Source organism: Hippichthys cyanospilos, chromosome 14 (genome assembly GCF_059441005.1).
Source record: "Hippichthys cyanospilos isolate Australia breed blue-spotted pipefish chromosome 14, RoL_Hcya_1.0, whole genome shotgun sequence".
Classification (NCBI taxonomy): Eukaryota; Metazoa; Chordata; class Actinopteri; order Syngnathiformes; family Syngnathidae; genus Hippichthys; species Hippichthys cyanospilos.
In genome coordinates, this window is record NC_142382.1 from 18536635 (window position 1) to 18608723 (window position 72089).

Consider the following 72089-nt stretch of genomic DNA (forward strand, 5'->3'; position numbering starts at 1 on the left):
CTAGGACTGCATACATAGATAGCAATGCACACTATTCTAGACAATAGAATAATGAAAGAACAATGAAATAAGCACATAATGATAACAACCTAATATATGATTTCCTTCACATATACTAATCAATCCATCCATCCATTTCCTCGAGCCACTTATCTTCACAAGGGTCGCAGGCTTGCTGGTGCCTATCCCAGCTGGTTTCGGGCAGTGGGCGGAAGACAGCCTGAAATGGTTACCAGCGAACTGCAGGGAAATACAGGACAAACTACCATCCACACCTAAGGACAATTTAGTATGTCCAATTCACCTGCCATGCATGTTTTTGGAGTGTGGGAGGTAGCCGGAGTACCCAGAGAGAACCCACGCGGGGTCAGGGAGAACAGGCAAACTCCACACAGGAAGGCCGGAACAAGGTGGATTGGATCTCGGGTCCCTTTAACTGTGAGGCGGACGTGCTATTCACTGCGCCACTGAGCAGTCCATACTAATTTAATTATGGACAAATTATTTATTACTGCTTAAAATGGCTAACTAGGTTAATAACCCTATTAAGAAATGTTCATTTTTATTTAAAAAAAAAAAAATCAAATCTAGGGATGGACCGATTATCAGCCGGGCCAATTACCGCCATATTGGTTCATATTGGCATCAGCCTTTTTTAACTTATGGTCGATGAAGTCCATTTTTTGCCTCTGATAAGGCAGCCACACAAATGAGCTTATGACCATACAACACTGAGAAAGCTCCTCTCTCTAAAGCTAAGCAGAGTTAGACCTGTCAAGTACTTGGGTTGGACACCACATGGGAATATTGGGAGCTGTGCTATGAGGTCCGGCCCATAGCAGCATCTTGGCAGATGCTGCCAGTGGTTGAACACTGTGATGGAATTTGTCTTCAATAGTCTCTTCATCCATTGGCCAATTAAATAGCGTGCAGCTTAACTAGGATCTTGGCTGGCTGACAAGGCAGCAATATTTACTAAATGTTGGATTATGATCATGTTGAAGTTCTTTTTCAATTATTTGACACGAAGTAAAAATAAGAAATGACTGAGGTGTTTTTTCAGAAAAAGGAATAAATGCACCTTTGAGATCTGCTGATGGAAGCTATAACAATATGAATTTGATCAGTTCAAGGGGGGCAGTTGGATAAAGGTGAAATACTTGCCCATAGCCATAGACATTCCTGGGCAATTTGTAATCACAAAAACAAATAATGATTGTTTGACTAGGAGATGTATAAGTATCACTCCACCAAACTAACGTATGCCATGTATGAGGAATGTATGAAAGGTTTTCAGCCTCATAAACACTAAAAGGAATATAAGATTTTTTTTTTTTTCAACACAGACGCATCAATGGTCAAACACTTGCTCCAACTGTGCTGAAGCTCTTTTGCATCAACAACCCTTCTTGTACAAATCCAACATCTATAGCATTAAGGAAAAAGTCCAGCAGTGGTTCACTGTGTGCACACTACTACAAACAAACCACTCTGAAACCGTGGCGCCAGCTAAGGAGGACACACTGGATGAAGAAATATTGGATGTGAACCCAACACAAGAGGAGGTTCCACTGACAATTGTGGCAGACGACAAGTGGGTGACAAACGTGTACATTCTGGCAGAGCAAGTGGAGTTTAGAGTAGACACAAGTGCAAAGTGCAATAAGCTGACACTGTCCAGAAACCACTTGAGTACCCAAGAAAGATGAAATGCCCAAATAGTGCTGTGCTCATTTTCAGACTACAAATTGATATCAGTTACTGCACTTTAATCAACCACAGAAATAAATGAACAATGAAACACAAATAAATCTATAAATTGTATTGCTAAGGAGAATGCGCCCAGAGACACTGCAACCATCAGGATTTGTGTGGTTGAGAACCCATGCAGGCAGGTATGGCAGATGTGAGGAAACAGTTCCCAATGTTTCGATTGCTTGGTATCGTTAGCCTTTTTTTAGCTAATTGTCTTATTGATGAGATGTGACATCACAACGCACGTCGTGTAACAAAATGTGTAGTGACACTGAAGTATAGGAGAGCATGGCTCCTCATGGCACAAACTCTAAAAGGTTTGGTCACACTTAACAAGCAGTGCTTCTCAATTATTTTTTGTAAAGCCCCCTCACCCCTCAAGAAAGGATAAAACATTTTACTTGCTGTAGTGACTATAAATGAAATCATTTTCTATGAAAGTTGTATAAATATATTGTTAGCAAAAATGTTATCCTTTAACTAATAAAAGAAAAAAATATAAACTAATAAAAAAGCTTAAAGTGTCTCAAAGTGCCTGAAAAAAACTGTCAAACCTCATTCAAATATGAAATATTTTCGACCATGTAGATTATGCATGCAAACATACAGCATGCTGTTGTGTTTATGCCACAGGTGTCAAACTCAAGGACCAGGGGCAATATCCAGCCAGCCATATCATTTAATTTGGCCCGCAAAAAGCTAATTATCATGTTAAGTTCCTGGCTAAAATAATACATTTACACATTTTTTGTCACCAGTAGCTATCCCTTTTGACCAGTTTTGTGTGTGAATCATAATTAAAAATGTATTTAACTTCACTGTCATAACGGCCCTCTGACATAAACTTTAACTACAATGGGGCTCATGATAAAAATGAGTTAGACACCTCTGGTTTATGCAGTCAGGTTATTTATTTATTTATTTTCATCTCCTCCTGAGTGCTTAGCCCAGTGGCATCTTCTTCTGTGAATACTCAGGTAACTGTTAGCACAGTATATACTTGTTGTTGAATGTGCTCTTACTAACTGCTAATGTGAAGAGAAAGTCGTCTCTTTCATTTGATTTTGATGGCTATAGCGAGACACAAAGCCTGACCTCCTCTTCTTAAGCCGGCAGCACTTCACTTCGCCTTTCACCAAGGCAAAGAGGAGTAAAATAACACAAGTATATTTGTCTATCAAATTTATCAGACAGTAACTAATTGCTTGGGGACCAGATCTATTTTTTTGTAATTATTATTATTATTTTTGTTATTGTTTTGTTTGTTTGCTTGGTTGTTGTCGATTTTTAACTTGTTGTGCCAGAATTGCAATGCAATATACAGGAGAATGTGCTGCTTGTCAACAGCAAGAACACACAAAAGTGGAGTTTATCCCTCTCTAGCACAGTCCATAAAAATTCACTGGACACCAGCAGGGAACTCTTGTTTAAGTAAACAGGGAAGCAAGAGGCCCACTAGTTGTATCTGATAGCATCCGCATAAAACAGAGACAAGCACAGTATAACCACCATAGAAGGCCCGAAGGCAAAGTTAACAAGACATTGAATTTTTCCACTTTTAGGACCGACAGTGACCCACAATACTCATTGAAAGAATTCAAAGACTTTTGTAAGAAGTACATCATTGTGCAAGAAACATTAATGTCAGAGCCGACAAACTCCAATGGTGAAGCAGAGCGTATAATACAGACATAACAGTCATAAAGCTTTGAATTCAAAGCATCAGACAAGCACCTTGGGCTACTGGACAACAGTGCCACTCTGCTTGAATGAATCTATGGCCTATGATGCCCTAAAGGTTAAGTGCTTATTTGAAAAGGTCAAGCAAACGTGAAAACTTCATTTTGACCGAAAGAGCAACCCACCAACCTTGCTGTCATCCTTCCATTGTGAAATGACATCTGTAAGGTACTATATCCAGGCAGAAGGCAAACATTATGCATCATTCATACAGAGCTTTTCCATACCATCAGCCAACAACTTCAATACTGCATTTCTGCAGCCAACCTATAGGTGGCACAATTATACGATTAATCAATCAATTATCAAATTAACTGACAACTACATTACGGCCATATCCCCCAAATGATGACAAACCTACCAAATGTTAAATTTGCCAACTATGTGGTTATCCTCTGTCATTTTGCGACTCAGGCCTTGCTCGGAGTGCCAGGCATTAATCCAATTTTTAGCCTGTGGATTTTAACTGGATGGCTTGTTTGTAGCGTGAACAGTCACAAAGGATATGAAATCCAGTTTTTCCAATTCCAAATCCAATTCAGAATACCCATTATTGACAGAATGTCGCATTCTGAACTGCTCCAAACACACAGGTCGAATTCGGCCATCCGTGTCTTCAAGCTATGTGACCAAGTGTGCACACATGGTGTTGAAGAATGGAAGCTGTGCAGGCAGTACAACTACTTGTTATCATTGTTAAAGTTATCATGTCATCACAAATGTGTGTTACATTTGTATTTCTTTTCTTATCTTGGGAATACAAAAAAAGCAAGTCGTGATCCCTCGTTTTTCGAGGTTAATGAGGACCGGAATCCCCCCGCGAAAAGTAAAACCCGTGAAGTAGCGCACCCACTTTTGAAAAAAAAAAAAAAAAAAATAGTACTATATATTTCTGTTATTTCTTGGTTCTTTTTTTAACATGAAAATTCTTCATGCTATTCATATAATTTCAGACAAATATTACTGCAGTACACATATTTACTCGAATCTTAAATGATTAAACCTTATACACTGTACAGTAAGTAAGGCGTTTGCTCTTTTCTTTGAAGTCACTTGAAATACCATTTTATTTAAAAAAAAAATCTTGATAAGAGATTTCCAACGTTCTGGTGAACGTCTCAATTGCGTCTCTGCCTCAATAATGTGTGTGCATGTATGTGCCAATTGCCTTGACAACAACTGCGTTTGTCCTTTGTGTGTCCTTTGTGCGTTTCATGACTGACATGGCACAAGCAGGAGTTGGGGCGGGAGTAGATTACAACTCCGCAGAGATGTGCTGTGTAACTCATTAAATGCACCCCTGCACATGTTGTTGTTAACAGGAAGGAGTTGTAAGCGTGAAGTAGCAAGGGATCACTGTAAAGTATTTCTCCTGGTACAAGTTGACCTTGTGTATAAGTCAACACCCCTTTTTTTTACTTCAATTTGGGGGAAGTTTAAGTCTACTCCTGACTTTTGTGGTTACATAGATCACAGCTGTGCAATTAAAACACATGGCGTGTGTTATTAAAATGACGAAATTATGTCACTTTTACATGTATTTCTTCATCGTTCAAACGTATAATTTCAGCGTGTATCGATAAACATACCGTTGCGGTTATAATAGGGCAGAAACGAGTGCAAAGCAACGTACGCGTGCGCTTAGACACAAATGCTGAACCTAGTGTTGCAACAATAAAATGATTTGAAGTTTCAATGGTTTATTTTTTGACACGGCTGAATATTAATTTGTCGAAAAGTCCTAAAAGTTGTCCTATAAGTCCCAAAATAGCTCCTCCCATTTAAATTCAGGACGTCCTGTCCTTCCTGCTCATCATTTGCGCAAACATCCTGGTTACTTTTCAACGTGTAGTCATCTTTGGACCTGTCCAATTTGTTTGAAATGGAGGTCTTTGGAGATGATTTGCTGATCATCTTACTTGGGACTTTCTTTACCCAAGTGATGACCGTTGTGAGATCAGTGCATGGAAGTTTGCCCTTCGCTTTTTCTGCTAAATCTCTGGTAAAGAGGAGAAAACATGATCTGCGAGATCAAAACAAACATGGTGGACTAATTGTAAAAAATGTTAATAAGTGGTCAAGTTTTGCTGAATAAAAGAGTAAATGGACAATGATTAAGTATTATTTTTATTTCCAAAAACTAGGGGTGGGAATCTTTGACTGTCACATGATTCGATTCCAATTTTGGGGTCTCCAATTCAAAATTATTTAATTCAATCAAAAATGATTTCCGCTTCAATGTTTAGATTTGTAAAGCGTCATCATACAAATTCAATCTCCTTTGCAAGAGAGAGGAAAAAAAGGAAACCGTTTTTTTCTTGTTTGTTTTGTTTTGTTTTGTTTTACATTGACTAAGTTTTCATTTATAAGGAACATGCCTTTCTCCCCAAAAATAACAAGTGGACAACAACTACTCGTTGAAGCGTGATATAAAATATATAGCTGTTATAATATAAGAAAAGATTTAACAAACATTTAAAAATGGTAGAACAAGATACATTGTCCTTTCCAAGGATATTGCTGTACCAAAATATAAACATGTGAAAAACATATATGACAAACTCGTGTCCTACCTCGAACAATATCCGATATAAGGCTCCATGAAAATAGCATTGAAGTAGCAATTGGCAGCCAAAGAGAGTGATTCACATCAAGCGTATAATAAACCAGGAAATGAACATGAGTGGTTAAGGCTCTGGTTAAGGGGTATTTGGCTGAAAAGATATTTCACAGGGGGCACATCACTGAATAAAGGTTGAGAACCACTGCTATAGATCAGCGCCTATCAACTTTTTTCAGTGATGTACCACCTGTCAAAAATGTTTTCATCCAAGTACCTCTTAACCAGTGCAAAGTACAAAAAAAAGAGAAACACTTGAAACATGTCATTAGTGTTGGATTTATTGATTTATAACTGTAGAACTCTTCAAACTTAATTTGTATTGGACTACGAAAATTAATCAACATAAACTATTCTCTTTTGGAACATAGAAGAGATCTGTTATCAAAAAGAAATAAGTTGATTATTCATCAATATTTTTCCACAAAAAAAATCATCAAAATAAAGTGAAAGTGAGTTTATCAAAAATAAATTATTATAAATAAATATTTTTTTCACAGAAAAATATTCAGCATAAAGTGTCATCTTTTGGGATTATAATAGAGACCTGTTGACAAAAACAAATCATTAAATTAATTAATAATAGTTATTTGTCTACAAAGAAAATCAACATAAAGTGTCAGACCTATGATCAAAAATAAATCATAATATATATATATATATATATATATATATATATATATATATATATATATATATATATATATATATATATATATATATATATATATAAAACTGTAGTATTATATAGGGCATTATTATTGCCATACCTTACCTAATGTGTAGAGATATAGACTAATACTTATAAAACAAACACTATGCCTGTCGTCAATATACATACAAAAAAGATACATAAATTATTAACTATTCAAAATATACAGAACCAAATAACTCATTATTCATTCTACATTATATTAAACTTTCTAAATTTTTTGACTTGTTTGAATTCAAAACAGCACAAATGAATAAAGCATATAACAATCAACACTGCCACAGCATTCAGAAGTTTTGTTGTTCAGAAGATGTTATAGTTTGAGGGGCACAAGCGATTTTAAAAAATCCAAGACAAGAACCAACAAAAAACAAATGTGTCTCTTTTAATAGTTTTAATTTATGGAATAGTTATGCAATAGATCTTAAAAAAAGTGAATCACGTACTTTTTTTCAGAGTTTTAAAAAGATATTATTACTTAAATATATGAATATCGTAAAAAACTTGATATTTTGTAGAAATATGAGAATTAAGAGGCGTTTATTTCTGTTTTGTTTTATTTATGAAACAGTTAAATATTATTTTACTATGTATAATTACCTAGTATTATAAGATTCATGTACCAATTTAGAAAAAAAACAAGGGGTAGGACCCGACAAGTTCTTGAACTTCTTCCTACTACTTTTAAGGTCAACTACTGAACTGGTTTATCTATTGTTAATGCTTTCCTTTTTCCTTCTTTAATTTTAAAATGTCTTTTAATTTTATTTTGTTTGCATTTGTATTGTGTTTATATCTTCAATAAATCAAATCAATCCAATCAAATGTAGGATGAAGTTGTTGTACTGTACTGGAATGATATCTGATGGTGTTTAAAGCACGATCAACGTATACTGTATGTTTATTGTACTGTAGGTTATTCTTGATACAAATAATACATTTGTCCTGTGACGTTTTCCTTCAACTTGAGCTTCAAGAGAAATATTGGGATATTTAATTTAATGTCTTATAATAGTTAACCCAGGGCAATAATCAATTATATTTGTGGCGACGATCCCATGGTGAAAAACTCACCGGCAACATTCTTGCTGCTAACTATGCTCCTTCGGCCCGGTTTAAAAAAAAGGAACTTATCCTCGCTGTGTTTTCAGAGCGTATCCGTCCGGTTCTCCCTATACAGTCCCGGGCTTCTTTCTCCGAGTGCAGCAGACATCCAGATGCATGGAAATCCAAAACTCCTGTTCCCTTCTTTCCTGTCAACCCCTCCCCCTCCCTCCCTGTCTTCCTTCTTCCCTCTGTGTTCCGCTTGTGCCTTCCATCCAGTACAGGGGAAAGCTCACAGGGGCTTTAAAAACAATGACAGCGCTTGAAGAAAATAGCTGCACTTTTATTCTTGGTTCATCAGTTTAATTCGGGGGCTTGGAGCGTTCTCAGTTTGAAGTAGGTCACCGTCCCGCTCATCTTTGACACGTGTCTCTCCTCCCCCATCCAATAAATTACGGCTTATGGCTTTGGTCAAAACGTAAAATTTAACTGAGCATGAAAATAAATGCGGCATCGTCTTATCTAACGTGTAGATTCATTTTTAGGACGCCCCCTGCTGTCTGACTACTTATTACAGTTCATATATGACGTCACCGAAGCCTCACAATATCTCGATTAGAATGAGGTTTTACAGTACAGTAAATATTCCATACACAAAGACGTACAAATTTGCAATATTGTTAATCTTTTTGTTGTGGAAATTTCATATTCACACAGCCATTTTTTATTCCACTCCATTTTTTAAATTGCCCTTAGTTGATATGGTCTTTGAGTCTCTTACGTGTGTTAACAAAAAAAAGGTAAAGAAAAAGAAAAAAGAAAAACTGTTGTTTTGACAAAGGAATTGTAAGAATTAAAAAAAATAATGTGTGTCAATTAAAAAAATAAGAATTGGTTCATATACTCTTTTGTGCTGCATTGAACACGGTTTACTTTCGTTTTCTGATTTATTCTATATTCAGTTCAAGATAAAACATGCATATTGAATTGGATTACACAAACATTGTTCGTTAATCAGTGCGTGCGCTTGGGTGTTAGCGTCCTCTACTGTCTAAAAAAAAGCCAACTACAAATCAATGTTGGTAAAATTGACTAAGTCTGATTTTGCAAGTTAGCATCTCCGACAGAAATGCGTTGCTCCATTTATCGAAAATGTAAGGTTCATGTATCATGTCAAGTTATGGGTTCCATCTGCATACTTGTTTAACGAGCCTTTGTTGTGTTGTGACTCTTGAGGTCAGTCACTAAAGTCAGTCAACCTTGACCACGCCATTGATTGGTTCCACGTGATGCCACTCTGATATTATTGTACACACATGAAAAGTACATAGCCAGAGGCAATCAGTCAATCTTTCAGTCTCTCTCTCCCAAGCACATGCACACACGCAAGAATGGTTTTTTTTTTTCCATGTAGTAAGTATAGCCCATTGACAATGCGTTTTCTAGCACCTAACCTAACCATAATCATCATTACAGATTGCCTAACCCTAATCCCATGGACTGGTTGCCAGCAATCGCAGGACAAACAACCATTCACACTCACAATCACAGCTAACGGCAATTTGGTGTGTCCAATACACCTTCCATGCATGTTTTTTGTTTGTTTTTAATGGGGTAAGGGGGGGGGGGGGGGGGGGGGGGGGGTCCAGAGTGCCAGAAGAAGAGCCAGGTGAGCACACGGAGAACACGCAAACTCCACACAGGAATGCCAGGGCAAGCTGGAATTGAATGTGGGACCTTTAAACTGTGAGGCAGACGTTCCCCAAACAAAATCTAATGTAGTGGTGTAGTGGGGATTTTTAAGTGGGTGTACGCGATTCTGGGATGTTCTATATATATGTACATGCAGAACCAATCATAGGCTACAATACCAGTTGAAGTAACGTTAAATTTAATGTTTTACTACTCCAAAATAATCACAGGCCAACGTCATTAAGCATAACTCGAACCGAAATAAAAATTGAACGTGGCGTCGGGAAAAGTGGGTGGATGGCGTACCCCCGCGTACAACGCCCACTACACCCTTGCTAATATACTCTAAAAGCAAGTCGTGATCCTCAAAAGGAGGTCTGAAATTGTGGGGTCCATCAAGATGGTCTTCACTAGTGCAAAAGAACCACACAAAGGCAGTGAAACCCAGGATTTGCTCTCCGCAATGTAGCAAAAACCAAGGGGGCACACACAGACACACGCGCTCACTCACACGCGCGCGCACACACACGACAGTGAGAGATATGCTAATTGATAAATTTAAGGGGATAGAAACTCAATTTATAACCTATCCATCCATTTTCTGGAGGCGCTTGTCCTTACAAGGGTCATAGGTTTGCTGGTGCTATTGCCGCTGTCTTTGTGCAGAAGGCGGGGGACACCCTCAACTGGTTGCCAACCAATCGCAGGGCAGACATAAACGACCAACCATTCACGCACCCAATCGCACCTAAGGGTAATTTAGTATGTCCAATACATGTGTCGTGTGCATTAGGACCATGTCTCTCATCCAGTAGGCATTTTGGAATTAATGATCCTTTGATGCTTTGAACCTGGTGGCTTTATCTTTGATGATTTGGACAATGTTGTTCAGTTTTGTGATGGCATGCGAATAGTAAAGACGTACACTAGCACAGCAAAGTGTGGTTTCTTCGTATTGCCACAACCTACAAATTACAGAATCCCGTTTCAAGTTTAATGAGAAATCCCTCTCCTGGTGTTTACTCACTAGTTTGATAGGTTGCTATAAAGCACCGGTTTACCTATTACTAAATAACCCGCAAAAGAAAAAGAAAGAGGGCTCAAGTTAGCTTAGTTGCATTGTGTTTTTTATGTCGAAAAGTCGACTTCCACAACAGTCGCCAATAATTTCTTTCATCCTAGCCATTACGGTAAAGCGCCACTGACGAGCAGCGCACGTCGCCTTCAAAATAAAAGGTACCGAAATGAACGCGTTTCCGCCGCAACAAATTAAAAAATAAAAAAAAACTTTTTAAAACAATTCTTTAGAAATCACGAATACCACACCAATCCTGGAGGACACTCCATGGGTATCCCCTAAACTAAGTCCCATTGAAGTCTGATTTTGATGGCTGTCATTATCAATGTCTCCTGAAAACACCATTATCCACTGTAATTACACACACGCACACACGCACGCACACACACACAAACACACACACACACACACACACACGATCATTAAAAAAATTGTTATTTCAGTTATTTCAGTTATTAAGAGGACACCAGTCCTAAAGGACACCACACCACCCCAGTGTCACCCAAACCATATACCGTCCATATCTGATGTTGCCTGTTCAAATGAATGTCCTCTGAAAATGTCTTCTTTCGCTGTCTTGGAGCTCATAAGAAATCATTTAAAAAAATACAAAAAAATAAACAAACAAGCAAATAAATAAATAAGTATTTGTGGTGATTTTTTTCATGAGGTTTAAAAAGCGTTAAAAATTGGGTTTTCATGGGTCAATGACTTTGCCAGACTACAATAGATTTAAAGGAGACCGGCTTTGGGAGACACATAGAGTTGAGTAGCGTCCACCAAGACGAATGTGGTACTGCGATACCCAAATAATTCTTTTAAATTATTTTTTAAAATGAGGTTTAATGCCAGTTAAAGATGATATTTTCAGGGTGCTTTAATTTTTACAGGCAATTTCAGATTTAGATGCTACCCGATTTGGGGGACACCTGGCATGGTTTAGTGTCCTCCACGACTGGTGTGGATTACGATACCTGAAGAACTATATTTTCAATGGTTTCTTAAAATGTAGCGTAAAGGCAGTGAAAGACTGTGTTTTTAGAGCTTATTGATTTCGACAGGCAACATCAGATTTGGTTGGGGGACATCTGGCTGGGGTGGTTTGGTGTCCTCCAGAACAGGTGTTGTGTTACAATATAAAATATATAATGCCACTATAATTTATTGATTTTTTTTTTTTTTTTTTTTTTTTGGAGGAGGGGGCATGTTAATGACTGTTAAAAATGATGTTTTCAGGGGACTTTAATTTTGACAGGCAACATCAGATTTGGATGTTGTATGAGAAACCCATGGGGGGTAGTAGTGTTCTCCAGATCTGGTGTGGTATTGTGATACTTAAATACATATTGTCATTGATTTTCTTTTTTAATAATGTGGCGTAGTGACAGATGGTGTTTTCAGGGGACATTGGTTTTGGCAGGCTACATCTGATATGGATGAGACTCTGTTTAGGGGACCCCTGGGGTGGTGTAGTGTCCTCCAAGACTGGTCTGATGTTACAATACTAAAATAATCATTTTTAATTAGGGTTGAAATTAGGTGTAACAACAGTTAGAGATGGTGTTTTCAAGGACATTGATTTTCATAGACAAAATCAGAGTTGGATGGGACCTGGCTTGGGGGACATCTGGGGTGATAGGGCCCTCCTAAAATGGCCCAATGTTGTGAAATTAATGGGATTCTTCTAAATAATGACAAATAAAAAGTATACTGGCGGTTATATGCAGTATGCTGAGTAGAAATGAACTATTTTAAATCAATTTCAAGAATGAAATGAACCTTCTTTTTTCATGAGTTAACTTGCTGCGTTATGAAAGTAAGCTCACTTAATATAATCGTTTGCGCGGCCATTCCGTTTTTTATTTCGAAGGTGACGTCTCCCACTTGTCGGCGGCCCTCTACCGTAATGCCTAGGATGAAATGAATTAGTGGCGGCTGCTTTGGCTTCGTCTTTTCTAGTGGAGGACGGCTTGACCGCTGTGGTTTTTCGAACCTGGTTGTATTTACCTGCGTTTTATAATCGTCTTTTCAGGGCCTCCTTGCGCTGAATTTGTTGTAAATATATTTCAATTAAGCGTTTTCGTTTTGTGTTACATGTAATGTTTTTGAATGGAACGTCGTTGTTTATGATCACGCCAAGCGCTTAGTTAATCAGGTAACTTGAGTGCTATAGTACCTTATTTATTATAAGTTATCTTCTTGGCATGTTTTATTGACTCTAGCGATGATACCAAACCATGTACCTCAAACCACGACAGCTTTAATTTTTCAATATCACTTGTCATCAACTGATTGGTTTGTTTTTGCAAAGCGTGGTTTTTGTAATTTAAATCAAATAAGAAACAAAAGGGTGACAATACATATCACTATTCATTAAAATGATTTCGTTGTTGTGTTAAATAAAGTGTTACATATATTTTTCCGTAACTCGCTCTTAGCAAGCCTAATGTTTTCTGTTGCACAGCGTAGCATCAAGCTAGCAGGCCGGTGTCCGCCAAAACAGCATCTTTCATAAATGGTGATTCTAGCACCCGTCACATTGTACTCTGTCTGCTCAATGAACTGTCTCCTCAGCTCAAATCACTGTGAGTATGTTTTATTTAACCTCTTTAATCTCTTAATTTCATTGTCAGTAATGAATCCACAAAAATGAACAATTTCCCCCTTCTGCTTGACGGTAAAAATGTTTTAGCAATGCAAGTATCAGAACAAAATAAAATCACAGATGTGTTTACAGCAACATTAAAAGAATAATGCAAAAGTATCTGTCACCCTATGGAGGTTAGTTGCAAATATCCTCAGTCACAAGTCAGTAAATCAAAAAACATAACTTTCCATGTTGTAATTGTTTCTTTTCCCAGGCTGCTCATGTATGGCAGTTGCAAGGTGTGAAAGGGAGTTCTGCCAAGCCCAGCACCTTCTGCTCATTGTGGACAAGTGAATCACAGATACCACAGAGACCAAAATACTGCCATTCACTGAAACATAGGTACACAAGTGTATAAACAATAACAATCCTACAGCATTTACATCTACCATACAGTGTCTTTGTCTTTGTAGGTCTTACCTGCCATACTGTTAAACCACATGAAGGAATCTTGGGGAACAGCAGAGGCTTTGTTTGTTTGTGGTCCCAACATCATATCCACGTTTCCATTCAACTCTTTGAGTTGATTTACTTCCATGGATGGCTTGACATTTTCTAAAGGAAGGCAGGATTGATCTTTGTTCATTCTTCTCATTTTCCCATTTTTCATTACTTCCTGTATTACACAAAACCTTTGCTATTCTCTGCTAAGTATCACACTTGTATCGGTGTGAAAATGAATCGACTTGCCCCTGTGGAAATCTCTTACGATTGTTTAAGGTTCCTCATCACGCACAACCCCACAAATGCACAACTTGGAAGGTTCATAGAGGTTGGATACTTTTTTTTTTTGATAGCTTTCAAATGAATATTTGAAAAGTTTTTGTAACATTGTGATATGCATATGTTTATCCGAAGGATTTAAAGGCGCACAGAGCGAGCACCCTGGTAAGAGTTTGTGCTCCTACTTATGACAAGGCACCAGTGGAACATGAAGGCATTCAAGTTCTGGTGAGTGATACGTTAGACAAGCGGTCCCCATCCACAAGTCTGCGGACTGGTACCGGTCCGTGGATCAACTGGTATCAGGCTGCGTGGGCTGCACCCGAAATAATGTTTTGGAAATGTTTTAGTTTAACAGTTCATACTTTTGTCCTTGATCTTGAGGCAACCTTCTGATGGGGGGGGGGGGGTTTGGAAATGCACCTTCGAAATGCCAGGAACCTTGTTACCCCAAATAAAGGAGATAAGAATTCGGTCAAATGTTTTCCGTAAGATACTCATTGCGTAAAATCTGTCTCTCGCGGGCTCTGCGCGGAGGGGCATGGTTGCCGAAATAATGTAATTTTGACACGTGGAGCCGCATGTAGCTCGCGGAGTGTGACAAGCTTGATACTAAGCTTAACACTTGTAGACAGGTTAAAAGTACAAAAGATGGATGAGCAAAGTGGAAGACATTATGCAAAAAATTAATATTAGTATGAAAATGAATGGTTATGGTAGATTTGGTGATATTTTTTGTATTGTTTTCAATTGTTGGATGGTTTTGTTTTTCACTTCAGTCAGATTGTAGATTGCACAACACCTACATCCATGTTTACATCCGAGACATAGGTTTGCTCTTGTGAAAAGTCCCCAAATGTGAAAAATTTCTGGCTGCAATCATGATTTTGTTGTAAAGGAGTTCTACTGTATTCCATTAGAGATAGACCTATTATCGCTCGGGCCAATTATTGTTGCCAATATTTGCCAAATTTGTGCAATTCAGTATCAGCCTTTTGTATTAATCTTTTGGACGATAAACTTTTGTCAGGATGCCTCTCATTATGCACTCCCCTGACTGTCTGTAATGGAGCTTTGCTTTAGCACTGACCTGCCCATAGCAGCATCTGATTGGCTGCGGTTCATGCACAGTGAACCAATCAGTAGTCAAAGTTATGTATGGCAGTGGTCCCACGCATACACACACAGGCACAGAGCATGGCAGGAGAGAGAACATGTTACAAAGTTAGATGAGTTTATATAGACCGTCGAACTTTCAACCTTGAAAACTGCTTTAAATTTTCTTGTGTATTAAATGCACTATATAAATACATTTGCATTGCCTTCTCTTGAAACCCCACCAGCCTTCTCGGCGATCCTACGCCAGTTATAATTGGGGACCTAAGTAGTATGCAGGCTAACACCTAGCTAGCTGCTAACTCACAACGTCATCGTCCGCATTTTTACTTTACATTTTTTCTTTCAACACCGATTGATCAGTGACGGACGGAAAGTAGAATTAAGGCCACTGCTTTCACAAGGCACTGTATACATAATTTTATTTGGCCTGCAAACTGCAATTTTTTTCTCCAGGATATGCCATTTGAAGATGGCTCTGCTCCCCCGGATCAAGTTGTTGAAGATTGGCTAAGTCTTTTGCAATCCAAGTTTCGAGAGGACCCTGGCAGCTGTGTGGCTGTGCATTGCGTTGCTGGACTGGGAAGGTATGGTGACCTTGGATGCATGATTCACAATATTTGCTCCTATGCGTATGCATTTTTGCTTGTTTACATTATCTTCTCGCTTTAAAATTTCACATCAGACCAATGTAAATATGAATATGAATGGACAGTCGAAGTAAACATTAAAAAGCAGCTTTTAATTGCCAATTGTTTACTTCGAAAATAAAATATGTAAACACTTTGTTGGGGACCACTTGTGTGAATGACTGATGATAGACACTACACTAAGCATGTTCCAAGTTTTTTCAAATTGATTTTTGGATGTTGGAATTGACTTTTTGTCTGCAGAGCCCCAGTGCTGGTTGCCATTGCTCTTATTGAGTGTGGGCTGGCGTATGAAGATGCTGTTCACTTCATAAGACTGTGAGTACACCAGTACCTAATGCCACATTTTTTGGTAGTTTGTACTTTACAACCATCACAGTATCCAGCAGGCACAGTTAAGATGAGCATCAAGTCAATTCTTGTTGAGAATCGTCTCTCAGTCTTTCAATTCCTTGGTAACCTTTGCCGTTTTTGCTAATTATTGTTGTCAATATTAGCTGGGACGTATGTCATCATCATGTGCATGACATCACAAGATGCGTAGTGACACAATAGTAGCACAGCATGGCTTCTCGCGGCACAAACCCCTGAAGGTTTGGTCAAACTTTATAAGGGTGGTTGAAAGCAGGGCAACTTGCAAAGTTGATATGCATGCACACACATTGCTTGCTGTCTCGTTTATGCTGTCACCTGAGTGCTTGACCAAGCTGCAACTGGTAACTTGTTTCGCCTTGTAGAACGCTGTCTTACTAACTGCTAATGTGAAAGGAAAATCTTCTCTTTCATTTGATTTTGGTGGCCACAGTGAGAGAAAGTCTTAAGTGCTTGCTATGGCCTCGCCTTTCACAAATACATGGAAAAGTAAAATGACCCAGACAGAAGGCAGAGATAGTAGTTGTTGCTTCTAACTCTGTTTCCCTAACCATTCGGGGATTTAAGGCCATTGGGTGGTTGGTCCAATGCGCCTGAGGCCTGGTCCCTGCAGAACGTAGTCCTGAAAGACGTAAGGTGGGGCTCGACCTTAAAGTTTACAGAACCTGGTATTCCCATGTGGTCTCCAATTCAAGTACCATATTTTTCGTACTATAAGGCGCGCCCAAAGCCTTTTTTTAAATTATTTTTTTAAAGCTGACTGTGCGCCTTATATATGGATCATATGTGCTGACCGCATAAACTATAGTTTATGCCTAAAAAGTCCAGTTCAAACCGACCTGGCCCCAGGGTATTAAAGCCCGACTCGGCCCAGCCCGATTAATTAACTTGATTTGCAGGCCCAACCCGATTTTTTTTTTTTTTTTTTTTTTTTTTTTTGAGGACACTGAGTGTGTGGCCCCACACTCATGCTTGTCTTTTCAATTTCCCTGTCTTTCGTTTATTCGTAACTTCTTGCTGCTCGGCATTGGAATAGTAGGTCAAAAATATGTCACGCATGCTGAGGGAAAATTAAAAAGATGGCGGCATCGCGCATTCACCTGCGCTTGATTCTTCACTCATACCGTTTCATGTTTGTCGTTTAAATTTTCCAGACTTTCATTTATTTCTAAGTTCTTGGCGCTCCATATCAGAATAGCAGGTCAAAAATATGTAATGCATGCCAAGGAAAAAGAAAATACGGCGGCGCCACGTGTTCACCTGCGCTTGGCTCCTCACTCATACCATTGCATGTTTGTCAGATTTTCCTGACATTCATTTATTCATAACTTCTTTGTGCTCCATATCGAAATAGTGGGTCAAAAATATATAGTGTATCCCGAGGGGAAAATCAAAAGGATTGCGGTGCCGCGCATTCACGAGTGCATGGCTTGCTCTGTATCTATTCTGTGCTCTGTGGCTCCTGTTTAGTAGTTAAATAGCAAATACCAATAACGCATTCTCTGTTTTATCTGAATTTTTCTTATAACAAATATTCCTTAGTATAATATCCATACAACGCTTGTCTTGTATGAATAAAGTTTGTATTCTATAAATAAAGTTTGATGACTTTGCTGATTGTTTCTAATACATTCCCTTTAGTGAAGCACCATCTAGTGGCTGCATAACGCAACTCTAGCTAGCGGATGCATAATGCAACCCCAGCCAGTGCTATGGTTCCAACTCTATGTGCGCCTTATAATCCGGTGCACCTTATATATGACTTTTTTATTTTTTAGAAACTCGGCCGTTCATTGATGGTGCGCCTTATAATCAGGTGCGTCTTATAGTGTGGAAATCACGGTACTAACCAGGCCCGACCCTGCTTAGTTTCCGAGATAACATTAACTTTATTGTCCCCAGGGGAAAATGTGTCTTTGGCACAGGTGCTTTGACCACAACAGAGTTAAAACAGACATACATTTAAAAGAATGCATTTAAAAAAAACATCAGCATAGCAGCGTTTCGTAAAACAATCAAAGCAGGGAGATCATTTAAATTGGTTGCTTTTGCAACAACACATTGAGTGTAAGATCAGATATTCAGAGTATAAAATATGTTCAGGAGCAGCCAGGATTCTTTTTGCCAGACTGAGCACAGATTTCTAAAATATCCTCTGTAATGATGGAGAGTCTTTACTTCCAAAGACTTTCATGGCTGTTTTCACCATTATTATTATTTTCTTTTTGAGCTGGACAGAAAGATCAGGGCGTTTGCAGGATAGTAAGGCTGTAATCTCCCTCTAGTAGCTAAGTTTATCGTAAAAGCAACCATTTGCCACAGTACATAACCCTGAATTTTGCTGATAAATTAGTTCAATTGTAGGTTAATTAAAAGAATGTTAAAGTTGCTTATTTGTTTTCCTTACCAGGTGTTTCACTCATCGCCGTTATATACAATATATTTTAAAGAGTTGCCAAAAGTTCTCAACCAAGAATTGACTCTTAAGATCCCACTTTTGGGTTTGTAAGTGCATGTTACTTTTGAGCATGTATCGTGTTTACAGACACAATCAGGGCCAGACTGCCCATCTGGCAGATAGGGCAGATGTTTTTGAGCCCAATTATCCATTAATATAGAAGACAAGCTTAACCAATCAACATTGGTGGGCTACTCTAAGTCAAAATACATGAAACAATGTGGATAGCCGTTTATTCTCTTATTTTCTTCATAATAAAAGAATTGATCATCGAATTGTTAAACAAAATTGAGAGTGGAATCAGAATAATTATCAATTCCCATCCCTATGCCTAAGGATGGGTTTGTTGACATCGCTTTTCTTCTTTGTCTTGATTTTTTTTTCTTTTCTTTCTTTTTTTCTTTTAGGAAGCGCCGTGGAGCATTCAACTCAAAGCAGCTGCTTTTCCTTGAAAACTACAAACCCAAATTGTGCTTGCGCTCCAAAGACGCCAATGGACAGAGTTGTATAATACAGTAGGAATCGAATCAGTGTGCACAGCCTCCCTCCTTAGTCTTCATTACAGTGTCATATATGGTAATAGCATGTTTTGATGGTATTATTTTCTTAAATAAATGGAGGTACCTGTTATTTATTCAAGATTATCCAAGTAGCAATTCCACTTTGTAGTGTCTAGAAGTCTTTTTACCTCTTATTTATGAGATCATAAGTTTTCCTCTTCGAAGTGATCCGAAACACAAATTTTCCAGCCATTTTTGCAATGCATTCATTCATTCGTAGAAGGATTCTTCTTAGGTTTTCCGCAGCTATTTTCATCCACAGCTACAATAGAAAAAAAAAATAAAAAAAAAATATATATATATATATATATATATATATATATATATATTTAATTAGGAGTGTTATGGAGATCTTCTCGGGCAGGAACTATAGGACGCTTAGAGTATTGTGAACAGTTGTGTTGCAATGGCAAAGAAGCCATGTGCTGTCCTTGTATGCCAGAAAAAGGAGCAGGATCCTTTTTTAGACAGGCTGGTTGATCATTTAGCCTTGTGGCAAGAAATGGCAGCGAATGAGACAGTCGCTTTGAAGAATGTAACCAACATGAACTTTTAACTTCAATTGCTCACGGGCCAATGCAACATTGGACTCTTCTACTGAAGGTACTCCGGGTTGTTTCTGGTTGAGTTGAGTCAGCAGACAAGGCAAAACTTTAAATGGTCATTACATGCGCTTATCAAGTCAAATTAATAATATTTTTTTCTTGGAAATTCTACATTTGGAAGCTTATTACTTTTATAATGTTAATTACTCACCCTACCCACCCCAAAATTCTTATTTCCTTTCTTAACACATCTCTGAGAACTCTGCTCATTGCTTTGCTCCCATCACCGGCCCTGCCTGAGCAGGTAAAGGACTTGCGAGAGACACTAAAACGTCAGAGCAACGAGGAAGGCTCTTGTACTGCCTCCACACCACCCGTGCAAACTAAATACGCACCCACGTTACCTGAGCAGCCATGTCTCGATCTTTATTTTTCGTTTTTTCGTTCTTAGTATTGAAGTGGAAAAAATTCGTGTTTGGGTGTAAGAATTTTGTGAGTTTGTTATTTCTTGTTTGACACCTCATCATGAAGTTCTAATCATTACATTTGTCAGCATTAAGTGCATTCGCTTCTGAAGTAGGTTCAGAATATTGAGAGAAAACAGACAAAAAAATAAGTGAAAATATGTTACTGTAAACTTGATTAACTAGTAACTAACTTAATACACATTTGTTTTTATGACAGCATCCGATTTGCTCGACATTTTTCCACACCAAATGAGACTGTCACTTGTTTAAAATTCAATCAAATTTTATTTGCATAGCCCTGAATCACCGAAGTCTCAACTCACGTCAATATCTTGACAGTGAGATGAGTTAAACAGAGTGTGCCTAAAGTAGGTGTACAGGCTGACCTTGTAATTAGTGTTTGTTGTCCTAGGTTTGGATAAAATCAGGAGGAAAATAATCATTTTTACCAAAATGGTCTCATTTTATCTTGCGGTTTTCTTTTTTCAGACGCCAGAGATTACCGTCTCTCTATGTGGTGAATGTTTGCAAAAGTGGACACTGTATGATTTGTCATCGTATCTGACAAATGTTGCTTAAAGTCGGGGACTGGACTCCATCCTAAGCGTAATTTAGTAGGAGTTTCCTGTCTAAAGATATGCAAATTATTTACGTTCCTCATATAATTTAATATACTCTAAAATGCTCCATAAAGTTAAATGTTTATATTAGCTGCCTGTCTTCAGGTTTCTTCTTTGTTTTTTTTTCTTCTTCTATAGTTTTACATCTAGCTATGCTAACTCAGAATGGAGCATCTTTATTAAATTCACATTTAATATTTGGTGGCGTAACCCTTACTTTCAATAACTGCTTAATAACTGTGACCCATCAGACTGGTGAGATCTCCCTTTAGTCTGCTCAAGACGTAGCATGCATGCTCTCTTGGGTTAAGGTCTGGTGATTGCATGCTCTCTTGGGTTAAGGTCTGGTGACCTTCCACTTGTCCTCCCTTTATTATTATTTTTAATTATTTATTCAGTAACTACCATGAGATCAAACCTGAAATGTTCAACTTTTGTTCCATAATCATTATTTGATCTGTACCCCAAATCTCTTTACTGTCAAAAACAAAGCATCTGTCAGATTGAAGAAAAAAAAAAAACGGATGACTCATCTAGTGTTCAAAATTTCATTTCAACAAGAAAAGGTATTATGACAAGTGTTTGCAAGTGTTCTCACATTTTTACAAACTACAATGAAAGCCAAAATGAACTCTGTTGGCAAATATTTGCCTCTCTATAAGATACGAGTTTAAGCTTCAATATTAATTTCTCTCGTTCCTTTTTTCTCAACTTAAAGTATACGTATAAACAATAAATGACCTCATTAGAATTTAACAAGAGCTTTCCACCTGGTGTTCAACATTACAAATTTGTAAATGGTAGTGGTTCTGAAAGTCAGTGAGAAACCTGATGGTATTTGCATCCAATTATTTATTTATTTTTATTCAACAGCTGTCTTTTCTAAGTAAGCAGCAAAAACATGGCACGATCAAGTAAAGCTTTTTGTTGTTGTTTTTTTCTTTTTAATTTTCCACGTTTGTAATTCCACTTTCACAATTCCGATGGATGTTTTGTGTTTTTGCCATTCTAATCCCTACTCTTTGGCCTGTGTCTAGAATGCACTACGAATTAAAAAAATGATTTTCAGTTTTGTAATGTATAAGCAAATGTTGTATAAAAAATTCAAATGTACCCACTATTTGTATTACGATAGTTTTTTTTTTTTTTTTTTTTTTTTTTTTTTACTAGTAGAAGAAATTTAAAATTTATATTGCAATACTTTGCCAGTGGTCAGTGTTTGCATCTTAAGTGCTGTGAAATTAGTTTTTGCCAGCTTTCTATTTTTTGTATATCACAAGTCAGCCTGACACATACGGCCAGATTCACAGATTTGTTTTTTTCCCCCTCTTAAGAACTAAAAGCTATCTAGAAACTGCATTTTAATTAGGTTGTATTTGTGAGATCATTTAAATTGGCTTTTAGCTCTTGAAACATTTGAAATTGCAAAAACTAAAATCAGGAAGGTGGTAAATTCTGTTACATGGCACATTGTTAACTATTTTGTAGCTTATCTGTAAGACAAAATCACGGGTTGATATGTTGGCCCTTTTTTCTTAATTTCTCTAATATGAAACCATGTTCCGTCAACATGGAGTGTGGTATTACATCACTATTATCCATTCTAAACTGTTAACAGTTGATCATGAGTATGCTAACTAATTGTCCTGGATGCACTGTTGTGCATGGTTACAAGATGCAAGCATTTGTCCTTGTTTATTACCCAATAGAGCACCACTTTTTCCAACTTGTGCTTCCTTTTTATCTGTTTGTACTTACTTCATTTTCTGTGTGAAATGTCTGCTGATAGTTCAAGTAAATGTGAACGTAGTCTGTTGTGCGCACTACTTATACAACTCATTAAAGACGAGAAAAAAAATACTCTTCCATAAGACAAATATGGGAAATCAATGTTTATCAGTTCTGCAATGATATGTCAATTTCACTGGCATTGGGCAAAAACCTTGTACAACAAAAACAGCACCTTCTCCTAACTCCCAAAGTCATCCTAATTCCCACAACGACTGTCTGGCCCTGTTTATACTTACTTGTGTGCTGCGTGGAGCAGAATGCACCCTTCGACTCCTCCTTATTTGCAATTGGCATTCAAACCTGCTTTTTCCTTTTCTCTATTGTTATTTGCGATTGGCATACAAACTAGAAACTTACTTGGCTGCGCGCAAGATTCAAACTGCCATTCAAAACCCAATTTGATTTAAGTTCGTAAGTGTTCAGCTTCCGCTTTCCTTTGCTGAAAGAAACATGACAACCTCCATCTGAGCTCCCTATGCTCCCTATGTAATATAATTAGAGATTACTAGACCTCTGATTATGTATTTAAACACTTGTTGACGTGATACAATATATTTACAGTGGGCCCCCGTGTTACGAACTTAATCCGTTCAGCGGCTACGCTCGTAACTTGAACTGCTCGTATGACGGGCAATCCAAACCTATGTTAATTAGTGAATGCGTGCAACGCGCGCAAAAACCTTAGGTAAAAACATCACGACTTTATACACTCATTAAAAATGAGTAACATAATCTACTGTACAGTTAAATTAAATAACATATACAAAGGAAAAATGACATTTACCTTTGGGGCGACGGGACTTGAGCTGGGTGGAGGCGGAGGGGAGAGGAGACCAACCCGCAGAATTTATTGATTTATTTTCTTAAACGGGAACTTTTCTCAAACTACAACATATCACCGGCGATTTCCTTCTCTTTAATCCATAATAGAAGAAGCCTCTCAATTTTGTTGTCGATCGAGGTCCGTCCCCCGGCAAGGAAAGTCTTGCCCTTAGAAGATTGCCGAGCAGTTACGGCCATACTCACGAGCAAGGTTAACCATGCGTGCGCCTCCTTCGTATTTTTTTTTTTTTTCATTATCTCCTGCTTGGTTTCTATTGTCATCATTCTCTTACTTCTTCCTTTACCGCCACTTGCAATTTTAGAAGCCATGTCTAACAGATAAAGTTTGCAAAGTCTTCACAACATTCCTTCCTTCCGTTATTTTTTTTTTTATTATCTCCTGCTTGGTTTCTATTGTCATCATCCTCTTACTTCTTCCTTTACTGCCACTCGCAGTTTTAGAAGCCATGTCTAACAGATAAAGTTTGCAAAGTCTTCACAACATTCCTTCCTTACGTTTTTCACTCATTTTCTCTCCTTCCTTCCATCCCAACCAGCTGTGCTATCAAGCTAGATAAAGGCGTTCGGCCAATAGAATATCGGCATTTATGTGATTGACATGACGCCGGCCAATAGCATCTCCGTGACTGACTCCGTGACTGACACCGTGACTGAGATAGTGACTGTGACATTGTAAGAGCAATAGCGTTCAACGTTGCTGTGATGAGCGTCAATTTCTGAATTAGTTGACGTAGCAAGGCGAAAATAAATGTACGAATACAATGGCCGGCATGTCAGTATTGTTCGTAAGACGGAAGATTTGTGCATAAGTGGGGGACAAAAAACTCCACGGTCGACGCTCGTAAGTCGAAATGTTCGTAAAAGAGAGTGTTCGTAAACCAGGGGCCGACTGTATTTGCATATGAATTACATCTACAGTGGATTTTTAAAAAGAAAACACAGAAACATTATGCCTTTAATAAGACATCAAATCAATCCCATCAAAAAAAAGGTACTGCACACTATTTACATCTTAATACAGTAAAGAGGTGCTAATATGAATAACAAGATGTTAATTACAAATGAGTGCACAGGGCCACCCCACCACAACACGGCACTCACAGGAGCATGGTCCACATAGGCATGAATGTAGGACCCTGTTTTGAAAGACAGGCAGCCCAGCCCGTCAGCACCTAAAGACTGTCAGTCCATCGGCAAAACAGGAGCCTGTCGATGGATGGACTGGTTAAAAAAAGACTGATTAAGAAGGTCAGAAGTGTGTTTTTCATACGTCGTTGTAATCGTAGGGATAGCCATTCCGTCACATGTCTGTTAGTCTGACACAGCTCTTTACCTGACAGAAAGCCTAGCCAAAGGGCTTTTATGGTTGTCTGCAGAGCTGCTGCATTTTTTCCCCACTTTAAACTGAAATCACTTTACAAACAATGTGACTATAATGACTTTACCACAAAGCAGTGGAGAGTTACGTCCAGTTGAGCAAACAAACTGCCCGAGTTCAATTCACTACATGTCATTCACAGCCATAACATAGCCACCGTTAAAGGGGATGTCTTTGTTTGCGCTGCCTCACCGAGTCACGGTTTCGTGAACCAAAATGCATACACAGTCTTGTACTGTGTACAAGACCTGTACACAGTCTTGCCCAGTGGGATTATTTTGCAAACCTTAAGTTAAAAGTAATGTTCAAAATTAAGTGTTGGAGATATTTTTGTGTTAACTTGTTTTTGTTTCTTTGTTTTTTTTTTTTAATGGTTTACATAAAGAAATTGCTTTCTGGTAGCTGAGCAAGTATAAACCGTATTTGTTTGAAGTTGGGAAATTGTGTAAAATGTAAAAAACAAAATACAACAATTTGAAAATCCTGCTCAACCCATATTGAATACGTTACAAAGACAACATAATTAATGTTCAAACTGATAAACTTAATTGTTTTTTGCCATTTTCAATGGATGAAAGCAAGCAGGCCAGGGGAGAACCTGGACTCTTTTACTTCGAAGCCACGCTGTTGTAACACATGCAGAATATTCCTTGGCATTATCTTGCTGAAATAAGCAGAGGAGTCCATGAAAAAGACGTTGCTTGGACAGCAGCACCAAAATCTGTATGTACTTTTCAGCATATACGTATTGCCTTCACAAAAATGTAAGTCACCCATGCCATGTGAACTAATGCACTCCCATACCATCACAGATGCTGTTTTTTTTTAACTTTGCATTGATAACAGATGGTCTGCTTCCTCTTTGGTCCGGAAATGACATATAGTGTTTCGAAAACCGATTGGAAAAGTGGACTCATCAGACCACAAAACACTTTTCCATTGTGCATAAGTCCATTTTACATGAGCTCGGGCTCAGAGAACTTGGCCGCGTTTCTGGGTGTTGTTCATAAACGGCTTTAGCTTTGCATGGTAGAGTTTTAACCCACACTTACTGATGTAGTGACGAACTATATTTACTGACAGTGGTTTTCTGAAGCTTTCCTGAGCTCATTTGGTGATCTCCTTTACACACTCATGCCGGTTTTTAAGGCAATGCCATCTGAGGGATCGAAGGTCACGGTCATTCAGTCTTGGTTTCCGGCCGTGGCGCTGACGTGCAATACTTTCACCAAATTCGCTGAACCTTTTGATGATATTATGGACTGTGGATGTTGAAATCCCTAAATTCCTTGCAATTTTACTTTTGGAAATGTTGTTAAACTGTTCAACCATTTTCTCACGCAGTTGTGGACAAAGTGATGAACCTCGCTCCATCTTTGCTTGTGAATGACTACGCATGTTGAGGGAGGCTCCTTTTATACCCAATCATGGTACTCACCTGTTCCCAATTAGCCTAATCACATGTGGGATGTTCCAAATAGGTGTTTGATGAGCTTTTCTCAGCTTCCTCAGTATTTTTTTGCCGCTTTTCCCAACTTCTTCTGGATGTGTCGCAGTCATGGAATTCTAAGTCAATTATTGTTTGCGGAAAAACAATTACGTTTTTCAGTTTGAACATCAAATATGTTGTTTTTGTAGTGTAATCAATTGAATATGGGTTAAGAAGGATTTTCGTTATATTTTGTTTTTATTTACATTTTACACAACTGTCAAAGAAGCTCCCAAGTTATTTTCTAATTTTATCAATTCATGTAGTAGTGGTGTCCGTATAAATGCAGCTGACATGCTTATCCCAAACTGCATTGCTATCATTGCACAAAGTTTTTTTGTTCCTTTTTTTTCTCAAGAGTTACACTATAGATGTCAAAGCATTATAATTAGATGAACACTGTTTGTGGTCTATTAGATATTTAACGTTTGGCAAGTAGCAAAGTAGAAAAAAACATGCTCTTCTCTACTTTTCGAGGACACGGAAGGAACACGGCCCACGTCAAAGGCAAAGCTGAGCAAAAACGTGGCCCGTAACACAGAAAGAGAAATTCAAATCAACAGGGAGCTACCTTTGCTGTGGACTGTCGGGATGTCTGACACTTGCTCAAGTGTGCCGCTCTTGTTCTGAAGCTTGCATTGAGCAGGTGAATCGCTCTCTCACGCCCCATGTCCACCTTTAGCGCTATAGGAAAAAAAAAGTGATAATAAATACAGTACTGTACTTTACCTTCAGACTGCCCCTAGAGGGAGACATTATGCACCTAAAGTATGAGACTGGAAGTAAGCTATCAACTCTTATAATTCAACTCGTGCTTTTCTGCGACTAAGCTTGCTTTTGTGTTTTTTTGTTTTGTTTTGGGTTTTTTTGCAAACAAACGGGTGTCCCACACTTCAGGCCATTTATCAGTAATTCAATGAAATTGAAGAGGGCCGTCTGTACTTTGCCAGTCATACGGTGCACCGTCCAATATTTTAACACTGACACCCTTAAAAGTTTAGGTCGGGTGCCACATTCCTCATCGTAAAAAAATAAATATTACACAAAAAAGTTCATTTGTAACCCTGTAATGATGATGGTGATAAACTTGCAAAGCACCTTTAAAATAAACTCCCAGGCAAAAGAAATACTTTTCTAGATATGTACTTTTAAATACAATAAAAATCAAAAGTTATTCATCACCAAACTTATCTCTGTCAAATTTAACAAAAAAGGTAACCACACAAACGCCGCAATAAGTGAAAGCATTTGATTATGAAGGCTCAACCTTTATTTGCAATTCCTGATTTGTTTATGTTACAACTGGTATGCAGCGTGACAAATTTCATACACCGTCAAGCAGTTAAAAGTGTTGTATATAATATTAGGTGTGTAAAACTTATGAGACAATGATAATCACTGTAAACTTGTGAAAATGTTGGTACAATGATGGGATTACAGAATCCCTTGAAACATTTCATTCCATTGAGTTCACATATTGTGTGGAACAGAAGGGTGTGGCTCTCTCCTAAAAACACACGCACACAAATGCACCCATGGCGAAGTAAAGCATGGATATATGTTAACATACCATCTGACTGTTTTTTTCTAGCTTCTTGGTATGTTTTAGTATAGTTAAAGTCTGCCTGACAAGGCTGGGCGTGTGTGTCTTGGTAGGTGTGTGTGTATGTGTGTGTTTCTGATGACGTAAGCAGCTGGATCTGGTTTGGCAAGTTTGCTGGGTAAAGGGTGAGCAAGAAGAGACATTCTTAGGAAGACGGAAAAGAGTTACAGTTTTTGTAAAAAAAAAAAAAAAAACAGCTGTTGTAAATTGATACTTTCTAGTTTTTTGGGGGGAAAGTACGTTTTTAGAGTCCCCGGAAAGTTTCAGCACCAAGGTAAGTTTAGATTTAGTTTTCCTGTCGAAGTTAAAACATCTTCTCTGAACAGAAACATGAGTGTGTAGGCAGCTGGATTTCCATATTAAACCTCAAATAACACATTTTAAATGTCGGGCCAGCAATAACAATGGCTTGTTTTACAAAACAGTGTTAGATGTACAACTGTTAAAGTGTGTGTAATTGTGTGTTGGGTTTAATTTTATCTGGCTGAGACCTATGAATGTTTTACATGAGTTATAATGTCAGTAAGATGTCACCTTGTTCATCATTCTGACTAAAGTGGCAGTGGAGATATGGTAAAGTCTTTATTGCTGAATTACTTTCAGTCATGTTAACTATGAATCTCCTTTCAAATCTCATTTTACTTTCGAAACCAAATGATTCAGCGGGTGAGCCTTGACTAAAATGGAAAGAATGCAGGGCTAAGAAGGCTCTTGTACTATATATTCAGTATGGCTTTTCCCTTTTGTATGTTTTGATTAACTATACAATACAGTAGAAAAACAGAACCTCAATTTATGAATGTTCCACATTAGCATACAAGGTTTGTCGACTGGCCAGGAACAGCCAGATGCTCAGGGCATTGTGAGCAGGTGTGTTGTCATTGTGGCAGCCATGAAGTGTCCTGGCACAACTCTCGCCTCTGTGCACTGACTGAAATCAACACAGCATGACCTCTTTTCAGCCTGATAGTCTGACCATTTGTTTGGGTTTGACATATCTTAGACGTAATAATTTGAGACTTCAGCCCTGTGAGTTCACACATGTGACTTGTATTTTATTTGTATGGTCAACTCTGAAGCAACCAGTGATGACAAAAAAGGCATAAGCAATCAGAGAACCGGAAAAGGAGTTTTTTGCATGTCTTTGACCTTCTTGCTCAGTATGACATCATCGATCACAGCTATTTTGTCATCATTAAAAGGAATAACTAAATATGGATCATATATTAAGGTAGAGAACCCCATTTTCTCTGCCATTGCTTTGCTTTTGAGTCATCTACAGTGATGAATTATCACCAAAGGCTGAAGGCTCATTCAAATCATATTGGAAAAAAAATACCCGAATAACTCACATTTTATGTTGCATTTTACTCAGTTTTTGTTCTGCTTGTATTATCAGTGTGTTGCACAGGATTGGGCTGCATGTTACTTTATGAAAATGCTACTTTGGACGGTATCATCAACATTGACACCATCTGTGCTTAGCCATCTTTGTTTGGTGTGACAGTAACTCAATCATGTTATTTTTCTCTTCACTCAAATTCTTTTATGGTTTATGTTTGTCACATTAGAATATGATGGCAGACTGTACGGACCCAGACAGATGGTGGGAGCTCAAAATAACATACTATGAAGATGACAAAAAAAAATGAAACAGGTGCATACAAAGTAACAAACAAACAAAAAAATTCTGAAATAAACTTACTACAAAAAGATTACTCTGGAAAAACGCAGGAATATAACTCACTAGTACAATGAGACACTGACACCAATGATTATCCCTTTGAGTATTACTATATTGTGATTGAAAAAGTTTTAAAATACAGTCGGCCCCCGGTTTACGAACACCCTCTTTTACGAACATTTCGACTTACGAGCGTGGACCACGGAGTTTTTTGTCCCCCACTTACGCACAAACCTTCCGTCTTACGAACAATCGACTTGCCGGCCATTGTATTAATACATTTATTTTAGCTTTGCTGCGTCAACTAATTCAGAAGTTGACACTCATCACGACAACGCTATTGCACTTACAATGTCACAGTCACTGTTTCAGTCACGGTGTCAGTCACGGACTCAGTCACGGAGATGCTATTGGCCGGCGTCATGTCAATCACAGAAATGCCGATATGCTATTGGCCGAACGCCTTTATCTAGCTTGATGGCAAAGCTGGTCAAGACGGAAGGAAGGAGAGAAAATCAGTCAAAAACGGAAGGAAGGAATGTTGTGAAGACTTTGCAAACTTTATCTGTTAGACATGGCTTCTAAAATTGCTAGTGGCGGTAAAGGAAGAAGTAAGAGGATGATGTCAATAGAAACCAAGCAGGAGATAATAAAAAAATACAAAGGAAGCGCACGCATAGTTAACCTTGCTCGTGAGTATGGACGTAACCGCTCGGCAATCTTCTAAGGGCAAGACTTTCCTTGCCGGGGGACGGACCTCGATCAACAACAAAACTGAGAGGCTTCTTCTTTTATGGATTAAAGAGAAGAAAATCGCCAGTGATAAGTTCTAGTTTGAGAAAAGTTCCCGTTTAAGAAAATAAATAAATTCTGCGGGTTGGTCTCTGCTCCCCTCCGCCTCCACCCAGCTCAAGTCCCGTCGCCCCAAAGGTAAATGTCATTTTTCCTTTGTATATGTTATTTAATTTAACTGTACAGTAGATTATGTTACTCATTTTTAATATAAGTATAAAGTTGTGATGTTTTTACCAAAGGTTTTTGCACGCGTTGCACGCATTCACTAATTAACATAGGTTTGCATCGCCCGTCATACGAGCAGTTTAAGTTACGAGCGTAGCCGCTGAACGGATTAAGTTCGTAACACGGGGGACCACTGTATGTCATTAATTGAGGGTGCGCCTTGTAATCCGTTGTGCCTTATAATGCGGAAAATACAGTAATTGAAAGGTTTGAAATGTCATAAGTTGTCCAGTTGCTCCCCCGGTGGTTTTGGGTCCTCAACACAAAAATTCATATTGCACCCTTTTCCAGAGTTGCTTTTGAAAGGATTAATGCATGATAAAACATCAGGTTTTCAATATGTCCAAAATTGACAATATTTCGAAATTCTAATGGCAGTAAATGGGCCCAACATGGGCTAAATTTTACATCTGCAGGGTATACCTCCTGTTTACCTCCAGGACAGCATAATGAAGGTTGACATGTTTTGACAAGCTATGCAATATTTTAGCCTCCAAGTGGTTTGTATGCCTTTCCTTTGGTATCACACATCAAAAACATCTAAAAGCAAAGTTGGGTCAAAATTTGTTCTTGGGGTTAAAAAAAAATAAATAAATAAATAAATCAAAATCAACTTCGAGACTTGGATTGCAAATTCGGGAAAAAATTAAATGTAACTTACTGAGACAACGACAAGGTGACCACAACTCTTAACAGATACAACAATAACAATGACTCGACAAGAACTGAACGGAAACACAAACCTAAATACGCATCAAACAGACGAGACAATGATTAACACCTGGACGAGAACCAATTGGAGGAAGGAGTTGATAGGCTGACACAAGGGAATAGGTTGATGGGGGCAGGTGGACACAACAAAACTAACAAGACGCTGACACAAGAGGACCAGAAACTTCTACTAGAAACATGAACAAAACCCAACCAAGAAACCCAGAATTTAAAATCAAGAAGCCCAGAACACGAAGAGAACAGTAAATACCGATACAAGCTAAAACACAACAAATAGAAAACATCGCATTTCTTGTTCATTTATTTATTTTCAAATGAGCTCAAAATAATGTGAGACTCCAGCGCACACACGACCCTGCAACTATGCGACATAAAACACAAGTAAAGTACAGCTTCATGCTTAAATCATACAGTTGGTTAACATCTGTGTTTTTCTTCTTTCAACCACATAAACCTCATGCACATCATTGTTTCCACTATGCTCACTAGTCAGCTCTAATCAGTGAAATTTACACACCATGATTATGGTTGCGTGCCTGCATGACTGTATGAAGCACAGTTTCTTTCAAACTACAGTCAGCAACAACATGTTGTGATGCAGATCTGCGTCCAGTGTTTTTCCATCAAAAACATTTCCTTCGAAATCAATCTAGAGCTTAGATAATGAAGCTTGTTTTGTTGTAATCATACAATATTTTCTTCTCTGTCAGGTTAAAAAAAAAACAGGAAAGCTCTCAAAGGAAAATAAAGAGCAATGACTCACAGACACGTTAACCCTTGAGAGGGTCACTGATTCTGAAGTCTCGTTATAATAACATTTGTGTGAAGGCACACACTTTGTCTTTGATTTTTGAATTGGTATGAAAATCTTCATGCAAGTCTGTGCCTGCCGCTCTTACCGTATGTGTTGCACATTGACGTTACACTGAACGAGGTGTGGCTAATCTGTATTGACGACAAATGGTGAAACATGTTTATTGTGCTGCACGATGTTGCTAGGGATTCGACAATGATCTGTCTACTAACAACTTTTCTTTTTTTTTCTTCTTGCTTTCTCCTACAGGAGGTGTGCTTGTTTTTTTAGTCTAGACAAGTTCAGGCCACAGGGATGAACTGGTCGGGACTTGAAAGCCTGTTGAGCGGAGTAAATAAGTACTCCACAGCGTTTGGAAGGATTTGGCTGTCCATGGTGTTTGTCTTCCGTGTTCTCGTATTTGTGGTAGCGGCACAGAGAGTTTGGGGTGATGAGAGCAAAGACTTTGTCTGCAACACACGACAAGTAAGACAGGGCAGAAAATGTATTTTTACGAGAACTACATTTCCTCAGTTTATTGTCTAACTCTAATACTTGATAAAACATACGTATGAAACTCGAGGATTGGGGGTCAGATCTGGTATGCCACATCCAATTATGTGGCCCATGAGGGCAAGTCATATACAGCGATCCCTCGCTAGTTTGTGCCTCCCTTATCCCACCCTCAATGCATCGCAGGTTTTTTTTCATTTAAAAAAAAGCTATATTGCAGAGAGACAGGCTGCGAAGGCTTCCTGCATGCCAGAAAGACGCATTAACTATATATGCACTTGCCATGAGCACTTGGCGGACGTTGAATTATTGCAGTACACATATTTACTTAAATCTTAAATTATTAAACCTTATACAGTAACTGTAATAAGTTATCCCTTCCCATCACGTTGGCTGTAGTCTCACAGAAAGCCGCGGTTATATAAAGCGGCGCCCGGAAGTCTCATAAGAATCAAGCCTGGAGTAGCTGATCAAACATGGTAACAATCAGTTTACACTTACAATTCCAATTTTTTTCAAAAAAAAATCTAGGTAAGATATTTACAAATCTCTGCTGCAGCGCTGTTCTTCTCTCTCCCTGAGTTTCATGAGGGAGACCGGCACGCCTACAAGACATGTAACATGTGACTCCTACAAGAGATGTATCTACTCTTGCCCTCATTGGTCGATGGTCGCGCCGGGAGCCAATCGCATGTCTTGTGAGACTGCCTGTCACCCTAATTAAACTCACAAACGCATGTTAGGTAGACTCAAAGGGAGACCAAGAGAGGAGTCCCTGTCTCCCTCATGAAACCTATACATGTTTGTTGATGCAGAGAGAGCTCAGGAGGGGGCAGCTCTGCACCGGAGTATTGTAAATCTCTTACCTAGATTTCTTTTGTACTAAATTGAAATTTCAAGTGTAAACTCTGTTATCAAATTTGGTCAGCTACAGGCTTCACTCTAATTAGACTTCCGGACGCCGCTAATATAACCGTGGCTCTCTGTGAGACTACAGCCAAAAGAATGGGGAGGGAGGGAGAGAAGCGATAACAGAACAGTTACTATAAAAGGTTTAATAATTTGAGAGTCAATTAAATATGTGTATTGCGGTAATCTTTGTTTTAAATATGTAAAGTATACAGTATATACTTTTTACATTAAAGAAAAAAAATCCGGTACCCTCTTACACATGCTTGGCAGGGGGTGGTACTTTTCACTTATCACGAGAGAGGTTACGGTCCCCTTTAACCACAAAATTGAGTGATTACTGTATATCAACTGTCCGAGCTAAAATCGTTTCCTTAACTTCTAATTGTCATAATAATGTTGAAATTTTGCATAAACATTTATCATGGACATTTATTTCAAAACAGCAAAGTAGTATTCCATCAGTTTGTAACGTATATGTAATAATACAATTACAGTAGATTTGTATACATACGGCAACACATAACAGTACTGTGATGGGAATCTGCAACTACAATGTGTCCAACAAAAATAAATTTGACACCCTTGGAAAACAGTATTGCACTTTTCATACATTACATAAAATAACCAAACAAACTAAATTGGCTGCTATGACTGGATAACTGTCTTTATTGCAGACTGCTTCTTTATCCAACAAATTTGGTTGAGACTAAATCAACAATCTTTGCTCATTAACATGTTTCTTTCAAATAGGGCACTCCACAATTAATCTAAATAATCTGGCTCAACAACACTGGTGCTAAATTATAAACAGAATCCTTAAAAGACCAAAGTTGATTTTTATGACTCTCTCAAGGCATTGAATTATTGAATCATTACAATTTTTCAAAATGGATTTCTTTGACTTCTCATGCTTCGTTTTCTAGCCGGGCTGCACCAACGTCTGCTATGACCACATCTTCCCCATCTCCCACATCCGTCTGTGGGCGCTGCAGTTGATCTTTGTCACATGCCCATCTCTATTGGTGATGGCTCATGTCAAATTTCGAGAAGAAAAGGACAAGAAGTATGTGGAGCTCCACCAAGGCTCCCATCTGTATGCCAACCCTGGCAAGAAAAGAGGAGGGTTGTGGTGGACCTATCTTCTTAGTTTGGTCTTCAAAGCTGGATTCGACATCTCGTTCCTATACATTCTATATCGGATTTACCATGGATATGACCTGCCAAAGTAAATAGTGCAATCTTTTGATCTGATCAACAAGCTATTCAGCATCGAAGTAATGGCTGAGTCTAATCACACATTTTCTTCTTCCTCAGGTTATCCAAGTGTTCACTGGATCCGTGCCCAAACACCGTGGACTGCTTCATTAGCCGGCCGACTGAGAAAAAGATATTCATGTTGTTCATGGTCATCTCGAGCGCACTGTGCATCTTCATGTGCATTTGTGAGATGGTCTACCTCGTTGGCAAGCGCTTCGTCAAAAGATTCAAGGTCCGGCATGAGAACGAAAGGATAATGTTTGCTGATCAGCACGAGCTCACCACCATGGCCCCACCCAGATCGCTCTACAGGAAGACTGATCCCACGTTGGCTCATAGCCAGTTAAGTTTAAATAAGAAAGAGAAGACCAGAGATATTGGAGCAACTACAACGCTTTAGAGCATGAGTCAAGGCAAATTCATTCTTTGGTAAATATCTCTTAACCATCGCATGATGGATACTAGTTGACTGGCTGAAAAGATGCTAGACATTATATTGTAAGGAGGAAGAGAAATGTAAATGCTTTGTTTGGATATCACAATTCACACTCCTCAACTTTGAGAAGAAACATCCTAAAACTGACTTCTTCTGGAAAAGCAATGCACACGACTGAAACTATAGTCTGTGCATGCTCACGTTCACATTATTCCTTCGATAAATTACACTGTTTTACTTTTGGCTGAAAAAAAGGCTGACCTTTGTGCTACCATTACGGGTGCATACCAAGCTGAGATATGAAAGAATGTTTCTTCTAATGACAGAAATTATCGTTGTAATCAAAATTGTCCACCTCACGGTTCAGGGACCCAGGTTCAAATCCAGCTGGCTCCAGCATTCCTGTGTGGCGTTTCCATGTTCTTCCCGAGCCCGCGTGGGTTCCTTACGGGCACTTCGGCTTGCTCTCACACTCTAAGAACATGCATGGCAGGTTTATTGGACATACAAAATTGGGTGCAACCCTGTGATCCTTATGAGGTTAAGCAGCTCTAGAAAATGAATTGATGGATGGATGGGCAAAATATGATGTTGCTAAATTTGGTGTGTTAAAATCGGCATGATCATTTGTAATGTGTTGCTATTCAATGCACTTTCACAAACGTTATCATCTATTACATTGCAAATTCACTTAGATCTTTGTATGAAAACTAAGTCCACAACAGTTGACTTTCATAATTGCCCAAAAGTATTTGAACAATTCCAGAATATATCATTTTGCCACTATAAATCACTAATGCGGTCACAAAATTAAATGAAATCCCTCACATGTAATTGACGCGTCAGATCTCAGAAATAATATTTCACTTAACATTTAGCAGGGGCTTTTTTGTGTAAATACGTATCCATGAATGACTGACAAACCATGGTTGTATTTACATTTCATATGTGTTGGCATTAATCATAAAAACTGCACATGTGTACAAATAACTCTGGTCTTATACAAATAAATGTTTATATAAAAATATAGGAAGATAGAAAATACTGCTATTGTTTATCAGATGTTAACATCCAACTTAAAAAAAACTGATCACTCAGGTATTGATAAACAGCTTGCAAATACATGGCAACACTTGAGTGTTGAGTGGTGTAGTGTATAAAAGGTTTTAAGGAAGAAGCGCTGATGCGCGTCCCAAACAAAAGAGTTCCTCTGCATTGGGATAAAAGTGCTTCAGCGGCTCTGAAGCAAGATTTCAGCCCTTGACAGGGCTCTACGTAGAAAAAATGAACATTGAAAAATCTTTTGATCCTTTTAGTTTTTCTGATGGTTAAAACTTTTCACACACCCCTTGTGTCATAGGCACTTTCCTAAACGATAGATGACATTATCTGCACTTTTCTATTAAAAAATAAACAAAAACAAAAAATGGCCTCACTGCAGGAACCTGAATTTTCAGTGCATTTTAGCACATTGTTATACAGTACGGCAGAGGACGCTACGCCTCCATAAAAGACATTCCTAGAAGGCATGCATATCAAGCGGGGTTTAAGCCGACAGCTATGCAGTCTGTTGCTGGAGAGAGAAATCTGAAGCCAAGTGTGCTGTTAAGTGTAGTAAAATAGTGGGTGGGATGGGGAAGGAAGGAACGTAGCCTCAGTGTCCTTTATTTCAAGGTGAGCCCTTGAATTGTATTCCCAGCAGGAGAAGACACCATGTGGCTGTGTTATATTAGCTAACACATCTTGCTGGTTTACAGGCCTAAACAAGGAACACAAAAAGGTAGACAGGGGAGATCATCTATGTCTGTGTATATGGACCTAATTCATTGCTATTACACGAATCCTGGAATTGTCTTACATGGTCTTACAATTATATTTTTTTAATCACTTACAGTGCCAGTGAAAAGTTTTGAAACGCTGTTTATTTTTCTTTCTGTGTGATTTCCAGCTCCCAGATGTGTGTGTGTGTGTGTGTGTGTGTGTGTGTGTGTGTTTTTTAATAGTTAATTGCTGGAATCTCCAGAGCTTTATTTTGTTTGAGGCCACTTGAATTTGAAAGTTGTTTCTAAATTTTTGACTGGTACTGTGGACTGTAGATTATGTGTGAACGCTGAGAAATCCTCTCTAAAGACATTGACTTACTCACATCTGGACTGAGAAAAGCAAAAGCTTACCAAGAATGTACATGTTCTGAATGGAGTCGAAATCAACTGAGAAATGTTTTCGTTAAACTAGTTAGGATTTTGCTCTGTATTTTTTTTATTGCACTGTAACACTTGAGAAAATATTTGGCAAATCACTTTCTTGAAATTGGATGTTATCCATCCAATTTCAAGAAAGTGAAAATAATGATAATAATAATAATAATAATCTTTCTGCTTGTTTCCTGTATTGTACAATCAAACATTGAGCTGTACAATGAAAATCTGAAGTAATGGGAATAGTTCAATGCAAGTTTATTTTATCTGATCATTAGATGTGTTGGGAACCAAACAAACTGAGTGAACACACCTTGTTCAGACTTTCATGTACATGCTTCACTGTTTGTTCCCTGTTTGACATAAGTCCAAGTGTTATGATGTTGTACCCACCTTATCTGTCTGAACTGATCTTTGTTATGTGAGGTGATGTTTTGTATAGTGCGTTTTTACTGCTTATTTATCTGACCTTCATATTACTTGCATTCGATGCCTGGATTTAGAAATATTGATAGAATGATTGTGAAAGAACATGAGGTGATTTATGTTACATTCAATGCAATACATAACGTTTACAGGTGTCCTAAAGATAAAATAATCCAGGGCGGGTTGTGATTTTTTTTTCTGTTTTACATTGTTTTTTTAATTAAAATAAGTGACAACAAATATAAAGGAGAGTCTTGTTAATACACCCATTTAAATTGTCGTCTTGTCATGTGCTTGAAGACTGGAGGGGGCTGATTAACATATGCGAATATAGAACTCGACAAATTAATGGGAGCGCTCAGGTGGGCACTTTGTCAGAAGTGAGTGGAGACAGAAGTAGACCGGTGACTGATGAACGACGGACCAGTCCAGATCGTCGATTACAATTTCGTCTGGTTTGAAAAAAATAACGGACAGACAATGATGGAAAGGGGGCGTGGCTCTCCCGAATGTCAGAACACCAAAAAAAGTTGCCCACCTCTGCATTGATCTGTCCACTAATCAACTTGATGGTGGAGCGCCGCTTCTCCCGATGCAATTGCTCATGCACAAACAAGTGCACGTTGTCTGGCTGCGGACGGTTCTGTGTTGCAGGGCCATTGCTGTGACCTACCATCTATTATATATTGCCTTGAAAAAGGTGAGGATGGGGGAAGTTAAAGCAGGATACACATTTTGAGGTGTAATATGAGTCATCATTACGTAATCTGCCTTCACACGAACTGTCTGTGATGCCAGTTTTCCACACTTTGTTGCTGTGATGACCAAAAGATCAGCCCACATTGCTCCTTTCTCTGAGCTGTAGCCCAGGTTTTAAATAGCTCATTTCCCTCTCAGGTCTTTAACATCATATTTGGGATGGTGTTATATAATCACCTCTTACTGATAGAGTTTCACTCTTCGTCACAGTGCTTCAATCTCATACTTGCTACATTTATCTTAATATCACTCTCTCTTTTGATACTAGACTGCAAATGTATTTTATGAAAAATTAGACTGATTTTCCTTGCAAAGAGCCAAGTCAGTTTGGCAAAACAGTCAATCAAATATCATGTAAAAATTGAAATATATGATGCCTTGCACATTTTAGAGCTTGAGATTCTTAAAGTACACCACCAGGCGTGTTGATCTGTAAATCCATTTCTGTCCTCTGTCATTTAAGCAGGACATAAGGTACACTCATACAACACGTGCTTTTCATCCAATCTACTTGTTTTGTGTTTGCTGATTTCAACATGTTTTTTTGTGATACAAGTAGATGCTGATCAGTATTCAATAATAGATGAAAAAAAGTACCCACGCAACAGTATTTATCAAAAGAATGAAATGCAACCTTGGATTCTGTGTGTGTGTTAGATTCTGCAGAGATTCAGAGATTCACACGTGACACATTCAAACCACTAGCACCCACGTAGAAAACATTCACATAGACAAAAAAAAAAAAACAGCAAGCAACCACCCACACACTCATACACACACCCACGACTACGCAACATTATGAAGGAAAGTGATGGCTAACGAGAGGGGAGAAAAGCAAGGAGCAGTACTGATGGGCTTTCATATTTTTGCTTGTTACATAAGTGGAAGTGATAATGATTACAAGCATAAATTGCAAATGAGTTGCTGCATTGGGATTTTTCATGGTTACTGCAGACAGAGAACAGTAACAATATGAAGTGATGTTTGGATTTTCAATGACAATGACATAAAATTGATGTGGCCTTCTTCATCTTGCGTTCATTTGTTCACTTTTGCCATTCTTCAAGAGAGGTCTACTATCTGCACAGACAATTTTGGAGGGAGGCATTCAAGTCCCCCTCAAGGGAACCCAACAGCAAATAAATAAATACATTCATACATAAATAAATGAATATTTGACAAAAATGATCCAGGACTAAAGAGAGCTGGTGTTCTAAAGTAGACTACTATGGTTCTCTCCCCCCCAAAATTTTTAAAAATCAAAATAATAGCACATAATAAACAAGAGCCACATATATATATATACCGTATTTTTCAGACTATAAGCCGCGACTTTTTCCTCATGATTTGAGGCTTATCTGCAATTTTTTTCCCACCGGTCAAGCAAACGTGTGTATCTGCTCAAGGAGTCAGTTTATGAAACAACTATGAAATAGAACTGCAAAAATGTGAATCAATGGCTGTGCTCAAAAAAAGTATATATATATATATATATATATATATATATATATATATATATATATATATATATATATATATATATATATATATATATATATATATATATATATAATTATTATTAAAAATATCTTAAAAAAATGTCTAAATTGAATAAGATTATTCTGCTCTTCAGAAGTTCAGTACCACCTTTGTTGTTTTAGATTTGTACATAGACTTAGAGCACCTTCCTCTGGTTACTTCAAAATATTGTTTTTCTCAGTAGACGCGAATTATTCAATGTGGCAGCAAGCAAAGACGAGAGGTTAATGATCAAGGATTGCTGATCTTTTTTTGTTTTGCCTTGGACGAGAATTGTCCGTAAGTACACAAGTTGTCAAAATTATGACACTGTTCATCTGTTTTGTTTATCGTTTTCTAAACTAACTAAATATCATTTTATTTAGTTTTACGGCGACCTAAAGAGGGTAATGCTCAATGGCCATTGTTCAAATAAAGCAGACCAAAAGGAAAGACAGTCTGGTTGTTTGAAACGTCGTTTTCCAGCCATCTGGCTGACAAAAAACCTGACGCTTTGGAGTGAGGACGGCATAAAGATCTTGTATAAAAGTTTGTGTTTGTGATATACAGTATACAGTATACTATTCCTTCTTTTTTCGAAAAAAGTCTCAACATGACCTCTTTTCATCTGTGAAGCCTTTTGAGACTTCAGTGATTCAGGGCTATACAAATAAAATTTGATTGATTGATTGAATTATCGGCATATATAATAATTCTAAGCCTTGTAAATGACATGACATTTATTTTGCATTCAAATGAATGTTATTCAAACACATTTATGTGGAGAAAATTGGTCTTGTATTGAGTTACACGGTTTGAATATTAGGGGAAAAAAACTTTACTTGTACACGAAGAAATATGGTAGTTAACAACAAAATCAAGTAAGAACTGATATTCTTTTCTTTTTCAGTCAATCCTCTTTTTTTCGGCTGTTACTTTTTTTTTCTGTGCAATGTCATGCGGGCGACCAGTAATAGGCAAGCAGTCTGACGTATTGAGCAACCCTGATCTACACCGTCTGCAGAGATCCACCTGTCAAAGTCTTGCTCAATTCCTTGGCTCCTGAACAAGACCATTGCTCCTTGTTGGAGCAAAACCTCGTACCTGACATGGCAAGGCAAGAGTTACTTGCAGCAATTGGGGAGTGTTACTTACAGTAATTGGGCATATAATATGTTTTGATTTAACCTTTAACTTTGGTTAACTGAACTTTTCTCTTTTATCTCCGCTAAGACCATTAAGTGATGTTGAAAATTAGGTATAAGATAATGAAGATTTATCAAAGCTTTTCTGGACAAAGCACTCACAGAGAATCTGAACCAACAGACTTTTGGAAAATTTAACTAGCGACATCCATCTCCCATCTTTCTTCTTTACAGTGAATGTGGAACGTCGGTGACAAACAGAACGCGTGATCTTGCCAAACAAATCCCTTGGTGGCTGAAGGAACTGGCACATGAATTAACTATTCATAAAGGTAATCTCCCTCTCTGAGGCCTTATTCAAATGCTCTAATTAATCAGCTTTAAATAGATAGGCAGACCTACATTAGTGACACAACTTCTCATCCATTTCCATGCATCTCACACAGATGGTGCCGCGGGCTTTTGCTGTGTGTGTGTGCATGCAAGTACATTTCTGTAGGCAGGGGCATGTATATGCATGTTAGGGTAAGTAAAGGAATGCTTGTGATTGTTTGGGTGAAAGACACATCCTTCCTCACCCACCTGAGAAACAATAAATCTGTCTTTTTTTTTTTTTCTTTTTTTTTTTACATAATGTAAAATTATGTAACAAATCAGGTAAATCATAAAATCAAGCCGGGGGATTGACCCCAGGGAAAAGATTTTGTTTTTGTCATGTGTAATTACAGTGTAATTACAATAAAATTTGCTTCTTTTTTTTTTAAGTTTCAGGCATTATGATGCACTCTGTTATTTTTTTCTCTTTTTGACTAAGTTTTAACCCATATAAACACTGTAAAAAAATAACAGTTGTTGAAAGTTTATTTATATTGCTTTTTTTCTTTTGGTAATGCTAAAAATGATACAGGTTTAAGTGTACTTATACATTTTTTATAGATAATAAGCATGTTTATAGTAAGACCATTGAGTTGGGGGGGGGGGGGGGGGGGGGGGGGCAAACTTGTGGTGAAGAGAGAGCTGAGCAGAAAGGTGAAGCTCCCTATTTTATACCTCTATTCTTTTTCTTCTAAGTCAAGTAATACATAGTTAGGTAACAATGAGCCAGAATTGTAAAGCGAAAACAAAATGCTTCGATCGAGATCGAAAAGAGGAACAAAACAGACATGTTGAAACTAAACGAACAAACACTCAAAGTTAAAACCAGACTTTTCTACCAAAAAGTGGTTGCAATATGAAGATGATGTTGACTGATGCTACATGTAGGTTCATTCTATTGTTTTAGAAAAATTAATGTGACGTATGTTTATTTGTTGGTTTCTGCTCACGTCTTGAAAATTCAGTTTGAACCTAGAGTGCTTGGAGACACCAAACATTTTGTTTGGGACTCATAGTTTTTTTAGTATTGCGTGTCCCAGGGAACCAACAGTTTCCAGAGGTGAAATGACCACTGCATGTTATCAGAAATGCCCAAAGTACAGTTAAGCATTAGAGCAGTAGTGTGCAGACTTCATTCGGTGCCCTAACTGTTCTGTTCATCAATAAATACATGAAACAAAGAGGCTGCATCTCAACTACTGATTCTTATTGTTCATAAAAAAATTGTAAACATAGGGAAAAAAACTAAAACAAACAAACAAAAAATGACACCAGAGGGACTTGAACTTATGTTGCAGAGGTGTCAAATAAAAGCATAAAAGCAGAGACTTAAACCAATATGCCATTTGAAGACGTTGACGTCTGTGTATATCCATTGACTGGCTCCTGGGAGGCAATTTGACAAGGCCATAATTGTTTGATTATGGTTTTAATCACTGTTATCGTTCATTTATAAAAGGAAATACTGTGTCATTTATAAAACGTCCTGTTCAAAGACAAATGTTGTGTATGTCCAATCAACTTACCCCCTGTCGTCCAGGCTGCAGTGAGTCCGTACCCATTTCTCCCCCACCTACATTAACCACTTTTGGTATGGAAAAGTTAATCTGCTCCTTTGTTTTTGAGTGCTCTTTTTGCCATGTGTGCTCCCTTCTTCATGTGTGCTGCCTATTACTTATGTGCTCCGTTTTTTGCATGTTCTTTTTTATGCACTCTTTTTCTTGTGCACTCCTTTTTTCTTGCTTACTCTTTTTTTCTTGTATAAAACTTTTTTCTTGTTTGTTCTGTTTTTCTTGTGTGGTCCTATTTTCTTCCGTGCTCTTCTTCGCTTGCGTGCTTTTTTTTGCTTGTGTGCGGACCTATTTTCTTGCACGCTTTTTTTCTCTTGCGTGGTCTTTTTTCATGTGTGCTTTCTTTCGTGTACTCCTTTTTTCTTGCGTGCCCTTTTTTTCTTGTGATTCTCTCTTGTAATGCGTATTTGTTTTTTGTCTGCATTTTGTCTTTGATGTGTTTTTTATTTGTTTGTGATTTCCTTTTTTGCTTGCTTAGTTTTTTGTTTGAGTGATTTGCACTTTGGTGCCACCAAAAATATAATCTTATCTGTTGTGCCTGTAAAGTATTTTAAAAGGTACTATTTGCCAATGACACAACTCCATATTGCTCTGGAGAAAATTCTGAGCAGCCACCCCACCCCCCACCCCCCACCCCAATATAAATCTAAGGCATTGACCGGTCCGTGGTGATAAAAAGGTTGGGGACCACTGCTGTACAGTATAGCTCGCTAGTGTACAACTTTCTGGGCCAGTGTCACTATTGGCGATCTTGTGAGTGCGCGATCCGAAGACAATGCAGGTGAAGGGAGATGGCAGCAATTAGGCCTACCCTGAGATTTCAAAGCTTCACCCGGGTGCTTTGATAAACTTTAAGAGGAGGGCTTGTATTAATTCCGTGCTACAACATGGGAAAGCTGCCAGCACTAACATGCTAATACGCTAATGTGCTAACGCTCAGTCCTTCCCCTTCGCATAAAGCGCTAAGAGAGCTTTCCGGGGATATGGATGCAAACGCCTGCGTAACAAGGCCGTTTTCTTGTTACTTTAGTCAAATGTGATAAATTACAATTTCAATGTTTTTGTATTTTTTTAATTAAAGAGGAATTAAAGCTATTGTTTACAGTCTGTTTTTATTTTTTAAGAAAAAGATTAAATCAATTAATTAATTATGAGTAAAGTTTCAATGTTTTCAGTACTTTTAAATTAAAGGTCAAGTGGAAATAAAGCTACAGTTTACAGCCATTTTTTTTAATCTTATGAAAATTAAAGTTTCAATGTTTTCTTTTTTTTTTTTTTTAAAGCTAATAAAGTTCAAGTGGATGTAAAATTATTGTTTACCCCCGCACATTTGCCTGGCGATTTTTGAAAGGTAAGGTAAAATATTATAGTTATATACTATAGCATTTACTTCGAGCTTGGAACAAATTAGGCAATTTGCATGTAAAATGTGTTTCACTATAAGAATGATTCAGAATACAAACTGCATTCCAGAAATGTTTAAACTCGTATCTAATGGTTCCATTGTATAATTACTTTATCATAAATAAATAATAATAAGATAATATAAAGTTTAATAAAATAACATCATATTTTATTATACATTTACCCTCTCAATTTGTAGTCCCCAATATTAGCTTGATAATCTTGGAACTGCCCACAAATTGTTTTTTGTTGGATTTCTGCTTCACTTTTGAATCCTTGTCTGGTTTTATCTTGAAGATGCACCTGTCAAATGAAAAACAAAAAAACTTCAGTAACTGTGTTTCGCGCTGAAATGTAATTTTTGCTCATACATTTGCAAAAAGATTACAAAAAAGTGTGGAGAGAGCGTGCCTTACTGCACTATACTGATCATTTCAGCACTTGGGTAGTGATTATGTAATTGAGTAGTAATGTCTTAACTATCTGTAAGAACTCCAATGTTGATGATTGGGCTACAGGGTTAGATATGTCCATGCAGTCCTGAGTTCTCCGTAGATTTTTTCTTGTATACAACCAGCATTCCAACAAACTGCTGCTTGACCAATATCTCACAAGGACTAAGACGGTCTGAACAATATTTTACAACCAAAGTGAAACCCTAACATTTTCCATACGTATTTTCCGCACCATAAGGCGCACCTAAAAGCTGATGGTGCGGCTTATAATCAGGTGCACCTTATATATGGATCAATATTGAGATTGGGATTCGTTGATGGGGAATGAACTGATAAAGTAAGTTTTACCTGTTTCTTTTGTGTGTTTACAGTTGAACAAGGTTGGTCATATTGGCATTGAGTTATTATGCTATTTAGTTTAGCGTTGAGTTATTATTTGAGTTATTATTGTTATTACTGTGAGTATTACGATATTGTGACTGAAAAAGTTTTAAAATATGTAATTAATTGAGGGTGCACTTTATAATCCAGTGCGCCTTATATATGTAAAAAGTTTTAGAATATGCCATTAATTGAGGGTGCGCCTTATAATCCGGTGTGTCTTATTGTGCGGAAAATACGGTACCTATTGTACCATTGTCTCCTCATAATTGAATCATTTTACTATGCCAGGATTAGGCAACTCCTGTCCTAGTGAGCTGCTATCCTGCATGTATTTGATGTCTCGCTTCTATAACATACCTGATTCAAACGATCGCCATCAGGTTTCTGCAGAACTTGCCGATGAACTGATTATTTGAACCAAGTGTGATGTAAGAGAGAGACAACAAAAATGCAGCTTTGCAGCTTTTTAGGACGAGGGTTGCCTCCTCCATGCAAGGTTGAACGGCAAAAGCCCGCTTACAAAGCAACTTCTATGTCTACTGTACAGGGCTGGACGTGGCCAATAATGCTGTTGATTGGCTGGGTGAAACGATGCCTTCAAGTGCACTTGAGAAAGTTGTGCTTTACAAAAGAAATGAAAATAATTACAGTAAATGTTTCTATTTTATGTGTCAAACGTAGATTTTATGTCTTTAGTAACCGAGATTTCTACCTCGGTTACAAATGAATCACTGTTAAATGGCAAGCTAACATTAGTGCTGGTCTGGCTAAATACTAAACGATGCCATGCTTTTGTCATTATGCTATCACTCCAATTCAGCAGATTGGATGCCTATTGCGAAAGAGTAAATTTAGCAGCACAGTGGAAAACAAAGCTAAGGCTACTCACCTGCAGTTTGATACTTGCCTTCTATTGTTGTGCTTCATCCAGCCTCGACATTAGTCGCTGTCCGCTCAAGTGTCTATCAGCCAAATTTGAACCGCTAGCTGTAGTTGTTGATCTTCAAGTCGAGTCAAAACAACCAATCACATGCGGTCTTATTCTTCTTGAGAACCAAACTTTTCACATGCAGCACATACCCCAATTGTATGTCGCGTTTTATTCATTTCATTTGGAATACTCATACATATTACTCACCTTCACCACTCATTGAATTCCCAAACATTTTTGGACCTAATTAACTGAAACTAGCGGAAACAGGCTCATGGGCAGGGGTGCACATATTTTTTTTCGTGGGTTACTCTCATGAGTACCAGACGTGGTGCTTGGTAATCACCCATTCTTTCTACCATTTCTTTCATTAAAAATAAATTAATCTGTCGCTCATTGTTGCTCTTGCATTAAGCCCAATGTCTGTAGGCACACAGTGAGATCACATTATTCAAAACTTCTGCCTCAAACAGTTTCAAATGTCCATTAGTTGTGGTTTTCCCAGTTCCTTTGAGACCTGGTTTGATCAGCCCAAGTCAGAGGTACATTTTCTGTCACTGTACTGTAGGGTGACAACATAAACGGTCTCACGAAACTGATACATAGCCAACAGCCAGTGCAAGATGCTTCAGTAAACAATATCCTGAGAATAGGAATATATGGGAATTGGTTGCTTAGCTTTATGAACGGTGGGGAAAAAAAACTATAACCGAGGACACAACACAATGTGTTGAATCTTTGCTATGCAGTACTATGCAGCCAGGTTAATAAGTAAAAGTTATTCCACATCCTGCGTATCTGCTGTACTGCGTCATGGCCGGGCCGTTGCGCTACGATCAGCCAACTTTACGCAGGACTTGAAAGATCTGAATTCGACTGATTATTAAAACCACTACTATTTAGTCACAAATCCATCCATCCATTCATTTTTTTATAGCTGCTTGCCCTCACAAGAGTTGCTAACTTGCCGGTGTCTATCCCAGCCATCTTGGGGCACTCGGCAGGGGACACGCTGAACTGCTTGCCGGCCAATTGCAGGATATTCACTAATTCATTGAAATTGTATACCCAATTCTACCATGTCCAGTTCTACTGTATTCAGCAATTTTCTTTACCGATTATGTGTAAGTAAAATCTCACAAATTTTGCTACAGGTCTATAATAAGAGATGCAGGTGACTGTCGACAATAAAAATCACCACAATTGGTACTAATTTTTAATATGTATTGAAGGGATTTATGTTATTTCATATATGATCATTAGGGCTTTCATTAATCTTCTCTGGAGATATATAGTGTAATATAGATTGGTAGCTTCTTCTTCACTCTTGACTTGTAATAAGATCAGTTGGGCATTGTGATATTGCACTTGTCACCATGGTAATAAATGAGCCACAAGTTGTGAAAAAGAAAAATGATCTCAATCACTTTCACCGCTTGTTCTTCTATTTGCGTATAGACTGAAAGCCATTCCATCTTAAAAGTAACGCATTTATTTTTTACTTTGGCTTGGTGAGTGGATGTGAAAGGGGTTAGCGTTTGTGTCTCTTAACTCTGCACTGTTGTTAGCTAGCTGACCTATATGCAGAATACGTTTCTGTCAATACGCTTGATTGGATGAATAATGCAAGTGAAACTTACCGTATCATTTCCTGGACATTTGTCACTTGCTGTCACAGTGCAAAGTTGTACAGAAAACAATATTACTGGTCTAATTAATTGGATAAGATGAGGTTTAACATTAGATATTTAATACGTTCATGTTGCATTTTGTTTTACATGCAGCATGGATTTTCTTGTGCGCTGAGAATAAGCTGCGCGTGTGTGGAATTGAGCACTGCTCACACAGATGGAACACTGGTGACATTGCAAGTAAACTATGAGATTTGCTGCAAGCGACAGAGACAGGGAGGGAGAAAGACAGAGAATACACAGAGCAAGTGTGTTTGTGTGTGCAATCAAATCGATCATTTTTGTAATATTGTTGTCCTGTATATTTATCATGTCCTAGACTGATTGTTCATGTGCCTGTTGCAAAGAGGGATCAAAACATTAATAACATAATTTTATTAATATAACATAATTTATTTTATTGTGACCATACAATATCAGCGTAATTGATTACTTGAATGGCATTTCAAAACATTTTTTTATTATTTCAATTCCCTCCACGGTGGGAAGGCCACCCTCATCAATGTTAACAAAACATTAAACAGCGTTGTAACACAATTTGCTTGAAAGCACAAATGAAAACGTTAAAAGTAGAAATTGACTAAGTTGAAGTTGACTAAAGGCAACTTCAAAGGGACTCGCTTGTTAGAATAAAACGACAGTTACGTATGTAACAGCGGTTCTATGAGCCCAGGAGGACCGCCGGGGCGGTAATAAAAGCACAGAATAAGCCTTCGCGCAAGCGCACGACGAGAATGCATACCAGCAAAAACGTCATGTATATGACATCGGACGTATATAAGGCAGCGTTACCTGGTAGTCTGTCCTTCAGAACCTACTCGCGCAAACAACGCAGAGACAGGGAGTCCAAGTGACAAGTAAACCTGGCGGTCCTCCGGAGCTCATAGAACCGTTGTTACATACGTAACTGTCGTTCTATTTTGCCCCTCCAGACCGCCAGAGGCGGTGCTAAAAGCACGGAATGACGAATAACAGCGAAGTCACGAGGAGTCATGGTACTCACCTCAACCGCACACAGACACCCCCAAAAAGCCCAGGACCACAGACAGAGAGTGGGGGGCTGCAACATCTATACAGTAGAATCTGGCAAAAGTGCCAGGTGATGACCAGGAAGCAGGCCCTCCTGAAGGACTCTCTGGAGCACCATCCACAGGGGAAACGTCGTCTACTCTCTGAAGTGAAGCATGGTCAGGGAATCCAGTGACACCCCAAGAAAGGTGGTTTGTTGTGAAGGAGCCAGAGCAGACTTTGCCAAGTTCACCCTGATCCCCAACCGAGACACGTAAAGAAGCAGCACGGTAGTTCCCTGATTACCTGCACACGAGACTGCGCGCAGATCAGCCAGTCGTCCAGGTACGGGAGAACTTTCATGCCCCTTGCCTGCAGAGGAGCAAGGGCTGCCTTCATGAAGTGGGTGAATACTCTTGGTGAGAGTGAGAGGCCAAACGGAAGTTCCCGGAACTGCCAGTGGACGCCCCTGTAAGCAAAGCGCAGAAAACGTCTGGGATAAGGCGCGATGGGGACATGAAAGTAAGCGTTTGCCAGATCAACTTGACGTGAACCATTTGCCAAGACTGACCGACCGCAATACGTCGCCGGAAATGCAACCTGTACCCCTGGGACAGGGTGGAAAGCACCCAGGGGTCTGACCCCAGAGCAACGCACAGCCTGAGCTGCTGAGAGGAAAAACACCCGACGGCAGGCCCCCAACACCTCAGTCCCGCGACGCGAGGCCTTGGGGGGGGCAAAGTGCAGGGGCAACTGTCCGTGGTCTACCGTCAGGCACCCGGAGACCAGAGCGAAATCCACCAGTGGGACGAATGCCACCCACAACAGGCACATGGGAAGACGTAGAGAACTGGTGCCCCCATACATTTGGCAATGAGACGGAACACGGAAACGAGGCACAGAGGCGGGAAAACGAGGAGGACCAGAAACGGCTGAAGCTCTATCATGATCAGAGAGCTGCACACGGGCTTCACGGACCCTTAACGATCGTTCTAGTGTCTCCACTGCACCAGAACTGAAAAACGTCCCAGGGATAACAGGAAAGTCCCTCAGAGTACGCTTGGAGGACTCAGTCAAAGAAGACCGAGACAAAACACAAAAGGTGGCGCGAAAGCACCAAGTAGAACATCGCCCGCCCATGGTCCCTTGTCATAAGGGCAAAAACAAGTAGACATGCCTTGCCAAACGACAAAACCGACTCAGTATCACCTTTCCGCGCCACAGACATGGCAGCAAACAACAGGTGCGAGACAGAGTTGCTAATGCAAGCCGAGTGCGCACAAGCATTATAGGCCCTTGTAATCAGGTCATCCGCCATGCGACCTTGTACGTTAGGACAACGTCGCGTTCTTCGAGCGAGCTCGTCTGGTGACAAGAGCAAGGAAGAAACATCCTTCTCCACAGCAGGCATGCGATCTAACCCAATGGTAACAGCATCCAGCAATGCTGCCATTGTACGCCCCTTAGAAGTAAGGCGGGCAAATGCACTTGTATCGGCCCTACAGGACAGCAAGAGATCTAAATTATACCCGCACTGTGGAACAACGAAGGCAACAGAAGGGCGGCCACGTCGGAAAAAGGGATTAGTCCGGGGAGAGTGGGGACAAGGAATGTCCACATGAAGCTTTGAGGGATGAACCTCTTTCAGAAGGAGGGTCACCAACAGTAGAGTCCCTAGAATCGAACTCAGACCCACAGAAGCATGAGTCTGAAGCAGAGATAGAAATGGCATCAACATCCTTGTAAAGGTCCGGAACAACAGCGCCTTGGAAAGAAGACGGCTCACCATAAGCTAGGGCACTCGGCTGGAGGCGCTCCTGCAACAGTGCAGACATCCCTTCCAATTGAGAACGCAAATAGACAATCTCCTCCTAATATCCAGAGGCCCTTTGCTGACCTGAAGCGTGATCTCGCTTAGAGAAGGGAGCAGGTGGAGCAACAGTGACAGGGCGGCGTTTCACGCCACGTCTGCGAACGGGCGGCAAGGAGACTGCCAACGCAATAGGAGGAGCCACGGACTGAGTCTTGTTGGATTCCAAAGGACCGGTCACATCATCCACGGCCACACTCACCTCTGTGTCAATGTGCGCCGAGTCACGGCAAAGCCAACAGCGTCCACTCCATGAGTCCGCCAGCACAACGCGACAGCCACAACGGGAGCACAGCACAGGGCCCTCCATAAAACCGAGAAAAGTGCAACAAAAGCTGTCTGGGCAAGAGCCGGTGCGGGACACAACCGCTGCAAGCCGGAGACACTGGGCTGAGAGCGTAGGCAAGACGCCTGCGAATGGCGAGAGGAACACGGCGCAAAAACCGCAGCTGGTGCGTAACGCAGCCGGTACAGCGGAAGCTGGTCAATAGCCACCAGCCAAGTTCGGGTGCGAAGCGCAAGCAACGCGGCACAAGCTGAAAAGGGGCGAGAACGGATAAATGACGTAGTTGCAGGTGGATCAACTAGGCACACAAACAGCTGTGGAAACTTCACAGCCAGGCAAAAACAAAGCACAACTTTATGGCAAGCACCCACACGTCAGGCCGTGAACACCATGAAAGTCACCCGCCACCAAGTGTTAGCGCCGAAGTATCACAAGGAAACGGCTTCTAAATTCACAAAAAAAGGAACACCGAACGCACACAAAACAACGCAACTCACCCCGCGAAGCAAAATCACAGCAAACGTTGCGCCAACCAGACAAGGATAAACCAACACAAGTGTTGCAGCCACCGGAGGGCGGAGAGTAAACCGCAACCCCTACTGACACAGTCAACGGGCTACAAGCGACGAAAGGAAATAAATAAAGAAGCCGCAAAAAGCGCGCGAGAAGGTTCTGAGAGACAGATTACCGGGTGATGCTGCCTTATATATGTCCCCGGTGTCGTATACATTGCGCCGTCCTTGCTCCGAAGCGTCAACTATTTCACCAGCTAGACGGCCGGATAACGTCTTTCCAAAATAACCAGACTGCGTTTCCTTTTGGTCTGCTTTATTCTGAATGATGATCATCAATCATTACCCTGTTTAGGTAAAACCAGAAAAACAAAACATGCAATTAGCTAACGATACATAGCAGTTCTCAAGCTAACAAGTTCACAACTTGTGAACTTATGGACAAATTCCCGTCCAAGGCAAAACAAATAAGGTCAACAATCCACGAACATGAACTTGTCTTTGCGTGCTGAAACATTGGACAACTCACATCTTCTGAGGAAAACAATATTTTAAAGCAACCAGAAGAGGGAACTCCAAGTCCATATACAATCCAAAACAACAAAGGTGGTATTTTACTTCTGCAGGGCAGAATACTCCTCGCCAGGTACTATTGTGCCACTATTCATCAACATTCTAAACATTTAACAAGTATGACAGCTGATCTATTTATCATGTTGTAAAAGTAAAACCATGTCTGCAATTGGTCTCAAAAATACTTTCATAAAATACTTCTGCAGGGCAGAATATACATGACGTTTTTGTTGGTATGCATTCTCGTCTTGGCTTATTCCGTGCTTTTAGTGGTGGTCTGGAGGGGCGAAATAGAACTCCTTAGCAATCGGGGGCATTGTCTACTAATCTCTTATTTTCATACACTTGGATTAGACTTTAAACTTTTTGGCTGCTGGGAAATGATAGTCGAGAAGGAAGTAAAAAAAAAAATAAATTTGGGCTGCTGGGAAATGAAAGTAGAGAAGGAAGTAAAAAGAATAAATTCTGAGGAAAATTCATATTTTTGTGAGTACCTCAAAGCTAATTTGCCCTCCAGATTCCTGGTTTCATCCAAACACATCATATGGGTCCTTCCAGGATTGGAGGACATTTTGGCTTCAACATTCTTGAAAGGTAAACCTTCACTTTTCTGATTTTCTGCTACATTTTCATCAACAATAGGTAATTGACTCTAATAGGCTTGATTAATTCAAATTTACAGATCAAAGGTACAAGTATTACAACATGATTTAATCCGAGATGAACAGAACTGGGGAAAATCTTTATGTTCAATCATCCGGCAAGTGAATGTAGCAGTGGCGGTCCGTACGTTTCACACTTAGGCCTTCAATGATTCGGCTCCTTCAGAAGCACACGTACGCATTATTGGGCTGCACAGGCTATTTTCCGGAGCATTTAAACATCAATAAACTCGCATCAGAAGCTGGATGAAACATGAAACAGTAGAGCTACACTAGAACTGGAACACACTTATGACAAGTGACACAAATTACACGAACGACAGACGTCAGGGAAAAACAAAACGAACCCAAAAGCAAAATAAGTCAAACTCCACAAAATAAAGCCACAATAGGAAAAACTCAGACAGAACGTGACACCAAAAGCAGGCAAGCCTTAACAAGATTGTACGCAAAATTAGAAATTGCACCTTAATATAAGAACATCATTTTATTCCTTTACCACTAATTCAATGTGAACAAAATAAAATTACGAAAAAATATTAAAAATGAAAAAAATAAATCAAATGCTCGACTCACCAAAACGTGTGTATCCCACTTCTTTCAATACAAAATCCATTCTTCTTTCTTTCCTCAGAAAGACTTCAATGACTTGCTTGTAGAGCTTCTCCGTTTCATTTCTAATAATAAATCCTTTTGTATTGACATGGACGCCAATACTGAAATTCCATTTTGCTCTTCTTCAGCCGTTGTGGGTAAGAAAAAAAAAAGCGAGTAGATTTGAATTTTCTGCTAAATGTCCGCGGGTCTGGCTTCAATGTACGCTATGTCTCATGGCCCCCTTTAGTTTACGGTTGAGCAACATGTTTTTATTTTTGTTTTTTGTTTTTTTTAATAACTTTATTTAACTACTTCCAATGTTAAAATTCGCGGATCAATATAGCACCGCTTTTGTGCAGTGAGCATCGAGTCACGTCACGTTCAACGTGAGGCCTCTAGATGGCGAACTTATGGCTCGATTGACGATTACAGCTGTCTATTAAGCATTAGGGCCACTGACATATCCATCTGCGCTTGTGCAGAAGCCAGGTCCGTGTTGATGCGAATACCCTGGCTTCTGGCGAAGGCAGTTTTCACAAAGCATAGTGACACAAGTTAGCTGAATTCTAATTGGCTAAAACCTCTAACATGAAACTACAGTACTGCAAGGAGCGTAACCAAATGAATATAAAATGACACGAAAAGAACAGAATATGGAGAATAATTTAATGTATAAAATATAAACAAGTAAAAATAAATGTAAAATGAAATTGACATTTATCATAGTTATTATAGTTTATTATACTTATGATAATATCAGGTTAGTTTAGGCTAGCAGAGAAGGCCTTGCTGGCCCTGACGGCTCACCACTGGCAATAGCTAATCACCCTCTTGCTAGGGGGCAAGACACACTGTAGGACCAAGTTCTATGCAATAGTTTTCTTCTTGCCTTTCATAAAGCTAAGCGTGCGTGTCTCAAATCTTTCTATTCTGAGGATATTCATATGTTTACCGAATCATTTTGGTCTGGCTGTCAGGGCTGCGTATCATTCTGGTAAAGGTATGAAGGAGTTTGTTTACATTTTTACTTTGGGGTAAATTGAGAATTTATTTCTGATTTTCTCGTACTAATTGAACTGGGCCCCGAACAAACCACGCAAACCATAACTAATGGACTTAAGAAACTTTTCAAGGGCACAGGCTAGCTGTGTCTGCGCACAAAGAGGGTGACCTGCTAATGCAGGGGGGGCGACACTGAAAAGGAAATTGAGGAAGACTGTTTTTAATGGAAAAAAAAGGTGTGTACCAAATTTGATGTCCTGACACATTAACAAATATAAATGTTTTTTACTTTAATCACAGACACAGAGTTGCAAGAGTTGCTAAAACTGCTAATGTTAGATTTATCTCAGGAGTAGAAACTCTTTGTTTAGTGAGCTGTTATTATAAATCATTGCCCTATTATTATCATGTTTAACCTGGTTGAATGAGGTAGAATGAGACATTCAGGTAGGACTAACTCTTTTATTAAAAAAAAAAAAATAGATGAGAAGATATAACTTTTTTCTACCTATTATTTTGGAAAGCTGATATCCACTGTATCATCTTCTTTTTTCTACCATGCTAAAAAAAAAAAAGTTATGGTAACAGGGTTGTAGGCATGTTGTGGGACAGACATTATTTATAAGATTTATTTAAAATGTTCTGGTTGTTAAAACCAATGTTCCCATCATTGCAAGAGACACCAATAAAACAAATAATACCAAAAGAAAGACATTTAAATTCCATTTGAACTATCAAGTTCAATCAAGATTCAATTAGGTCATTACGAGGGTCCCAAGGTGTGGGAAAAGAGAAAATACTCCAGACTTATTAAAATTTAAAACTATTTTCAAGCATTCTTTTCTCATAGGTTTTGTTTTTGGATTTTGGTCTCAGGACAAGTGAATTTACTCAGTAACTCCATGTTGTATTTATTTTCTATGACAATTATTTAAGATTTGATGGCCCTGAGCCCAAGTGGGTTCTCTCCGGGCACGCTGGCTTCCTCCCACTCCCCAAAAACATGCTGGCAGGTGAATTGGACAAAATACTGACACTTAAAATAAATAAAATTACATTCACAAGAGCTATTTGGAAGACCAGATCTTTTGAAGGAGCCAAGCCAGAAGCGTTTATCCCTGAAAAGAGTCAGAATTCCTATTACCTTAACCTTTGTCCGGTATTTTGTCCAATCCTTTGCTATATACATCAATGGCATTTCACATCAAAGGGAAAGCATTGAAAGAAGACATTAGCAAGCTGAAATTTCACCCATATGGCAAAACATATCGACAACATTCAAAGTTAAAAATGGCATAACCAGTTAGTTATTGAACTCTCACTAATGTGCCATCCCTTGGAAAGAAAATGATGATATGATTTGGATTCAGTTCTATCAAATAATTGTTTATTTATATGTAATTTATTCTAAGTATTGTTTATATTATTGATATGAACCAATTAGAGCAGCGCACCTAATTTTATTGCATTCATGTGTATAATGGCAATAAAGACATGTATTCTATTCTAGCGTATTCTATTGGACATCAGAGGTTACATATTAAAACGTAAAATATTACATTACTAAATACATCAAGCGTAACAGCAGGCTGAACTGGGATCAGATCAGATAAGCATTCAACTAGCTTTTACAAAACGAGAAGCAATATTTTTAAAAAAGTCAATCTCACAATCTCATTGTGTACAATTATATGTTAACAATTATATGCTCTATCATACAAATAATATTTTACAAGTTCATGTAAATTTAATTTCTAACTGAATCAACCAAATTGAATGCTTTTCAAAAAGATCTCTTCATTTTCAAATCTCTACAGGATGTGAGTTGCTAGCATTAGAGAGCAACAAAACATATCTTGCAGTTAATCATTAGAAATGCTTTTCAAAGGCAGTACAGTGTTTAAACATTTTATGAGACAAACCATTTCATGTTGGGAAGTCCATTTGCCTCTTTTTTTTGTCTTTTTTTGAACAAATACAGAATCTCACTATATTGAATGAGAACAATATTGGCATGTTGTTGGGTGAAAAAATTGACTTGAAAGCCATATGAAGCTTGTTTGCATCCTGACTTCAAAAACGAATTAATCAGGACTTAAATATATGACAATAATCTCAATGGAGAGGAAAAAAACATTTTATTTCATTTATTTTATAATATTATGTTTTTTAGAGTAATCCTATGTCGTTAATGTTATCATACTGAAGAGGAAGGCAAACTTTTCAATAAATACATTCAGTATTACAAAAGCGATGGGTGATAACATTTGTAAAACTAAAAATGATAAGAATTGACAGTCCCTGGTATATAATACCATCATTTTAACACAAAAACTCTGCAACATTTCAGGCATCATCTAGCACAGGGGTGTCAAATTTATGGTCATTGGACCAGAACATTGATGTCAACAGTGCAGTGGGGATAGGAGAAAAACTGATTTTTTTTTTCCAATAAAATGAAGTGTTGTTGTCAATTTTGCATGGCAATGACTTAGATGACTTTGATGACGTTCTAAAATTGGCTGTTACTCAGATTTGAGCAGGATTTACAACGCCAGGGTTCAGCGTCTAAACAAACCTATTTCAGGAAAAAGACTGTGCCACCTATGCAGAATATATCCTTCTGACGAATTCATTACGAATCCCATCAGACCAGGTCATTCCTAAAGAAAATCTCAATATATTACATTTCCACCACCACCAGATCTCTGTTCTCTTTACTCACTGTACCTAATTTAAAACTATTATTAGATAACATCAACAGTGTGCTTGACAAATGGGATTCTACTGTACAATGATTTAAAGGGACAATGACTAAGATTTAGATTGTTTTTCATTAAAAAGGAATAGATTCTTATAAATGAAAAAAACTTGCAAATAAATGTGTTCTCAACGACCAACAGTATGTTTTAAATATAATTGTAGGTCTAGTTATCCTTAAATTATATTGCATGGGGGGTGGCCCTCCTCCGGAGGCTGCCATGTCTGTTATAGCTAAGGACAACAGTACACGCAGCACCTCCTGCTGTACCGGAGGTGCAAGGAGGTGCTGCATAGGAGGTGTTCAAATAATGAACATTGTCTCTTTAAAGTGTCCCCATGCACTCTCTTGTCATATTTATGAATGAAATATGATGGTACCCACGACAAATATCCGCAGTGCTCACAATTATTCTGCCTGCATCTTGATTAAATTCACAAAAATCCTGTTACACGACCTGCACCATAACTTAAAACGTGGTTCCACCAGGTGGGATCTTTTTTCAGCTTTCAGCGTCTAGATTGTCAGGTGGGCCAAGGGCATGTCAAAGAAAATGACCTCATACAATACGGTGATGCACAGTCTGCCGAATATCCAAACACTAAACAAGGCTAGCAACGGCATGAAAATCAAAATGGACCGTCCCAAGCACACAAGCCCTGCTTATGAATAATGAGCCCTTGTGTTTAATGTTAGCCACCATCTTCTTTCCATAGCCTCACACTTCCACTCCTCTCGTTCATACACATATATTCTGTTTTACATTGTCAGTCTTCATTTCTACTTGCTTGCACATGTCTCCACCTTTCAAGATGCTCCTCCACCGGATCATGCTTTCATTTCACATCAAAATGTCATCTGCAAGCATCCTACATCAAGATGATACGTCATATATCATCTTATGTATTACTGATGTAAAAATGAAGGGCCTTAGCGCTGATCTCAGATGCTGTCCGACCTTTACATTAAGCCTCTTACACACTACAGCGCAGCTCAGAACAGTTCAACGAATCAAATATATTTCCTGTATTATTCTAAAATACTTTTCAAATTGTGTGAATGTGGCCCCTAACTAAAATAAGATTGACACCCCTGATCTAGGAGATTACCTCTGGTAGTGATTGCAACACCTGTACTATAGAGTTAGCCCGCATTCTTAAAATAGCATCTTGCATTCTAGAAAGAAAATGAAACTTATCGTAAACTACAGTATAATACACAAATCACAGAGGAAAAAACACTTTTTATGCAGAATATATCATGGATCTGTGAGCATATTGCTCAATTATTAATACATTCACATTTTCAAGTCTAATGAAAACATTTAAAAGAAATGTTGATAAATCCTTTGAATAGTTTCCAAGTCTGAATATTTACCACATTAATTGTATACAGAATACAATGTTCTTAGCTCAATTTTCAAAATATATTGGCCCCACACTGTTTAATACACTTTAATGTTAATTGTGTTATAAAATACACTGTAGCTTGACCTCAGTCAAATCTTGTGTTATGTTTGATTTGTATTCTGTTAAAGGCATCCATATAATTATGCGTTTTGGAAGAAAAATGAACAAAATAAAAAGGCTAGAATCATGTTACATAGTCAGATCTAATCGCTGTCTCAAATCCCATGTACCATTTAATGGTGAAAGATCATGCAAAATTATTACGTTGTATACTGTATAACAAATTGTTATGAACACATTTTGAAGTGGATTGTTCTTGTTTATGTACAGAACATTCAACATGATAAACTGTTAATATTGTGAAAATCTGTGCAATACACCAACCCTGTACTCTGTAAATGATCCAGATATCATTCATTTTATTGTGCCCTTCTTATAATAAAAACCTTCAGTGGCTTTATTTCCTCACAATCTCTCAAAGTCTTTTGATTAAAATTCTTTACATACGGTATGGGGATATCATTTGGTTTACTACTTTGCAGCTTAATGTTGAAAGGTCACACGAAAGCAATGGCAAAAGCTCACTGCTAGATGAAAAGATAAGAGACTAATGGGTTGTGGTTTGTCAAGCCATCAGGTTTCTATATAGAAAGTTGAAGAACTTCTACCTTCTTCGAGGCAACCCATCTTAGGTGTTGAACTGTAAGGTCCTCTCAGAGGAATAGGCAACCATTTGTTTCAGCCAGAGGAGGAAGATGATGGGGATGATGTTAAGGACGAGGAAGATGAAGGAGGAGCCTGATGCTCCTCACGTCCACCAAGATCAGTTATCCTGGCCTCTAATGATGATGATGATGATGACAATGATGTCATTTCCTTTCCCTTCTCTTTCCTACTTCCCGTACAGACTGACCTCTGGGCTGGTTTGAATTGCCAGGTAACCTTCTTGGTTGATGACTGCTCAGCTGTGGTCGGTGCCACAGCAGCTTGATTGTCCAAGTTTGCAGATCCTACAGAAACCTTTCTTGCTTTGCTGTCTTGGTCATGTTCAACGAACGGCTCCTCCGCTACCTCGGATTCTGTTGTTTCTCCAAATGAGTCCCAACGAGGTTCTGCCAACAGTCTTTTGGGTTGTGCTAAACCAGCAGATTTTGCCCCTGTGAAAGCAACTCTGGAAGAACGACTGGGACCCGAGTCAGACAGGTCTGAGTCCCAGTCACTGTCACCAGCCACTGAGCCGCAACCCAATACAGACTCATCAACTGGCTCAGAGCCAGAACTTTCGGAGTCTGACTCCCTGTAAAAAAGACAGAAACAGACATTTGTATTCCTATGACGTACTATGATTTCCAGTCTAGTCATTCTTCAATTATATATTTTTTTTTCTCTGTATTGCTCATATTATTAGTATGCAACAATAAAAGCAGCGCTCTCAATTCCATTGTATACATGTGTATAGTGACAATAAAGGTTTTCTATTCTACTCAAAAACTTGTGTATTGGGACTCATTTTTGCTGCTTGTGCACATTAGTGGCTTTCAGACTGATTGGGCCAAAATTTCAAAATTCCTGGTACCGGGTGTTCCTGGTACTAAGTGCTTGTGTGTGTTCACACTCAGTGACAGTGGGCAAAGGTCATTCAAATCAGACTAATGACACATGCTATATTGGTGGAGGCAAAAGAAAACTGCACTACCCCTCCTTTCCAGCAAGTGGAGTGAACTAAAAAGCTGAATGACAAACAAGCAGATGACAAACAAATCAAGAATGGAGCCTTTTCAGCTTTTCTTTTGACTTTTATCCAGCTTAGCTTCCTGCTTATAAGGTGATACACCTCATTCAAACAGGATAGTCCTGATTTTTATTCAGCTTGGCTAGCTTCCTGTTAATAAATTGATATATTTCATTCAAAGTAGATAGCCCATTGACAAAGCAACAAGTCGCTGACGGAACACCCGTCTTGCCTTGTAAAAAAGTTGGGCCATCCATACTGATCCCAATAGATAAACGTTAAGTCACTGCTCGGTCCGTGTACTTTTTTTCTTCACAGCTTGGCATCATTCAGCACATGTGGCCTGCGTCGCATTTGAAGAAATCGGACCTGTATCGTTCACACTGCCATCAAAAGATCAGATACAAGTTGGATAGGGGCAAAAAAATCAAAATCGGGTCACTTTGGGTTGCAGTGTGAAACGAGCCTGAGCTTTATTTTGAAGTTGGCCATATCACCATGTTTCCGGCATGTTCTACTGTCATGCAGAGCATTAACTTGTTGCTGTGATTGGCTTTACATAAGTGGGTATCCGGCGCGTTAAGGATTTTTTTTTAACCAAGGAACTTGAATCACTTTAGTATTGGTTTAGTTCTTATTTTCACACATGTCATTTTTCTCCATCAACCCAATTCTTCCTTGATTGTTTGTCATCTTTTTATGTATAGTAATTGTGAAAAGTAAAATGCGTATGAAGGCCATTGAGGGCATCTATGTCAAATTTCTCATTGTGAAGCTTTGAGCCGCCAACACTTGATGAATTAATGCATTACAATGATAGTACTGCGATATTAGCAAATACCAGAGGAAAGTGACCAAAAATAAGAAAAGGAAATAAAAAATTACTTTTGAAAAAAGTGTAGTATGAGGCCTTTAAGAAAACATAAACACACCTGCCACTGTATGATGTTGATCCTTCAGGGCCTAAGAGTAAGCAAGCTGGAGCAGCTAGGTATACAAAGCTGTCCGTACATAAAAAATCTCCTTCTTCTGGTTTACGAGGGGCAAGTTGAGACAGCCTAGCCTCGGGTTCCAAGTTGGCCGGCTCCAAATGTGCTTTTCTGTGGTCAAATTGTTGGAGCCCGCTCTCTTGCTGTATGTGTTTAGCAGAGTAATCCTTAACTGTGGAGATATCTCCAAGGGGGCCGGGTCTTGCTGACACAGCAAGATAAACAAAGCTATCTGGTTGAACAAAAGGATCAATGTCACCACTGTCCAGTCCCGAGCTTCTAATTGGCTTATGATAACGCTTGATTGATTGCTTCAAGGGAGATAGTGGAAGAAGAGGGTCATTTGCCACGATGGTAATGTTTCTTCTCGGCCGGATGGGTTCACACTTACTTATGTCTGACTGGTTTGCCGTTGACTTATCAGTAGAAAATAGCATTCCCTTGTCATCCTTCCAGCCATCCCCATCGTTCCCTCTCACTTCATCTGCCCCTCCCAAGTCACAAATATCCTCTGCCTTTTCCGTGTTTCCTTCAGTGTCTTCATGAGTGGTGGTGCCAAGCAGTGTGGGGTAGCACCACTGCAGTTCAGCACTTTCCTCCCTGCCCCATTCCTTTAAACCTCCATCATCCTTCTCCAATGATGTGTTACTGCTGCCTAGGTCAGAGCCACTGATTGGTTGGTCGCTGTCAGAGCCAGCACCCTCCTGGCTCTGATTGGATAATGACAGAAATACACCACTGGAGTCAGATTCCAGCGTTAGATTGGAGTCTGGAGAGCTGTCCTCCTTACTGGAGCTGGAAGAAAGATTGCACAATTGATTACTACCACCATGTTATTCAATGTGTGCTCTTCTTTATTCTATTTTTAATAACATTAATGCCTTTATGACAGACACAATCTGTGTATTGATGTACATCCAAAGCTTGACAGAGATATCATTTGAATTTAACTCAGTATAAATCCAAGTATTGCTGGGACATCCTGGCTAAATGGTAATTATTAAATTTAATGGTGTTCCCATTAGTGTGGCATGCAATTCTAATATATATATATATATATATATATATATATATATATATATATATATATTTGTTTTTCTTTTTTTTTTAAATCACCGGCTGCGCACCTGCTTTCCATCTGTCATAGCAAGCTTTTTAAGAGCCGCAACAAGAGGATGACGGTGCTGGATTATTCTCTGTTATCTGCTGTTTGTACTTCGTGTTGCTTCTTTGCATTGTTATCCAAGTTGGATTCCGGCGCTGGATTTTTCTCTGCTATTTTCTGTTCGTACTTCGTGTTGCTTCTTCGCATTGTTATCCGGTTTGGTATGTATGTTTTTGTGTTACTAGTTTGACTGATTTTTTTATTTTACTATGTTATTCTGTGACTGATTTTTGTATTTCAATAGTTTTTTTCCTATTATGCGTCAAAAAGTTCTTCAGATGTCATTACATATGTTGAGTTTTTAGTCACCTGGGAGTTTGGCATCCCAAGGTACCACTGTACTTTGATGTCGAGATACCTGTCATGTTTTTCCTTGATAGTTTAGTGATTTTATTTGACCTCACGTGTTACGTGCACTTTTTGTTAATAAATTATCCCACTTCTGTTCACATACCGGTGTCCTATCTGGGGTCCCAATAACTGTTATTCTCCGTGTTACCAAATGTAACACATTAAGCCCAGCTAAAGACCAATGGCAGCTCAGCTTGCGATGTCACATGACTAAATGCCAAAAACATGTAAGCTGTGATTGGGCGTTACCCGAGCAACCGTGATGTCATTTTCAGTCGACAACAAGTGGTAAAATGGCTGCTCCCTGACATGGATAAAAACGAGTGGATTTTGCTTCTTCATTCATATTCCCCAAGCGCATTATTGATCAGAATGCCATGTTAAGAACGCTGGAGACGTATAAAATGTATATTATGGATTGACCTCCCATTTAAGTGCTACATTGACACTAACCTTGTGCCCACAGTGGAGGTCCCTGCTGGGGATTTAAATGACCACTCGACAGAGTCTTTGTCTGTGTCAGTAACTGGTAATACCATGGAGCTGAACTCAAGACTGATGTGGGGCCGGCTCCCCACTCCTAGGAAACAACACACATTTTATTCAATTAAACAATAACAGCAGAAGTAATAGCACGTCTGTTTTTTGGTCCCGCTCAAATGAAACTTGAAAATATTTTGCCAGGTTGCTTTGCCATGTGTGTACAACTCTACATAAGAAAGAAGCACAAGAGCAAGTAGAATTGCTGCATACATGCATTGATGTCACATTTATGTGATACATATGAATCAGATTAGCTCTTAAATTAGCCCAAACCTAAAGAAAGTAGAAATAATTGGATTAGTATATGTTTTATTGGGGTCCCTATTTGTAAGTTATTGTTTTGTTTTTTTTTCTAAAGATACAACATATTTTAATGCATATTATTTTGCAGACTTTAAAATTACATGCCACAAACCCCACTTTGAAAACTAATGTATGTAATTTAATCTGGTGTAGTCAAATTTAATTAATTCATCAGAATTGCTCACCAAATGTTAATTATCACATCAAATTTTTGGCTAAAATACCAAATTTGTATGTTTTCTTCAACTTTTACACATTTTCTTTACCAATACCCTTTTACCAATACCCTTTTTGAACAATTTCCAGCCTCTGATTTAAAAATGTGTAACATTTATTTGACTTCACAGTCACAATGGCCCTCCAACAGAAACTATAACTACAAAGTGGCCTATGATATAAATAACTCCCATGCCTAAAAGTCTGGTGCTCTTTCTGTCCATCTCCTCTGTCTCTCTGTCACTCTCTCTCTCTTTCTTTCCCTCTCTCTCTCCCTCTGCATATAAAAGGAAACAGTGACCTTATGTACTCCACCAACAATCATTCATACACCCCTCCAAACACATAGGCCACAATTTTTTTCAACCCGGGGGGTGGGGGGGCAGAGATTGACCATTATCCCTGACCAATAGCTGCATGTCAGACAGTTCTATTGAATTTTAAAATAATTAATGAAAAACTACTACTGCTGCTGCTGCTGCTACTACTACGACTAATAATAATAAGAAGAATTATAACAATAATACAATATTAATAAAGTATTAATAATACTAATTTGGGACGTCCTGATCACTGATCAGAAATCAGAGTCAATCCTCTGGTTTTCACCTGATCTGGATTGAGGCCCCAAAAATCGGTTTACATTATTTTCTGAAAGTTTTATTTATTTATTCATTGTATTTTTGGACTATAAGGCTCGACTTTTTCCTCATGATTTGAGCCCTGCGGCTTATAGTTTTTTATTGATTTTTTTTGCTAGCCACCAGCAAGCAAATGTGTGTATCTGTTCGAGGTTTCAATTTATGGAACAACTATGAAATAGAACTGAAAAGATGTTGGCTGTACTAAAAGAGTTTTAAAAATACATTATTAAAAATATACATATGTCTAAATTGAATAATAAAATGTATACAATTTTGGTAAATTTGTGACATGTAAATTTTACAAACAGTACACAGTGTATATGATACAATTTATGTTAAATTGCTACCCTGCTTGAGTCTGCTTCCAATCAACCCAGCACGCAATGAATGTTTGCATGGAACTGCAAGCAGACGTCCACCAGTGGATGATGTTAAATACGCTGGTGTGAAGTGGGCATTTGAAGACTGCCTTACACCCACAATTATGTGCCTGTGTGTGACAACACCTCTACACCCCACCAGTGATGGGAAGTAACAAAGTACAAATACTTCTTTACTGTACTTGTAAATTGTGCCTGTACTTTGTACTTTGTAAGTATTTTTTTTCTGACAACTTTTTACTTTTAATCCCTACATTTAAAACACAAGTATCGTACTTTTTACTTGCTGCATTTAAAAAAAATGCCTCATTCCTTTGTTTTGTTTTTAACAATTCACAATAAAAGGACATGTTACTTTTCTTTCAGTATGTTTGCGCAAACTATGTAAACCGTGACCAATCAGCCTGACTGCCGCTAAATTAAAAAAAAAACACATTGACGTCCCACAACTGTCAGCACCACATAACCTGGAGAGCAGAGAAAATAGCAGTGGGTAGCCTTTGCTTGAAGCTAGTGTTAAATATGACACGGACAAATAAGCACAGGCTCAAGAAGCTAAAGCCTGCAGCCATTCACTTTCATCCATGGTCTTACTTGAAGGATTTCTTCACGTTCATTGGGTAAGCCAAAACATCATGGGCTGGTTCCCTTTAAGAACTCGGTCGAATCTCAGATAGCACGATAAGTAAGTTAACTAAGGTAAGTTAGCCGCCGCTGTTATAACTTTGGTTATTCGCTAGCTTGGATATGTTCGCAACGTGGCTTACGTTAGCTAGCTATGCTAATAAAGATAATGATAATGTCATTAGCTATTTTTTTTTTTTTTCTGACAAAGGTCTAGGTCTATGTTTTCCTTGGTTCTATTTCGTCCCACCAGACCGCCAGAGGCGGTGCTAAAACCACGCAATAAGCCTTTGCGCAAGCGCAAGACGAGAATGCATACCATCAAAAACGTCATTTATATCAGTGGTCCCCAACCCCCAGTCCGCTGACCGGTACTGGTCCGTGGATCAACTGGTACCGGGCCGCGTGGGCTGCACCCGAAATAATGTTTTGGAGATGATTTTGTTTAATGGTACGCACACACCGAACGCGAACGAGGCGAAAAAGTGGAGCGTTTTGTATTGTAGTCAATGGAGTTCACGTGACTGGGCGCGAATGCACGTCGAGCAACGCGATGAACACAAATGGAGCGACTCGTGCACGGTCACGAGAAGCGAAATTTTGCCTATCGCGTGAAGTTATTTTTTTTTTTACTTTTTCCGCGTTTCGCGTCGCCACAGCCAATCAACGTCGGGAACATTCAACGGCTTACACAGGGGGCAGGAATGAATCATGGTGGCCGCTTTGCAGTCACCGGGAGCGATCCAACACGGCCAGCTGAGCTTTCAATACAAAACAGAGCCAAGCAAGAGCACGCACCTGGCTTGTAGAAAGGCGGAAGCAAGAACTTGGTACAACTGGTATGTGCAGCGTTTACTTCACTTAACAGCTGTTGAACCGTAGTTACTGTGATAAGCCAACAATAGCGCAGCATTGTCAGCACAATATTTAGCATGGTCTCGGACACTTGATTGCGACATTGAAACTTTTATTTTTTGGCAGGCGAGTATTGCCGCAAAGAATAAAGTTGCTGTCGGCGAAAATATTGCCTCTGTCACATCCCAGAAAAGTGAAAGTTCTCAGCAATGCTCTTCTTTCCGGATCTACAGTAAACTGCACAGCAGGCTCCCTCCACTCCCCTCCCCTCCCCTCGCGAGACAAAAAAGTGGACAAAAAGTACAACAGCGTCAGAAAGCCCCGCTAATGAGCGTAGCGATACAGCGAAAGATTTGGCGTTTATTGTGCACATAGACAGTTCATACGTTTGTGATGTGGTTTGTTAGAGCAGCCAGGCCCCCCACCACCACCCCTCCCCACCGATCCACAATATAAATCAATATAAATCTGAGGCGTAGTGAGAAGGATGATGTGGTTTTTTGAGCAGCCAGACAGCAGGCAAAGCCATTGCGCAGGAACCTTCCCACAGTCCAACCAAGTGGACCCCAGACGGTCAATCTCTTAACCCGCGATGGTCGATCAGCGCTGGGCCAAATGGGGGCGGTTAAGTCAACCTTCACCATCTAGCTAGCCCCCACTCCGAGCCGGGAGAAGGTAGCAGGAAATAAAAAATAAAAAACAAGAAAGCTGCAGACAGGCCCATTAACTAAATGCTTTTGAGTATAAATGTGTTTTTAGTCTGAATTTTTAGTCTGTCTCTCAGAACCTCCTCGCGAGTATTGCGCTTTTTGTGGTTTATTTATTTCCTTTCATTGCTTGTAGCCCATTGACTGTCAGTCGGGGTTGCGGTTTACTCTCCACCCACCTGTAGCTGTGACGCTTGTGTTTGTTTATCTTCGTTTGGTTTGCTCAACATTTGCTGTGGCTTTGCTTCACAAGGGTGAGTTGCGTTGTTTTATGTGCTTTCAGTGTTTTTTCGTCCTCTTTTCAAGGCGCTGTTGCAACAGATGTTGATGCCATTTCTCTTTCTGCTTCAGAGTCATGCTTCCGTGGGTCTGAGCTTGATACTGGGGACTCCACTGTTTGTTCCCCTCCTTCTGAAAGGGGCTCGTCCCTCACCGTATTGGGTGATGCGGATTCACTTATGTCCCTTTTGCGTGCTGCTTTGTGTGAGTTTCAGATGAACGTTCCTTGTCCCCAGTCTCCACGGAGAAATCCCTTTTTCCGGCCTGGCCGCCCATCTGCCTTCATTGTTCCACATTATTTAGATCTCTTGCAGTCCTGTTGGGCCGATACGAGTGCTTTTTCCGGCCTTACCTCTGAGGGGCGTACGTTGGCGGCATGACAGGACGCTGCTAACAATGGGTTAGACCGCATAGCTGTTGTGGAGGAGGATGTCGCTTCCTTGCTCTTGTCTCCATACGAGCTCACTCGGAGAATGTGGCGTTGTCCTAACGTACAATGTCGCATGGCAGATGCCCAGGTTACAAGGGCCTATAATGCTTGCGCAAGCTCAGCTTGCATTGGCAACTCTGTCTCGCACCTGTTGTACACTGCCATGGCTGTGGCACGAAAAGGAGAGTCGGTTTTGTCGTTGGGCGAAGCGGGTCTACATGCTTTTGCCCTTATGACAAGGGACCATGAGCAGGCAATGTCCTACTTGGTGCATTCGCGCTATCTTTTGTGGTTGTCTCAGTCCTCCAAGGATACTCTGCTGGACTTTCCTGTCGTCCCTGGGACGTTCTTCATTTCTGGTGCAGTGGAGACACTGGAACGGTTGCTCAAGGTTCATGAGGCCCGTGTGCAGCTCTTGAACCGTGACAGAGCTTCGGTCATTTCTGGTCCTCCCGTTTTCCCACCTCTGTGCCTCGTTAACGTGCGTAGCCAAATGTATGGGAGGGCCAGTTCCCTATGTCTCCCCAGACGGTATGCTGCTGTGGACTCTGGTCTTCGGGTGCCTGACGGTAGACCTTGGGCAGTTGCCACTCCGCCTCGCCCCCCCAAGGCCCCGCGACCCCGTGGGTCATGGGACCGGCCATCAGGTGTTTATCCCCTCAGCAGCTCAAGCTGTGGGCTGCTTTGGGGTCAGACCCCTGGGTGCTTTCCATCCTGTCACTGGGGTACAGGTTGCAGTTCCGGCGCCAGCCCCCCATACAAAGTCGGGTCCGGGAGTCCTTTATCGCTGACCTTGGCCCTCAATCAGGATCTTACTACTCTCCTGGCCAAAGGGGCCATCGAGCCAGTTTTCCTTCCCAGCCTCATCAGGGGCTTTATTCCCCTTGCTTCCTTGTCCCAAAGAAGATAGGTGGTTTTTGTCCGATTTCTTCCGAGTTCTTCTGTACCTGGACGGCTGGCTGATCTGGGCGCAGTCTTCTGGTCAGAGATACTACCGTGCTGCTTCGTCATGTGTCTCGGTTGGGGATCTGGGTGAACTTGGCAAAGTTGGCTCTGGTTCCGTCACAACAGACCACCTTTGTTGGGGTGTCGCTGGACTCCCGTGGCCATGCTGGCCCGCCCTTCATTTCAGCGAGTAGAAGACATTCAGGGGAGTGGCGTCTGCATCCGGAGGTTGCTAGTGCTCGCTATATAGGCTTGTTTCGTTCAAGCGGAATGCCACGCAAGATTCGACTCACTGTCGCCTTTGGTTCTCCCTGATGGAGGTCAAAGTCCACTGGGCCAGTATGCCCTGATGCGTCCTTGGCCGTTTTGTCTCCTATACGCCTTCCCTCCCCTTCAGCTTATCTGGGTGGTATGCTATCTGCTCCGGATTTGATGGCGACTCGTTGGCAGAACCCACTTGTTTCTTCATTCATGAAAGTGGCCCAGCGTCTCCAACCCTACAGTACGCCACGCACCCCTGCCTGGGACCTGCACGTGGTGCTTGACTCCTTGTGCCTGCCTCCTTTTAAACCCTCTGTCAGGTGCCTCTTAAGTGGGTTTCTCTGAAGACTGTGTTTTTGCTCGCCGTTGTCTCAGTCAAACGAGTTGGGGAATTGCATGCCCTGTCTGTCAGCCCTTCCTGCATCAAGTGGCACCCTGATGGAGGCGCGGTCACTCTGTGGCTTTCGTTCCAAAGGTGCGATCCTCTTTCTATATCAACAAACCTTTGCGCATCCATCGTTTTGTGCCCCCACCTGGGGATGATGGGAACTCTGCCGACCTCTTGTGCCCTGTTCGAGCACCGCGTTTTTATGTGGATGCTACGGCATCGTTTCGTAAGTCGTCTCAGCTTTTCGTTTCATACGGGGGTCCTTCCAAGGGCTCCCAGCTTTCCAAACAACGTTTGTCTCACTGGATCGTTAATGTCATCGCGCATGCTTGCGGGGATTTGGAACACCCCTTGCCTTTGGGAGTCTGTGCCCATTCTGTCTGTTGCAACATCTTGGACTGTGCTGAAAGGGGTTCCCTTGGAGAATGTTTGTGCTGCTGCTTCCTGGTCGTAGCCTGGCACCTTTGCCAGGTTCTACTGTATGGATGTTGCAGCCCCCATTCTCTGTCTGTTGTCCTGGGCTCTTCGGGGGCGTCTATGTGATATTGAGGTGAGTACCGTGGTCTCCTTGTGACTTCGCTGTTATTAGTCATTCCGTGCTTTTAGCACCGCCTCTGGCGGTCTGGAGGGGTGAAATAGAACAACAATTATGTATGTAACAGCGGTTCTACGAGCCCCGGATGACCGCCAGAGTTACTTGTCACTTGGATTGCTTGTCTCTGTTTTGTTCGCGTGAGCAGGTTCTGAGTGACAGACTACTAGATGACGCTGCCTTATATATGTCCCCGGTGTCATATACATGACATTTTTGATGGTATGCATTCTCATCTTGCGCTTACGCAAAGACCTATTCTGTGCTTTTAGCACCGCCTCTCGCGGTCATCCGAGGCTCATCAACCGCTGTTACATATGTAAATGTCTTATCTTCTACTAGGGTAAGAAACCTCATTTAGCAGGGGTAGCCTATACCAAGCAAAATTGTGGGGATTTTTCCAGCATAATTTGATTGACTTAATTTATTTGTGCCTGGGTGCCTTTAACTTGCAGATAGAACCATAGAAATCACTGAGTTGATCACTCAGGTTAAACCAAACAGAAATGTAATTTCCCTTCATTTAAGATTATATGATATGATATGCATATTAGGCATTATTGAAGTTGGCTGCAGACAACTTCCACACATCCCAAAGGCAGAAATATGAAAATCAAAAGTAATTTTGATCATATTTAATTCTATTATTATTATCATTTTATTTATCAGTTTATTACACTGTTGTGCAAATGAGAGTGGATTTTGAAAGGAATTGAGTACTTTAACTTGATTAATTTGCAGTTTTACAGTTTTTTGACGTTCTTGGCATACGAATGTGTTTTTATTTGGTTATTTCATCTGCACAGCGCAGCTGGGAGTAAGAGTGGTTAGCACGTCTGCCTCATAGTTCAGAGTCCCGAGTTCAAATACAGCACGACCTGACCTGTGTGGATTTAGCTTGTTTCCCCTGAGCCTGTGTGGGTTCTGTCTGACATTTCCACATTCCAAAAACATGCATGGCAGCTGTATTGGACACTCTAAATTGTCCTTAGGTGTGATTGCGTGCATGAATGGTTGTTCATCATTGTACCCCATGATTGGCTGGCAACCACTCCAGCATGTCCCCCGCCTACTGCCCGTAGAGAGTTGGGATAGGCACCAGCAAGCTAGCGACCCTAGTGAGGATAAGTCGTTACAGATAATGAGTGGATGGATGATCTTCACAGTCCACAATTTAATTTGATTTGCTTTAAATGGGACAATACACATTATTAAGATAACAGTCTGGATGTGCCACCCTATCCTCACGCCACTTTGAGAATAATAAAAAGCGCTGCTGTAAAATTTCATCAATAACGAATGGTACGACTGAAAAAAATGACTAAAAGATGGGCCTATGAGTATATATCCATCATTGTTAAAATAATCCTGGTCTCATCCAGAACACAGAAGTGTAATGTGTAAATAACAAATGCATCTCATGCTGCTAACTTTATAGTGAAGTACAGTGCGGCAAGTAATGCATCCATCCATGCATTATAGCATTATGCATGTAACTGCCATCACTGAGGTCTCTGGCTTGCTTCTGCCTATCCCAGCAGTCTTCAGGCAGTAGGCAGGGGACACCCTGGATAGGTTACCAGTTACTCGTCGGGCACACAGCGATGAACAACTATTCTTGCACGCAATTACACCTAAGGACAATTTTGAGCGGGGGATGTCAAACATACAGCTCGCGGGCTGGTTTTGGCCCGAACAGGTTTAATCCGGCCTGGAAGATGATTTTGTAAAGTATAAAAATGAGATTTTTTTTTTGTTTTAAAGAACAACTTGAAATGTTTTATAATTAATAGTAATGTTATTTTTTGTCATTATTAGTGATGTTGTGTTTTTACTATTTTGGACAGTATTAAAAAAAAGAATAATAAATCAGAAGTTGCTCTTTTATATAAATATTT

General features: G+C 39.5%; 4 protein-coding genes across 7 annotated transcripts in view; 2 read left to right on the forward strand and 2 right to left on the reverse strand.

The window, feature by feature from the left end:
- Positions 1-8044, reverse strand: part of LOC148413224 (apoptosis-stimulating of p53 protein 1-like) — a 58641-nt gene extending 50597 nt beyond the window's left edge. For both annotated transcript variants that reach the window (XM_088433618.1, XM_088433617.1), the window contains exon 1: positions 7902-8044. In XM_088433618.1, coding sequence (XP_088289744.1) covers positions 7902-7910 — 9 coding nt within the window. In that variant the 5' untranslated portion in view covers positions 7911-8044. The remainder of the gene's footprint in view (positions 1-7901) is intronic.
- Positions 8045-12530: 4486 nt separating this feature from the next.
- Positions 12531-22676, forward strand: LOC148413225 (protein tyrosine phosphatase type IVA 2-like). Of its 3 annotated transcripts, XM_088433404.1 has the most exons (9): positions 12531-12796; positions 13106-13226; positions 13503-13630; positions 13702-13853; positions 14009-14060; positions 14147-14239; positions 15584-15714; positions 16021-16095; positions 19015-22676. In XM_088433404.1, the coding sequence occupies exons 4-9, from the start codon at positions 13825-13827 to the stop codon at positions 19124-19126; spliced, it is 492 nt and encodes a 163-aa protein (XP_088289530.1). In that variant the 5' UTR covers positions 12531-12796; positions 13106-13226; positions 13503-13630; positions 13702-13824; the 3' UTR covers positions 19127-22676. The 3 variants fall into 3 exon arrangements, with proteins under 3 accessions (XP_088289530.1, XP_088289529.1, XP_088289527.1); XM_088433403.1 differs by having other exon boundaries at positions 12533-12796; positions 13685-14060; XM_088433401.1 differs by having other exon boundaries at positions 12535-12796; positions 13702-14060.
- Positions 22677-27986: 5310 nt separating this feature from the next.
- Positions 27987-38286, forward strand: LOC148413226 (gap junction beta-4 protein-like). The gene is made up of 4 exons (XM_088433256.1): positions 27987-28177; positions 32403-32618; positions 34481-34782; positions 34872-38286. The coding sequence occupies exons 2-4, from the start codon at positions 32448-32450 to the stop codon at positions 35212-35214; spliced, it is 816 nt and encodes a 271-aa protein (XP_088289382.1). The 5' UTR covers positions 27987-28177; positions 32403-32447; the 3' UTR covers positions 35215-38286.
- Positions 38287-56736: 18450 nt separating this feature from the next.
- Positions 56737-72089, reverse strand: part of LOC148413227 (uncharacterized) — a 23277-nt gene continuing 7924 nt past the window's right edge. The window contains exons 2-4 of the mRNA XM_088433410.1: positions 63478-63604; positions 61452-62303; positions 56737-60084 (exon numbers count right to left, since the gene is read on the reverse strand). Coding sequence (XP_088289536.1) covers positions 59526-60084; positions 61452-62303; positions 63478-63604 — 1538 coding nt within the window. The 3' untranslated portion in view covers positions 56737-59525. The remainder of the gene's footprint in view (positions 60085-61451; positions 62304-63477; positions 63605-72089) is intronic.

Excerpts from the sequence above, each read along its gene's own strand:
- LOC148413225 (XM_088433403.1), top strand. The coding sequence starts at position 13,965 with ATGAATCGACTTGCCCCTGTGGAAATCTCTTACGATTGTTTAAGGTTC. Across the intron at positions 14,240-15,583 it reads ATGAAGGCATTCAAGTTCTG|GATATGCCATTTGAAGATGG; the intron begins GTGAGTGATACG and ends TTTTTTCTCCAG. Across the intron at positions 15,715-16,020 it reads TGCGTTGCTGGACTGGGAAG|AGCCCCAGTGCTGGTTGCCA; the intron begins GTATGGTGACCT and ends TTTTGTCTGCAG.
- LOC148413226 (XM_088433256.1), top strand. The coding sequence starts at position 32,448 with ATGAACTGGTCGGGACTTGAAAGCCTGTTGAGCGGAGTAAATAAGTAC. Across the intron at positions 32,619-34,480 it reads TTGTCTGCAACACACGACAA|CCGGGCTGCACCAACGTCTG; the intron begins GTAAGACAGGGC and ends TTCGTTTTCTAG. Across the intron at positions 34,783-34,871 it reads CATGGATATGACCTGCCAAA|GTTATCCAAGTGTTCACTGG; the intron begins GTAAATAGTGCA and ends CTTCTTCCTCAG.